The 71,706-nt window shown below is 47.6% G+C and overlaps 2 protein-coding genes and 3 long non-coding RNA genes across 7 annotated transcripts; 4 read left to right on the plus strand and 1 right to left on the minus strand.

Moving 5' to 3' along the window:
• Positions 1-2,830: 2,830 nt before the first annotated feature.
• Positions 2,831-6,020, plus strand: LOC117194669. The gene is made up of 2 exons (XR_004474867.1): positions 2,831-3,092; positions 5,896-6,020. It is a non-coding gene; the product is annotated as an uncharacterized LOC117194669 (long non-coding RNA).
• A 1,930-nt stretch (positions 6,021-7,950) lies between these two features.
• On the plus strand, positions 7,951-11,537 carry LOC117194572 (tyrosine-protein kinase Src42A-like). Its single transcript, XM_033399114.1, has 9 exons — positions 7,951-7,979; positions 8,056-8,222; positions 8,305-8,389; positions 8,446-8,524; positions 10,052-10,220; positions 10,292-10,450; positions 10,660-10,837; positions 10,899-11,065; positions 11,138-11,537. The coding sequence occupies exons 1-8, from the start codon at positions 7,951-7,953 to the stop codon at positions 11,047-11,049; spliced, it is 1,017 nt and encodes a 338-aa protein (XP_033255005.1). The 3' UTR covers positions 11,050-11,065; positions 11,138-11,537.
• A 2,416-nt stretch (positions 11,538-13,953) lies between these two features.
• On the minus strand, positions 13,954-15,664 carry LOC117194496 (actin-5C-like). The gene is made up of 2 exons (XM_033399052.1): positions 15,562-15,664; positions 13,954-15,422 (listed from the first exon to the last, which is right to left on the minus strand). The coding sequence occupies exon 2, from the start codon at positions 15,398-15,400 to the stop codon at positions 14,270-14,272; it is 1,131 nt and encodes a 376-aa protein (XP_033254943.1). The 5' UTR covers positions 15,401-15,422; positions 15,562-15,664; the 3' UTR covers positions 13,954-14,269.
• A 34,617-nt stretch (positions 15,665-50,281) lies between these two features.
• Positions 50,282-51,595, plus strand: LOC117194499. Of its 2 annotated transcripts, XR_004474848.1 has the most exons (3): positions 50,282-50,456; positions 50,546-51,257; positions 51,352-51,595. It is a non-coding gene; the product is annotated as an uncharacterized LOC117194499 (long non-coding RNA). The 2 variants fall into 2 exon arrangements; XR_004474847.1 differs by lacking the exon at positions 51,352-51,595 and having other exon boundaries at positions 50,546-51,341.
• A 6,208-nt stretch (positions 51,596-57,803) lies between these two features.
• LOC117194500 lies at positions 57,804-59,203 on the plus strand. Of its 2 annotated transcripts, XR_004474850.1 has the most exons (3): positions 57,806-58,063; positions 58,153-58,865; positions 58,960-59,203. It is a non-coding gene; the product is annotated as an uncharacterized LOC117194500 (long non-coding RNA). The 2 variants fall into 2 exon arrangements; XR_004474849.1 differs by lacking the exon at positions 58,960-59,203 and having other exon boundaries at positions 57,804-58,063; positions 58,153-58,937.
• Positions 59,204-71,706: the final 12,503 nt, after the last annotated feature.

Below are 71,706 nucleotides of genomic sequence, written 5' to 3' on the forward strand. Positions count from 1 at the left end.
GCATGGAGGCCCAATGTAGTGGAAAGGGTGAAGAAGGCTACCATTGCGCTCTAACCATCCAAGAAGATGCTCAGCAGCACATGGGGCCTGTCACCTGCTCTAATGCACTGGATCTACATCTCGGTGGTGCGACCAACTCTGCTGTATGGAGCCTTAGTGTGGTGGCAGGCTATTGAAAAGAAGACATACCATAAGCTTATGGAAAAGACTCAGCGACAGGCTCTGCTCTGTATTACAGGGGCGCTGAGGTCAACCCGAACAAAAGCACTCGAAACTATAATCGGAATCGACCCCCTGGACATTCACGCTCGCCTGATTGCGGGAAAGGCAGCACAACGCCTTATAGCATCAGGAAACCTATCCATACAAGGATACGGGCACAGTTCAATTGGCAGGGACATGACCAGATCAACTGATTACATGACCCCCCAAACTTGCCTTGACGTCAAAACAACCACATCTTTGGGACCTGAAGACTGGAAAATTGGAAGGGACCAAACTGAGCACCTCAACATATACACAGACGGCTCCAAGATGGAAGGAGGAGTAGGAGCGGGCCTATACTGTACAGACCCTGAGATAAGGCTGTCGTATAAGCTACCGGACCAATGCAGCATATTCCAGGCAGAAGTTTTTGCCATCGGGAAGGCAGCGGAGGTCGCTCTCCTAACAGAACGAGCACACGATGCGGTCAACGTATTCGTCGACAGCCAAGCGGCGATAAGATCCATGCAGTCGTCCGCGGTCAGTTCCAGAAGTGTCTTGGCGAGCAGGGAGGCATTAGACATCCTAAGCACGACAAAGACAGTGCGGATCTATTGGGTTCCCAGCCACCAGGGCATCGAAGGAAACGAAGCGGCGGACGTACTAGCTAAGGAAGGCGTCGGGCTGGAGAATTGGAGAACCGAGAACGTGCCTGTCTCCCTCAGAACGCTGCAAGGCGATCTAGAGAAGCAGGCTAGAGACCAGACTGATAGCAGGTGGAGGAGTACCACCACCTGCAGAACCTCGAAGATAATGGAACATCTCGTCTGCAACTGTCCGGCTCTCTCAAGGGCAAGGAGGAGCTACCTGGGCGCCCCAGTGTTGGCATCACTGGAAGATGCCTCCAAAAGGACGCCACATATATATCTAATATATTCATACTTGGTGGTGCCCAAACCGAAATGGTGGTGTCTCGTAGTACGGAGAATTTAGCCCTCTCAGAAGATACGGGGAAACATTGCCAAATTTGCTCCGAAGTAATCGCTTACCAGGTACAACTATTGTCGGCCAGTTGTGGGCACACCTTCCACAGAGTGTGCTTCACCGCTAAAAGTGGTAACAAACGGAAGTGTCCCACTTGTCAGCAAGACCTGAACATCACATCGGCCTCAGCTGAGAATCTTAGTCCCATTGGTCCGTCTACGTCTAGAGCACGAATGCCATCTGTTACTCAGTCCCTTCAGACTAGAAGTCAAAGCAAAAGAGTTAAAGCGTTAAGCCCTCTTGAGATGGCTAACTCAGAGAATGCCAACAGGTCTCCAATCTCCGTCGACGCTCAACAGAATCAGGCCACTATGGCGAAAACTATACAGCAGTCCATAGTGGACGCGATTAGAGTAGCTATGGTAGAGCAAACCCGAATTTTGGCGACCAGCATGGCTGATCAAACTAACCGGCTAGTTCGAGCCATTTCCGATGGACTTCAAAGTACGGCATCTGTGCCCTCCCCGAACATAAAAGAAGGTCGGATGCGAACGGTAGCAGAACTAGAACAGCAAACGATCGAGCAACTTTTTCGGCTGTCCAATAGTGAACAGGTACCAGTGCAGGGGATTAATCAATCGGGAAATAGTTCGTCACCCTCGAATTTGGGGCAAACCCGTAATGTTGGCTCAGGAGTTTCCACAGGTTCCTCCGCTTCATCCCTTCGGGCAGATCGTGTTAGCCAGATAATGTCTAATTGGAAACTGCGGTTTAAGGGAAAGGCTGGAATGTCGATTGAGGACTTCATTTCGTCCTTCATTTTCGTCCTTTGTGGGGGCGGAAGGGGGTGAGGCGAAATTCTGAGATATACGTTTTATAGTGAGATCTAACAGGAGTGCGGATACTAAATTTGGTTACTCTAGCGTTAATATTCTCTGAGATTTTTGAACATCCCCAGATTTTCGTCCTTTGCGGGGGCGGAAGGGGGTGTGGCGAAATTTTGAAACAAACTCGTCTCGGTCCGATATATTAGGAGTGTGGATACCAAATTTGGTTGCTCTAGATTTTATAGTCTATGAGATCTAGGCGCTAATGTTTTACTCTAAGCAAAGCCGGCTATGCTACGTGTGTGTTAGAGAGAGACAGGGCGAGAAAAAATTAAATTGTTTTCTTGATTCTGGCTATAATAATTATACGATCTGGTTCAGATTTCGCACTCTAGAAGATATAGTCATCTTCTACGATTCTGCGTTTTTAGTTTTCTCGTATCGTCGAAATTGTGGATGCCACAGATTTTCGCCCTTTGTGGGGGCGGAAGTGGGCGGGCAAAGTTTTGAAATATTCTTGTAGCAGTGACATATCACAGAAGTCTGGATACAAAACATCGTTGCTCTAGCTCTTATAGTCTTTGAGCACTGGGCGCTGAAGGGGACGGACAGACGGACGGACGGACAGACGGACAGACGGACGGACGGACAGACGGACAGACAGACATGGCTCAATCGACTCGGCTATTGATGCTGATCAAGAATATATATACTTTATGGGGGGGGAAACGATTCCTTCTGGACGTTACACACATCCACTTTTACCACAAATCTAATATACCCCAATACTCATTTTGAGTATCGGGTATAAAAATCAAAAATCTTTTTTGTTTTAATGCATCCTTGGCCTTTTTGCAACGTTTTAAAGTCAGCTGTTTGATAAGCTGCAATCGATAGTAAAAAACGCGGGAAACTGTTTGTTTACTTTGAGAGCTTACCAAATTGAAACTAAGTTCAAAAACTGAAATCAAAGTAATGGAAAAGAAAGGCCAGGGTATGTAGAGTTATTATATTAAACAAATTTGTGCTCATGTTTTTGAATATGTTTTTGTGTGTATTAATTTGTGTCGTCCAAAGGTAGAGAAAAAGACTGTTACTTCGAAGCTCGCGAATCCGGGCTCAGTGAAATCCGCGGAGGATATAGAGAAGTCCCTAAAGACCCTATCCAACGAGTTACTGAACGCCTACCATGCATCGTGCAAACCCTCGAGAACGAAGAGGAGGTCCAAGCCACTCTGGTGGAACCGAGATCTCTCTCTCCAAAGGAACAACCTCAAGGAATTCTTCAAGATCGCCAAACAAGCGAACGAAGAGATTGTCAATGAGGAATATAAAATCCTACTTAGGAGCTACAAGAAGGAAATACGTAAGGCACAAAGGAACCCGTGGAGATTTCTGCTCCAACATTGAGAAAGTGGCCGAAACCGCTAGGCTCCGGAAGCTGCTCTCAAAGCAGCCCACAGTACAGAGCCAACTAAAACTAGACAATGGACAGTGGACAGAGGGCAGTAAAGAAGCCCTAACAGCACTAATGGAGGCGCACTTCCCTGGATGCACCGAGGTCACTGACGCCAAGGAGCATCAGGAACTAGCTACTGAGGAACAGCACCCCCAATAGGTCTGTTAACCACTAAGAGAATCCACTGGGCCATAGACTCCTTCGCGGCCATAAAAGCACCAGGACTGGACGGGATATTCCCAGCCATGATGCAGTTGACCAAAGAGGTTATTACCCCATGGCTCTTCTCAATATACTCAGCATGCCTAAGTATAGGCTATATCCCCATCCAATGGAGAACCTCGAGGCTTGTCTTCCTCCCTAAGGCAGGAAAGTGCAGCCACGTGAGTCCCAAGGATTACAGACCGATAAGCCTTACCTCCTTTCTACTAAAAACACTAGAAAAGCTGTTGGATTTACACATCAGGAATGAGGTAGGGGGACTGATGTCAATAAACCAACACGCCTACACTAAAGGGAAATCAGTGGAGACGGCACTACACTCGCTAGTAGCCACCATCGAGAGCGCCCTTCACAACAAAAAGTATGCTTTGGGAGCATTTGTGGACATCTCAGGAGCATTCAACAACGTGGCAACAACCGCAATAACAAGTCGCCTAGAAGCGAATAACATACACCCTGCAATCAACGTCTGGATCAAAAACCTCCTAAGTTGTAGACGGGTGCAATCGGAGTGGGGCACCGCTTCCATGGTAAAGGGGGCACACAGAGGCACACCTCAGGGTGGAGTCCTGTCGCCACTACTGTGGAATTTGGTGGTCGACGACCTCATTAAGAGATTTGAAAGGAAGGCCCCAAAAATAACAGCCTATGCAGATGACATAAGCATACTTATTACGGGTGTATGTCCATCGACCCTCAGCTCCATAATGGAACGTACACTCAGGGAGATACGTGAGTGGGCGGAAGAGGTAGGACTCAGTATCAACGCGGACAAGACGGACCTCATCCTCTTTACCAAGAGGTACAAGGTACCGATATGGACCCCCCCCCCCGAAAATTTACCAAACTAGGCTGACTCCAAAATCACAGGTGAAATACCTAGGCACAGTACTGGACAGCAAGCTGGCATGGAGGCCCAATGTAGTGGAAAGGGTGAAGAAGGCTACCATTGCGCTCTAACCATCCAAGAAGATGCTCAGCAGCACATGGGGCCTGTCACCTGCTCTAATGCACTGGATCTACATCTCGGTGGTGCGACCAACTCTGCTGTATGGAGCCTTAGTGTGGTGGCAGGCTATTGAAAAGAAGACATACCATAAGCTTATGGAAAAGACTCAGCGACAGGCTCTGCTCTGTATTACAGGGGCGCTGAGGTCAACCCGAACAAAAGCACTCGAAACTATAATCGGAATCGACCCCCTGGACATTCACGCTCGCCTGATTGCGGGAAAGGCAGCACAACGCCTTATAGCATCAGGAAACCTATCCATACAAGGATACGGGCACAGTTCAATTGGCAGGGACATGACCAGATCAACTGATTACATGACCCCCCAAACTTGCCTTGACGTCAAAACAACCACATCTTTGGGACCTGAAGACTGGAAAATTGGAAGGGACCAAACTGAGCACCTCAACATATACACAGACGGCTCCAAGATGGAAGGAGGAGTAGGAGCGGGCCTATACTGTACAGACCCTGAGATAAGGCTGTCGTATAAGCTACCGGACCAATGCAGCATATTCCAGGCAGAAGTTTTTGCCATCGGGAAGGCAGCGGAGGTCGCTCTCCTAACAGAACGAGCACACGATGCGGTCAACGTATTCGTCGACAGCCAAGCGGCGATAAGATCCATGCAGTCGTCCGCGGTCAGTTCCAGAAGTGTCTTGGCGAGCAGGGAGGCATTAGACATCCTAAGCACGACAAAGACAGTGCGGATCTATTGGGTTCCCAGCCACCAGGGCATCGAAGGAAACGAAGCGGCGGACGTACTAGCTAAGGAAGGCGTCGGGCTGGAGAATTGGAGAACCGAGAACGTGCCTGTCTCCCTCAGAACGCTGCAAGGCGATCTAGAGAAGCAGGCTAGAGACCAGACTGATAGCAGGTGGAGGAGTACCACCACCTGCAGAACCTCGAAGATAATGGAACATCTCGTCTGCAACTGTCCGGCTCTCTCAAGGGCAAGGAGGAGATACCTGGGCGCCCCAGTGTTGGCATCACTGGAAGATGCCTCCAAAAGGACGCCACAGGAACTGCTGGCGTATGCTAAAAACACCTCGATTCTCGGGGACTTTTTAAAAGCACATTAACACTCCCGCGACGGTTCATACACACCCCCATCCGGATAACTAAGGGCCATATTGGCCTATGCGTGGCCCCGCTGAGGGCCGTCCGGGTTAACCTAACCTAACCTAAAGGTAGAGAATACTTAACCAATGTGCCCGTCTCTTATGGTCAATAACTAATTTTGTGCGCAATTGTGCGAGAAAGTAATTATGTAATATTGTAGTGCAAGCTGTGTATAAAATAATCCTAAAACTTGTTTTTGCGCCATTTTGCGCCGGTGTGCGCATTTTAATTTATTTGTAGGTGAGGTGGAGTTCACTTATGAAAAGCTGCTCAGTATTTACATTGAGAATAATCGAAACGCCGCAGCACTTTCGAGTTGGATTTTCGAAGAACTGAAGGCATACAAAAAAAGCACGGAGAAAAACTTTTTTGTCAGCGATCTAATGGTTTTTGACCAATCCCTTTTCGCGACAACAATGGTTCCTCTCAAATTAATGGATGATATTGGAAATATATTGTGGCTAAATCGTACTCCTCAGTCTATTAGATTTTGTAGGCCAATCAAACTTGAATTTGTTAAAGAGACTAAAGACCATATTATCGTAGAAAAAAAAAATTTGGACGATCAAATTAAAGATTTATCTTCATATGTCTGCACATTTATAAATGGAAGAAATATAACAGTAAAATATAATCTGCATATGACACTTTTAGACGGGAATGTTTTGAACATTTTGGCTGAAACTAAATCTTGCCAATTATGTCCCATCTGTAGAGCAAGTCCAAAAGATTTCATGGAAAGTGGAAATATGGATTCACCGAAATTTAAGCCTAGACGTGGAACATTACAATGTGGCATGAGTCCACTTCACGCATGGATTCGATTTTTTGAGTTTGTTCTTAAAATTGCTTATAGAACTGGACTCGAAAAATGGCAAGTTAGAGATGAAAATGGAAAAAAAGAAATGGCGAAAAAGTAAAAGCTCATACAGGAGAAGATGTGGAGGAATATGGCTCTACATGTCGACAAGCCTAAACAAAATGGAAGTGGAAACACCAAGGACGGCAACACAGCAAGAAAAGCCTTTTCAAAAGCTAAGCTATTCGCTCAAATCTTAGGTATTGCGATTTCCTGCCAGCTGTCAATTGATGCAAAACTATTTAAAAAATATTGTCAAGAAATAGTTACACTATATATGTCCTTGTACTCATGGTTTCCGATGTCGGCAACAGTTCATAAAGTTTTAATTCACGGTTTCGAAATAATAGAAGCATCAGTACTGCCAGTAGGTGTTCTTGGAGAAAACGCTTCGGAAGCACGCAATAAATACTATAAGAGTGACAGACGATTACATGCTCGAAAGGATTCACGACGCAACAATATGACAGATGTTTTCCAAAGAGCAATGGATTCCTCTGATCCTCTTGTATCGAGCATCTATCTGACAAAAAGATTGGGTGGAAATAAAAAGGATCCATTGCCGAAAGCTGTTATTAAACTTTTAGAAACACCATGTTTTGAAAATATTTTTTATAACAATAATGCTTCCCTAGAAACTGATACTTATTCTGGTATGTGTGAAAGTGACGAATCGGATTCCGATAATGAAAATTCATTTTCAATAGAAATAGATGTAGAAGAAGATTAATAATAAATTCGTTGTACTTTGAAAAACTTCAACATTCATCACCCTCTAAGTATTAAGTTTAAGTGTAAAAATATAAATTTTTAAGAATTTTAATAACATATTCTATCATAATGGACTACGTGTTAAAAATCAATATTAGCGAATCTTTTCTTTTATGGGCGTTTGGTGTGGGCGTGGTCGGATCGGTCTAAAATTAAGATATATATATATACACGTCGATAATATTTTGTGTACAAAATTTGAAGTCTCTAGCTTTATTATTTTAATTTACGTCAAAAAATGGGATCGCTGGCCCACTGTGGAATGTATACATATGTATGTCTCTACGCCCCTCTATAGCCTAATTGCATAATGATTATATTATAACTCTAGATGGCGACAGAAAATAAAATAAAAAATTTGCAATTTGCCATTGAAAAAAGTCGGCACGTTCCAGATGATACATGACTCACAGTGCGTGGAGGTGGGGGGAAGGGGGAGCAGGTCCAGACCACCCACGTCTATCGCCTCGCCCCGCCCCGCCTCTACCTCTTGATGATCAGGCGGGACTGGGACTGGGACTGGTGTAACCTCGATAGAGCGGCTGTTTCCTTAATAAACTCTAAATGTTTGCTTTACATATACATATGTATATATCAGCTATATAGCAGTAATAATAATTTCTTTCTCGCGCTTTCATTGCAGCTGGTACTTCCGCAAAATCAAACGCATTGAGGCTGAGAAAAAACTTCTACTGCCAGAGAACGAGCACGGTGCATTTTTAATTCGTGATTCCGAGAGCCGACACAACGACTATTCGCTATCAGGTGCGTGCCGAACCAGGCATTTATAATTGTTGTACTCTAATGTTCGTAAACTATACTATACACTGTGAATGCTCTTTTGCAGTGCGCGATGGCGACACGGTCAAGCACTATCGCATCAGGCAACTGGACGAGGGCGGCTTCTTCATTGCCAGACGCACAACATTCAGGTGAGTGCGGAGTACACACTGTACTTGGACATTTATCCTATCCTTTCGGCCCGTAGAACCCTGCAGGAGCTGGTCGAGCACTATTCCAAGGACTCCGACGGCCTGTGCGTCAACCTCTGCAAGCCCTGTGTACAGGTAAGCATCCATTGGGCGGACATATACATCCCCATACAGCCCCCATTGTTTGCTTTGGTTTTATCGCGCATCCAACATCCAACAACGACCGGCAGCGGCCAAGTGTGATGTGCATTGTGACATTTGTAACATTCAACATTGTTATCCCTATGTTTGGTTCATTTCGCAATGCCAACACGTGTGTACTAAAACTGTCTTATATTTTCCATATATTTCTTGCTTTTTCTTTAATTAACACCAAAACTAATTATAATGTCTGTAAAACGATAATGACCAACAATAACCAACAATAACAACAACAACTACAACCGAACGATAACCGAAAATAACTGAAAATACAAACAAATATATATAATATATTAATCAAATAAGACAAATACCTTTTCGGGTGTCTGTGAGGTAGGATTTCTATGTAAAAACAAAACGTTACGATGTGCGTTCATGGTTGTGTTTTTATTGCCCATTAACACAACAATAACCAGAAACCAGAATCCAACTCCCCCCCCACCCGCAACACCAACCCCCCTTCACGGCGATTCGACTGCAATGCCTTTAATCTCCAAATAACCGCCAATCAATCGCTCAATATCTCACCCACGGCAGCGCTCAAAGTGCAATCGAGACAATCTATCTATCGTATATGATCCTATACTACTGCTTAATAATCGTTGATCAAAGCTAAGTTTCATCTAATTGGTGCCGAAACCCAGTGAAGGGAAACGGCGCCGCGTTTGAGTGTGTTCTGTCCAAGTATGCCCTCGATTCGACTCGACTCGATTCGACTTCCATTGATCTTTTGCACTTTGACTGGCTGGCACTTGAACTTTGAACCCACTTAGTCCATCAAAACAGATCCAACTAAAATCATATAGCGCCAGCTAATGGAACAGATTCTATGTAAATAAGGCCCTAACCTAACCTTCATCTCTCCCCTTTTTGGAAATCTTTTAAGCAGTAGTTTATCAAAATATTGTACATCCGACGTTGGTGCGTTGCTTGCCCCGTGGCTGGTCTGCACAGACATATATTTTCTATGTACATGGGATAGAAAATTGCATATCCTTTACGGCATCCTTGATGCTACTTTTTCAGAGTCGCATTTCTGCCCGACTCGCACTTTACTTTCACTGTGGCGACACCTGTCGGCGCATTCGATTCAAGTGAATTCTGGCCACAGCCCCGAAAGTATGGCAATAAATATTGCCTCTTCATGGCAACTGGCTCTCTGATTGGAAGATAAAGGGCCCTCCCCAAGCACAGAATAAAACCCCCCCTTTAGTTTTTAGACCCTTTCCTCTTTCCGAAGAGAATGTAGACAGACACAAGGGTACGCAACGCAACGTGCAGTACGTTCTTAGGGAGGTGGTGATGATGGTTAATGAATGTATGCTACAAACTCATTGCTCAATTGGCGCGATCATTACCTCAAGCCGAACACCAATGCGCCTACCATATTGACAATAGAAAATTCATTTGCTAACTCATCTCTCTATCCATCCACCATGTCCGAACAACCTGACGCTCCAGATCGAGAAACCTGTCACCGAGGGCCTATCGCATCGAACACGCGACCAGTGGGAGATCGACAGAACGTCCCTCAAATTTGTACGCAAACTGGGCTCCGGCCAGTTCGGCGACGTTTGGGAGGGACAGTGGAACAACACAACACCCGTGGCCATTAAAACTCTGAAATCGGGTAAGTAGAGAGCTGCGCTCTGTTTGCTCTTTGCGGGAGTTTGTTTAACAATGAGTCTTGGCCCCTTTCAGGCACAATGGACCCCAAGGACTTCTTAGCCGAAGCCCAGATCATGAAGAAGCTGCGCCACACGAAGCTCATACAGCTGTACGCTGTCTGCACGGTGGAGGAGCCCATCTACATTATCACGGAGTTGATGAAGCACGGTTCACTGTTGGAATATCTGCAAGGTAAGCTGGGCCCCAGATGACGATCACACGACTCGCCGTGTGTCCGCACATTTCGAGACATTCTTGCAGCTTGCATTAGTCAAATTACAAACATTTTCACGCCCCGCTGCGGCAATTAGTCAAAAAGAAAAGAAAGAACCAAACGTCCGCCCGCCCGCTCGCTTATCATGTCATGGCAATTGCTTATTTGTGTTTTTAATATCTTTTAGCCATTGCAGGAAAAGGTCGTAGCCTCAAAATGCAGACGCTCATCGATATGGCCGCACAAATAGCCGCTGGCATGGCCTATCTGGAGTCCCAGAACTACATCCACAGAGACTTGGCGGCGCGCAACGTTCTCGTTGGCGATGGCAACATTGTGAAGATAGCCGACTTTGGTTTGGCCAGGTGAGTCTTGGGCGGTATGCCGGGAAAGGAATGAAAATTAATATCCATCTTCCAACGGCAGGCTCATCAAGGAGGACGAGTACGTGGCGCGAGTTGGCGCCCGCTTCCCCATCAAATGGACAGCGCCCGAGGCGGCCAACTTCAGTAAATTCTCAATCAAATCTGATGTCTGGAGCTTCGGTATTCTCCTCACTGAGCTGGTCACTTACTGACGCATACCATATCCGGGTAAATCCACTGACTACCGTTCATTCTAGGAATCGAGCATAATTTAATCAAATGATTCACTTCGGCAATCAGGTATGACCAATGCGGAGGTGTTGACCCAAGTGGAGCACGGCTATCGCATGCCCCTGCCACCCAACTGCGAGCCGCGCCTGTACGAGATCATGCTCGAGTGCTGGCACAAGGATCCCATGCGCAGACCCACATTCGAGACGCTCCAATGGAAGCTCGAGGACTTTTACACCTCCGATCAGAGCGACTACAAGGAGGCGCAGGCTTACTGATAAATGCTACCTGCGACCACGGACGCGGACAGTAGCCGTGGCGAGGCGCAAGGAGGAGCTGGAGGAGCTGCCAATGATCGTCGGGCATCCCACAACGGACAATTCATATTAAGTTAATTACTTCAGTTTTGCACACATTTTCTATTGCTGCTTCCTGCGACCATGAAACATGCGGGGCTCATGGACAGGGCAGGGCATGTCTTGGTAACAACTCCATACCATACGATTAATGTTATTAGCGTTTAAGCTAACAAATAGTCTGTAAGCCGGAAAAGTGAATGCGAATGTTTTGTTCATTATTTGTTGTTTCAATATGACAAGCATATGGATAGATTTGTCGCATTTGCCGATAAATATATCGAATGTATTATTATTCATTTAACACTATATACATACATACATATATATATATATATATATATACAACCGTATAGTCAGAGTTAAACCTAGGAACCTTTTATATTCTATTTTGCCAACGCATACTTACCCTTACCCACCCTCTCACCCTCACTCTCACACTGTTCTTCTTTAGCTGATAGGCCAATCTGAAATATGAAAACGATATTTGCAGCAAACAAATACATATATTAAAAACTGTTTACTTTTAGTTAATCCACTTCGTACGTGTCTTACCTGCCACTCCTCCCACAAACCACAAAACACTCAATCACTAATCAACGACATTATACATATGTATGCTTTATCACAAACAAATAAAAATGAAATTAAAATTAAATAAATAAATACAAATAATAAACGAAGGAAAGCACCACAAGCGCCAATCATCATTCAAGTGCTAGCGGACGCTAGTTTTTGCTGCATGCGACAGTTGAAATCCGCATGAGTAACGATCTAGAGTTTAATTGTAATTGTAATCATTTAATTATATTCTATTTATAATTAAACACACAAACAAACACATACACATATACGAGTACATGTACATTTAGAGCAAAAAACCATTTAAAATAAAGCTTCTTCATAATTTATAAAATAAAAATAAAGGCATAATCATTTATATTGAAAACGAATCACCGCACTGTAGTCCACGTCATTCTTTATCCTTTCTCTGTTTGCTTTTTGATTTGGTGAACATTCATTCCAGTTTCTGCAGCGCATGCAGCGTGTGTGGGGATGGAAGAAGAGTGAAGAGTTCTGCGTAAAGTCAAATTAACGTAACTAAAATAATTTCTATGCCTAATCTATGTACGTACTCCAAGCAAAACCAAACCCGAAGAACGCATGAATCGAAGGCTGATTTAACAAATGTATTCTAACCCTAGTATGAGTTCTTATGTAGTCTGTATTATACTCTCTAATCTGTCTTTGAATCTGTACTGTGCTGCACAAAAATAGGAACGTATGGTGCATAAATAAACCAGTATATGTTCTACAGAAGCCACACAAGCAACTTTAATCAAAACATACCGAGTTCAGCGAACTCCTCGATTTATTTAACCAATAACGTAAAAGTGGATTGCTTACACTTTCCAACATAACGTATGTCATATTGAATATGTAAAGAACTACCATATATGTAGAGCATTCATTGTAAGAGCCATGTATAACGAACGATTCGATCTTATATTTCCAATCCAAAACTAGAATGTAAGTATATGCGCAAAGCTTTTATTTCACGATAAATGAAAATAAATATTTTTAAAAAGCTTCGCTTTGATCTGCGGTAGGCCCCAAATACGAGCATCATCGGCCAGTCGGTGCGTCCCCTAATCGATTTCTTGCCATATTGAAGTTGATTGCCAGTTGATTGAATTTGGTCATTGTAAGTCTCTGGGCTAGATCGCAGCTAAATTACGAATAAAACAATTGGACTTGTCCGAGAGCCCCGCCTAAAATGTCGCGCGATTGTACTGCACTCCCGATGGCGATGGGGACGGGGGAGATGGGGAGTGCCGTGCCGCGCCGTGCTTGAATGATTACAAATAAACAATGCCACTTGATGACGACTCCAAACATTTCAGTGTGAGTCAACAGCCATAGTGTTTTCGCTTCGATTTTCAGTTGTTCAATACGAATGTGACTGCAACTGCGATTGCGATGGCGATGGCGAGTGTGATTCTCCCTTATTCTATTTCTTATAAGGTAATACTAGCCGCAACTGTTTTGGCTTTCACATGCTCTATTTGTAATCAATCAACGTAGAAATACCGCTAAGTCTTCTGGGGCGGGGTCGACGCCAGGCCTGATAAGCGGACCGAAGCCAAGTGTGGTGGAGTGGAGGCTGTGCTGAATCACACCCGCATGCGAGTGAGCAGCAGCAGCAATCGCAAACAAGAGGAATGAGGCACAAGTTAGCCAAGTGAGGGGTTATCAGACGATTTCCTGCAAACTGATGTTTTCCCTGCCGTTTGCCTTTGGTTAATATTAGAAGAGGTTGGCTTGCCTTATTAGTAGGCGCTTTATCGCCGTCGACGCCCTCGCCACGGCATACCAGCCGAATGACCGCATACCCACAGCAGAACTTCATTTCCAGCGATCGCTGGCTGGTCCTAGTCATGCCATATACGATTATGTAAGCACTTTGAGACATTGAGAATCGCTTGGATGCTTCAGTTCTTTCCTCGCTTTATTAATGATTTTAAGCGGTTACAAGTATTTAATGGTATGGTATGTGTAATTGTAATACAAATGCATGGAAGCAAAGTAAATGCCAAAAATGAATGAATGTTCACATTCATTGGAATTTCGAATAGAACACAATGGGGGGATTGCTTATGTGAAGAATGTAAAAGTTTGCGTCTAAAAAGTAGTTGGAATGCATTCATCTGGCAGGAGCTGGTGTTGTGTGCGCCTGCTATTGTTGTTAATGTACTCTGCCAAATATTCAACCATGTGATGGCTGAGCACAGACAAAGACACCACCATGACCACGCCCAGCATCAGCTGCAGCCGCAGCTTCGATTTAGAAGCACTTGCGGTGAACAATGGATGGGCCGGACTCGTCGTACTCCTGCTTGGAGATCCACATTTGCTGGAATGTGGAGAGCGAAGCCAGGATGGATCCACCGATCCAGACGGAGTACTTGCGCTCTGGTGGAGCGACAATCTTGATCTTCATGGTGGAGGGAGCCAGGGCAGTGATCTCCTTCTGCATGCGGTCGGCGATGCCCGGGTACATGGTGGTGCCGCCAGACAACACGGTGTTGGCGTACAGATCCTTACGAATGTCCACATCGCACTTCATGATGGAGTTGTATGTGGTCTCGTGGATGCCACAGGCCTCCATTCCCAGGAATGAGGGCTGGAACAGCGCCTCGGGGCAGCGGAAACGCTCGTTGCCAATGGTGATGACCTGTCCGTCGGGCAGCTCATACGACTTCTCCAGCGAGGAGCTGGACGCAGCGGTGGCCATCTCCTGCTCAAAGTCCAAGGCGACGTAGCAGAGCTTCTCCTTGATGTCGCGCACGATTTCGCGCTCGGCAGTGGTGGTGAACGAGTAGCCGCGCTCAGTCAGGATCTTCATCAGGTAGTCGGTCAAGTCGCGACCAGCCAAATCCAGACGCAAAATGGCATGGGGCAGGGCATAACCCTCATAGATTGGAACAGTGTGAGAGACACCATCGCCAGAGTCGAGCACAATACCTGTGGTACGGCCAGAGGCGTACAGAGACAGCACAGCCTGGATGGCCACATACATGGCAGGAGTGTTGAAGGTCTCGAACATGATCTGAGTCATCTTCTCACGGTTAGCCTTGGGGTTCAGGGGTGCTTCGGTGAGCAGGACAGGGTGCTCCTCGGGGGCAACACGCAGCTCATTGTAGAAGGTGTGGTGCCAGATTTTCTCCATGTCGTCCCAGTTGGTCACAATGCCGTGCTCAATCGGGTACTTCAGAGTGAGGATACCACGCTTGCTCTGTGCCTCATCACCCACATAGGAGTCTTTCTGTCCCATGCCCACCATAACGCCCTGGTGACGTGGACGGCCGACAATCGATGGGAAAACGGCACGGGGTGCGTCATCACCGGCAAAGCCGGCTTTGCACATGCCGGAACCGTTATCGACGACCAAAGCAGCAACCTCTTCGTCACACATTATGATGTAGATTGATTAAGTTCTGCAATGGAAAAATAAATGCCAAATATGTACAATTTAATCGACGCTCAACAAGAACACCACAGCTCGGGTCTATACCCACTCTCAGACGGCCACAACGCGCACGCACAGTTTAACAAAGAGACAGACACAATTATTACCTTTTAAGGAAATGGAAGAGACGATTGCTTTTTCGGTATTCCGCTGCGGGCAAACTGAGCTCGCTGAGAAAAGTTTTGTAAGTGGTAAACCGACGCCGAGTTTTTTCGCTTTTCGGCTTTCCCGCTGCGCAAGCTTGAGCCCACTTAGGCCCCCTCTATTTAAAAAAGTGCAGCACTTGAGGTAAATGGCGATATACATTACTGATTGTAAGTTCTACTTGTAGATCCATGCCAATCTTTGCTCTGAATTTAAAACAAAACACGATATCTTTCACCTGAACTGCGCTAAAACTATTCAATTTTCATTATTTTCGGGGGAATTTTTAAAATACCCCCTTGGCCTACAATGGGCTAATCGTGCTCCATCGAAGATTGGAAACCATATTCCTCGATTTTGATATTCGATTTGATATTACTTTCTAGATAACACCCTTAGCCCAGCCCGCGTAGTTTTATCCGATTACTGAATCAATTTTCTTCTTGACTGGTTTATTTTAAATACTTGTTTTTATTGGATCTTGTCTAAAAAGAATTAGCAAAGAAGGTCAAAAAATAAAAAGTAATAAAACGTAGGGGATGCTCAATTTTGATATTGACTAACTAAAATCTTTAGCTCTGCTCACATAATTTTAAACCATTGCTGAATTAATTTTCTACAAGATTAGTTACTTTTAAGTACTCCATTTTGGCCGTCAGCCATCGGGTGCTACAGGGGGACAAACGGATGACGGGTCGGCTCGCACAACTGTGAACTCGGAACTGAGGCGCAGCCGCTCCGGTTAGTAATACCCGGTGCGGTCTGCGTCTCACACCCCCCCCCCTAGGACACAGAGGGTTGCGAGCGAACCGTCACCCGCCGTAACTGTGCACACCGGTGGAAGTGCGACTATACTCTCCCCGTGAGGGCGGCTGGAAACAGGTCCTAGCACGGTCATGTCTCTGCTATGATGCTGGCGAATGGTAGTCGGGCGGAGAGAAGAAAACTCTCAGTGAAATTACCCCAATCCAAGGTGACACTGTTATATGCCGAGGGATGCATGGCCGGGGGGGTGCCCGGTCTCTAATATGCGGACTCGGGATACCTGCCGACCTCCAGTTTAAATCAGGCTTCCCGGGGCAAGCTGGCTATGCCTCGGGTGACCATCCCCTTCCCGCCTACTCGTGGGAACTACTATGCCAAATAAAAAACAAATAAAAACCAACAAAGCCGCAAAGGAGCTCGGTACTCCTCTAAAAGTACCGGAGGGACAAGCCAATCCCTCTGCACCAGCGCCTGGGAAACCGGGTCCAAAGAAGACGGGGAAGGAGACTGAGTCGGTCCACCGTCTTCAGGCAGCAGCCGCAGTGAGGGGGGGCCCGAAAAGCCAATCGGGTCCTTCCAAGTCGGGTGGCTCCAAGGGCGAAGCGGATACCGGGGTGGCTGCCAAGCAGAGCGTAATCGCGGCTGGTGAGCGCACCGGGACCGAAGAACCCATGGGAGCCCCGGCGGGCAGCGTCTCTGCACCACGGGGTGGAAAGCCGTCGTACCAGGACAGGAGACGAGCGGCTTTGATCCTGTCCAACGAATACCCGAACTTCAAGGCGTCAGCCGAAGGAAAGGAGCAGAGGCTTTGGGCCTGCTCAATCCTTCCACTGTTCCAGCCAGCCAAAGCCGGAAAGGGCGCAGCCAAGGCCGCCAACAAGCGGCAACGCTCAGCGGAGGACCCCGCAAATCAGCCAGGCCAAGCCCAGCAAGCCAAGCGGGTGAAGACCCACCTCACGAACCGGTCGTTCGCTGAGGTGGCGAGGGGCAGGACCCTGATCGGTGTCCTGGACAGGGGCGCCGAGGACGGCCATGTCCCTCGCGATAAGTGGCACCTGGTGGAGAACGAGCTCCAGGACCGGTTCCTACTGGAACTGGAGGAGAACGGCGGACCACCGCCAAAGTGTGAGGACGCAGGGTGGCATCAAGGCAAGGTGAAAGCCATCGCCTGCCAAGACGCTCGCTCTGCGGCCCTCTACATGAAGGCGGTGGCGGCCCTAAAAGAGGTCTATCCAGGGGCGAAACTGGAGGCCGTGAAGTGGGAAGATGTCCCTAGTCGCCCGAGAGCCAGAGCGTGGGTCTCGGCTAAGCCTGCAGAGCCTGAGAAGATCCTCAGGTTACTGCAGGTCTGCAACCCCCACCTTCCTACAGCCGATTGGAAGGTGGCAAAGGTGGAGGATATCCAAGGGCAGAGGCGCCAGGTTATCCTCGTCCTAAATGAGGAATCCATTGATCTCCTCGCAAAGTCGGACGGTGTAGTGGATTATGGCTACAAGAAGGTCACCATATCCACTTACAAGTCCGATCGCAAGGGCAGGCAAGTGGAGGTCGAGCCAGACCCGGAGCTGCCGGAGATCCCGAAAGAGGGGGCCTCGTGCGAGGAAGACAACCCGGCGTCGGATGCGGCGTCCATGATGTCGGACGATATCTTGGACGACTACGCGTTCGACGAGAGCGACCTAGCCAGAGGTCTCAGCCACATCGTTGTCGGGGAGGAGCCGGAGTCCCCTGACAGCGATCTAGAAGTAACAATGGTGGAGGCGAGCCTCAGGAATGTCGTTGACGCTCCTGCAGATAAACCTCCACCATTGTAAGGCAGCATGCGCTGCTCTACTGCTCCACCTGGCCAAGGATGGAGCCGACATAGTCCTCATTCAGGAGCCCTGGATCCTCGGAAACAGGGTCTCCGGTCTGAGGACTTCTGACTACAAGCTATATGTAGCTGAAACCGCAGGTAAAATTCGTACCTGCATTCTTGCAAAAAGAGAGTTGCACCTATTTTTGCTCCCAAATTTCAGCAATGAAGACCACACCGCAGTGAGCCTCGAAGGCCAGGAGCGCTCACTGAGGATCTGCTCCGCATACATGGGGCATGAACAAACAGACCCCCCTCCACACGCGCCTCTCCGGGCTCTAATCGCAGACTGCTCGGCCAAGGACATCGGCCTAATTGTGGGGTGCGATGCCAATGCACATCACTGTCAGTGGGGAAGCACTGACACAAACGAAAGGGGTGAGTACCTTTTCAGTTACTTACTGACCACTCAGATGGTCTTACTAAACCGGGGTAGTGATCCCACCTTTATCATTAAAAACCGCAAGGAGGTCCTGGACCTCACGCTTGCCTCTCATGAGATACAGCGTAACATTGTATCCTGGAGGGTCCTGGAAGAGCACTCCTTCTCGGACCACAGGTACGTGGAAACTGTCTTCTCCTTCTCAGTACCGAAGCCAGTCCGATTCCGAAACATCAGGCGGACAAACTGGACTCGGTACTCTGATTACCTCTGTCGTGTTCTCCCTGAGCCCCCATCTGAGGAGGAGTTCTCCACGGAGGCCACGACTCGTCTTCTTAAGATCTTTACCGACGCCTGCAATAAGGCGCTCGACAAAGCATGCCCCTCTGGCAAGAACAGAGGCCGGAAGAAACCTGAATGGTGGAATCCGAAACTGGGTGAACTCCGGAAAGCCTCCCGGAGACTCTTCAATAAAGCTAAGGCTGAAAACGTTGAGCAAAACTGGGCCGAATACAAGGCCAGTCTGTCAACCTACAACAAAGAACTTAGAAAAGCCAAACGCGCCTCCTGGCGTAAGTTCTGCAGCGAAATCGAGAGTAACTCAGAAGCCTCACGCTTGCGCAGAGTTCTCTCGAAGACAACACCCACCCTGGGCTACTTGAAGAACACCGACCAGTCGTGGACTACGTCCAGCGAGGAGTCGCTAAATCTTCTCCTAAATACCCACTTCCCTGGCTGCGATGAAAACAGACCCAACTACCTCGCGCCTCCTTCTGTCGCCTCAAATGCCATCTTGGGACTGCTAAGCCAGGAAAACATTTCCTGGGCGATCAGAAGCTTTAAACCCTACAAGTCCGCGGGGCCAGACGGCATTTTCCCTGCCCAACTGATTCACGCGGGACATAAAGCCATTAACTGGCTCAAAATAATTTACGAGGGAATCTTCTCCCACGGGTGCATTCCTGACACCTGGCTTCAGACCAAAGTCGTATTCATACCCAAGGCAGGCAAGCCCTCGCACACTGCCCCAAAAGATTTCAGACCCATAAGTCTATCGTCTTTTCTTCTAAAGGCGATGGAGCGGCTCCTGGGGCTGCATCTAACGGCGTGCATTCCGTCCAGTCTGATCTCAGACTCCCAGCATGCCTATCGGAAGGGAAGATCCACCGAAACGGCCCTACACTCGATCACATCGATCATGGAAGCGTCCCTTAACTTTAAGGAGTACACCCTAGTAGCCTTCCTCGACATAGAAGGCGCCTTTAACAACATCCTTCCGACCGCCATCACGGGCGCACTGACGGATCTGGGCGTTGACTCCAGGACGGTGAGCCTGATCGATCAGATGCTACAATGCAGGACGGTTGAGGCATCACTGGGGACGTCAACGTGTACCAGATTTGTCAGCAGAGGCACACCGCAGGGCGGAGTCCTCTCGCCCCTCCTATGGAACGTGGCAGTGAACACACTGCTGCGGGAGATAGAGGGGGGTGGCTGCCGTGTGGTGGCGTACGCGGACGATGTTGCCATAGCATTCTCCGGAAAATTTCCGCAGACATTGTGTGAGTGCATGACAAGTACTCTCACGAAAATGTCGAAATGGGCAGACAAATGCGGGTTAGGCGTCAACCCGTCTAAAACGGAACTGGTGCTTTTCACTAGGAAGTACAAAGTTCCGGTACTGATTCCCCCAAGACTATGTGGGGAAACGCTAGTCTTCAGCAACAACGCCAAGTATCTTGGCCTAATCCTCGATAGAAAGCTCGATTGGAAATTGAGCATAGAGGATAGAGTAAAGAAGGCCACAGTGGCCCTCTATACCTGCAGGAAAGCCATCGGACTAAAATGGGGAATGACCCCCTATATAGTTCGGTGGCTCTACACCGCCATCATACGACCAATCATGCTCTATGGAGTGGTGGTATGGTGGCCAGCCTTGGACAGAAGGACATGCCTCAATAAACTCAGCAGAGTTCAACGCATGGCAGAGCTATGCATAACTGGCGGGCTACGCACTACTCCAGGGGAAGCCCTGGATACTGTGCTGGACCTCCTCCCTGTGGATCTCATGGGAAAGAAGGTGGCAACACTTTCCGCCCTCAGAATGAGAGAAGCCAGACTGTGGAAAGCATCCGCGGTTGGGCACTCGGGAATCCTGATGAGACTCCCGCAATTACCAGAGAGGACAGATTACTGTATCCCCAGTGATCACCTCTCGACGCCCTTCCAGGTATCAATCCCATCTAGGGAGGACTGGGAGATGGGCGAACCAGGACCTGCAAATGCGGTCCACTTCTACACTGATGGCTCAAAGCTAGACGGCCGCGTGGGAGGCGGAGTCTACTGCAGCGAGCTGAACATCAGTCATTGCTTCAGGCTCCCGGATCACTGTAGTGTGTTCCAAGCGGAGGTTGAAGCCATCAAGGAGGCCATTTCGATTGTCTCCAAATTACTTCTAGATACGCACTTAGTGTGCGTCTTCTCGGACAGCCAAGCAGCTATCAAAGCTCTAGGCTCAATATCGTCGAACTCAGCGACTGTAAATGACTGCCGCAGGTCTCTGCACGAGATCGCAGAGCAGTTAGATCTCTTCCTTATATGGGTCCCCGGCCACAGGGACATCGAGGGAATGACGCCGCCGACGAGCTAGCCAGGCAGGGTACTACGATTCCTCTCCTACCGGAGAGGGAGCAAGTAGCGATGCCCTTGGCTACCTGCAGGCTCCTAACGCACGAATTGTTCGAGCAAAATGCCAATAGGAGATGGCAGCAAACCGTTTCCTGTAAAGTCTCAAGATTGATATGGCCATATCGATCGAAGAAGCGCTCAGCAGAGCTGTATAAACTCAGCAGAGCACAGTGCTCTGCAGTTACTAGAGCCATTACGGGACACTGGCAGATCGGCACTCACGCCTCTAGACTGTCAATCCCTCATAACTACTTCTTCAGGTGTTGTCGCGACGAGGAGGATGAGGAATCGGTCCCCCACTTCTTCTGCCACTGCCCAGCCCTTGGAAATCGTCGTCTTCGTATTCTCGGGGCCGCTTTCCTCACGGACATTTCGGACCTGTCCGTAATCAAACCAGGGACCTTGTCCAAATACATCCAAGCCACCGGATGGGACTGCCCTTAACCTGCAGAAGTATGCTCTCACGGTTCGGGCAACGCGAAGGGGCACATGCCCATGCGGCAACACAACGGACCTTTTATAGGTCCAAGTGAGCTTGGGGGCGGGAGGCTCTTATCCCCCCCCCTCCCGGCTACCGCCTTAACCTAACCTAACCTAAGTACTCCATTTTATTGTGTTTAAAACAAGGTGTAAACGTAAGGCGTAAGTGAGTATGGAATGTCAACCGGAGTATGGTCATTTGAATACGCTATTTCATTAAAATTATATATGAATATATTTAATATGAAGATACTGTTTTCCAAACTGTTTTTAAAACGTAATTAATAAATCCCTTTTTTAAGATTGATATGCTTTAGACATATTTAAACATATGATTAGTGTCTTGTTTATATATCACGATTCCGATACCTATACTTAGTCTCTGTAAGAAGGCAATAAGCTGCACAATATCGTTGAAATCGCTTTAAAACATAGAGTGACTAGTTTCTGCATATATTGGAACTTGAGATGACAAACATTTTCTCAGCTCTATAATATCCATTTTTCCAGGGTATGAAGAATGTTGCTAAAACCGCTCCATGTTGAGGGACAATGCTGCTTGATTTCTCGGCCCATATAAAGTGAATGCTGCCAGCAACATAGGACGTAAGAAAACGTAAGTGAGTATGGACATTGTTGAGCTGAAAAGGGACACTGTGGCAAGGAAAAATCCCTCCACGAAGGGAGGATATCCCATTAAAAAATAGAGGGATAATCCCAATAAAAGAGAGCAAATCCCATAGATACATTCGAGTTGATACGAGAATTGCGCGCCAAAAAGAAATTGTTTAAAAGTGAATAAGTGAAAAGGATATGAATGCTATATATTTCCGTCAAGAATTGGAAACAATGTTCCTCGTTTTTTATATTCCGTCGAATTTTTCTAGCTAGATAGAGCCCTCAGCCCTGCCCACATATTTTTATCCGATTAATAAATCAATTTTCTACTTGTCTGGCTAGTCTAAAGTACTTTATACGATTGTGTCTAAAATAATGCGGGAAAGAAAAAAACATAAGTGTGCACGGAATGAAACGTAAGTGTTTACGGAATGTTACGTCATTTTTGCTGGTCAACCGGATTCAGCTATAGGTATGAACATTTGACATGATATCTACATTGCAGAGTGGCACCTGTAGTATATTGGGTATTAGAAACCTTCAAGGAAGGCTGAGCAGTTGATGGTTCGTCTCCCGTCCGGGCACGTGCTTGTTCCGGCTTCCGTCTCATCGGCATGAAATGGGGGGTTTTTATTTCCCAGGACGGACGGGACACAGCTCTACTCCAACAATCATAACACAGGTACAGTAACGTTCATTAAAATTTCACGTGCAGCGAAGTATCGGACACAAATACGAACATGAGCAAATACACCTAACCACGCACACGGACACATACACACATACGCATCGTGACACGGTGTTCTTGTGACCACTTATGCCCACACTACCATGATCACCGCTCCCCTTTTATCAGAAAGGATATTCAGGGAATGTAAAACTGTGCGCAGCGATCGGTAGGTCAGTTATTTAATTGCATTAATTGCAAGCAAACGCAAGCAAAAAGCAGAAAAGAGAGTCAGAGCGACCAGCCTCGCCTCTTCCCTTTTGCGCCTGGTTCGTAAGAGAACTGTTTCTTATGCGCGGCGTATGGTTGCGCTTGTGGTTGCCAGGGAGAGCGCACATCCTCTCTTAGGCGAAGAAGCTCTTGACTACGTGAGCTTTTATACCCGATACTCAAAATGAGTATTGGGGTATATTAGATTTGTGGTGAAAGTGGATGTGTGTAACGTCCAAAAGGAATCGTTTCGGACCCCATAAAGTATATATATTCTTGATCAGCATCAGTCGATTGAGCCCTGTCTGTCTGTACGTCTGTCCGTCTGTCCGTCCGTCCGTCTGTCCGTCTGTCCGTCCCCTTCAGCGCCTAGTGCTCAAAGACTATAAGAGCTAGAGCAACGATGTTTTGGATCCAGACTTCTGTGATATGTCACTGCTAAAAAATATTTCAAAACTTCGCCCCGCCCACTTCCGCCACCACAAAGGACGAAAATCTGTGGCATCCACATTTTTGAAGATACGATAAAACCAAAAACGCAGAATCGTAGAGGATGACTATATGTTCAAGAGTGTAAGATCTCAACCAGATCGTATAATTATTATAGCCAGAATCAAGAAAACAATTTTATTATTTCTCGCTCTGTCTCTCTCTAACACACAGGCTTCATGGTCGGTTTTGCCAATTGCAAAATATGAGTTCAAGGATCTCAGAACCTATTAGAGCCAGAGCAACCAAATTTGGTATCCATACTCCTGTGATATTGGACCTTGACCGTTTCGTGTGAAAATTTCGCCACACCCCCTTCCGCCCCCGCAAAGGGCGAAAATCTGGGGCATCCACAAATCTCAGAGACTATTAAGGCAAGAGTAACCAAATTTGGTATCCGCACTTCTGTTAGATCTCACTATAAAACGTCTATCTCAGAATTTCGCCCCCACAAAGGACGAAAATCTGTTGCATCCACAATATTGCAGATTCTAGAAAACTAAAAACGCAGAATCATAGATAATGACCATGTCTATCAGACTGCTGAATCTGGATCAGATCGGATCATTTTTATACCCAAAAGGAACAAATCAATTTGCACTGGCTACGCAGCGCCCGACGTCACGCTCAGACTGATTTTCTGTCTCTCTCGCACGCACTCTTTGTCGTGTCGTTTAATATTAGCGGCGTCTGCCGGAGGAGAGCCATACTGACTTAGTATCGGGTATAACTGTAGAGTTGCGGTGTCCGCAGCAACTCACAACGTTCCCCCTCGTTATACCCGATACTCAAAATGAGTATTGGGGTATATTAGATTTGTGGTAAAAGTGGATGTGTATAACGTCCAAAAGGAATTCTTTCCGACCCCATAAAGTATATATATTCTTGATCAGCATCAATAGCCGAGTCGATTGAGCCATGTCTGTCTGTCCGTCTGTCCGTCCGTCCGTCTGTCCGTCTGTCCGTCCCCTTCAGCGCCTAGTGCTCAAAGACTATAAAAGCGAGAGCAACGATGTTTTGGATCCAGACTTCTGTGATATGTCACTGCTACAAGAATATTTCAAAACTTTGCCCCGCCCACTTCCGCCCCCACAAAGTGCGAAAATCTGTGGCATCCACAATTTCGACGATACGAGAAAACTAAAAACGCAGAATCGTAGAAGATGACTATATCTTCTAGAGTGCGAAATCTGAACCAGATCGTATAATTATTATAGCCAGAATCAAGAAAACCATTTAATTTTATCTCGCCCTGTCTCTCTCTAACACACACGTAGCATAGCCGGCTTTGCTTAGAGTAAAACATTAGCGCCTAGATCTCATAGACTATAAAAGCAAGAGCAACCAAATTTGGTATCCACACTCCTAATATATCGGACCGAGACGAGTTTGTTTCAAAATTTCGCCACACCCCCTTCCGCCCCCGCAAAGGACGAAAATCTGGGAATGTTCAAAAATCTCAGAGAATATTAACGCTAGAGTAACCAAATTTAGTATCCGCACTCCTGTTAGATCTCACTATAAAACGTATATCTCAGAATTTCGCCTCACCCCCTTCCGCCCCCACAAAGGACGAAAGCTGTTGCATCCACAATATTGCACATTCGAGAAAACTAAAAACGCAGAATCATAGATAATGACCATATCTATCAGATTGCTGAATCTGGATCAGATCGGATAATTTTTGTAGCCAAAAGCAAGAAATCAATTTGCAGTGGCTACGCAGCGCCCGACGTCACGCTCAGACTGATTTTCTGTCTCTCTCGCACGCACTCCTTGTCGGGTCGTTTAATATTAGCGGCGTCTGCCGGAGGAGGGCCATACTGACTTAGTATCGGGTATAACTGTAGAGTTGCGGTGTCCGCAGCAACTCACAACGTTCCCCTTCGTTTTTATACCCGATACTCAAAATGAGTATTGGGGTATATTAGATTTGTGGTAAAAGTGGATGTGTGTAACGTCCAAAAGGAATTCTTTCCGACCCCCTAAAATATATATATTCTTGATCAGCATCAATAGCCGAGTCGATTGAGCCATGTCTGTCTGTCCGTCTGTCCGTCCGTCCGTCTGTCCGTCTGTCCGTCCCCTTCAGCGCCTAGTGCTCAAAGACTATAAGAGCTAGAGCACCCATATTTTGGATCCAGACTTCTGTGATATGTCACTGCTACAAGAATATTTCAAAACTTTGCCCCGCCCACTTCCGCCCCACAAAGGGCGAAAATCTGTGGCATCCACAATTTCGACGATACGAGAAAACTAAAAACGCAGAATCGTAGAAGATGACTATATCTTCTAGAGTGCGAAATCTGAACCAGATCGTATAATTATTATAGCCAGAATCAAGAAAACCATTTAATTTTTTCTCGCCCTGTCTCCCTCTAACACACACGTAGCATAGCCGGCTTTGCTTAGAGTAAAACATTAGCGCCTAGATCTCATAGACTATAAAAGCAAGAGCAACCAAATTTGGTATCCACACTCCTAATATATCGGACCGAGACGAGTTTGTTTCAAAATTTCGCCACACCCCCTTCCGCCCCCGCAAAGGGCGAAAATCTGGGGCATCCACAAATCTCAGAGACTATTAAGGCAAGAGTAACCAAATTTGGTATCCGCACTTCTGTTAGATCTCACTATAAAACGTCTATCTCAGAATTTCGCCCCCACAAAGGACGAAAATCTGTTGCATCCACAATATTGCAGATTCTAGAAAACTAAAAACGCAGAATCATAGATAATGACCATGTCTATCAGACTGCTGAATCTGGATCAGATCGGATCATTTTTATACCCAAAAGGAACAAATCAATTTGCACTGGCTACGCAGCGCCCGACGTCACGCTCAGACTGATTTTCTGTCTCTCTCGCACGCACTCTTTGTCGTGTCGTTTAATATTAGCGGCGTCTGCCGGAGGAGAGCCATACTGACTAAGTATCGGGTATAACTGTAGAGTTGCGGTGTCCGCAGCAACTCACAACGTTCCCCCTCGTTATACCCGATACTCAAAATGAGTATTGGGGTATATTAGATTTGTGGTAAAAGTGGATGTGTGTAACGTCCAAAAGGAATTGTTTCCGACCCCATAAAGTATATATATTCTTGATCAGCATCAATAGCCGAGTCGATTGAGCCATGTCTGTCTGTCCGTCTGTCCGTCCGTCCGTCTGTCCGTCTGTCCGTCCCCTTCAGCGCCTAGTGCTCAAAGACTATAAGAGCGAGAGCAACGATGTTTTGGATCCAGACTTCTGTGATATGTCACTGCTACAAGAATATTTCAAAACTTTGACCCGCCCACTTCCGCCCCCACAAAGGGCGAAAATCTGTGGCATCCACAATTTCGACGATACGATAAAACTAAAACGCAGAATCGTAGAAGATGACTATCTCTTCGAGAGTGCAAAATCTGAACCAGATCGTATAATTATTATAGCCAGCATCAAGAAAACAATTTCATTTTTTCTCGCCCTGTCTCTCTCTAACACACACGTAGCATAGCCGGCTTTGCTTAGAGTAAAACATTAGCGCCTAGATCTCATAGACTATAAAAGCTAGAGCAACCAAATTTGGTATCCACACTCCTAATATATCGGACCGAGACGAGTTTGTTTCAAAATTTCGCCACACCCCCTTCCGCCCCCGCAAAGGACGAAAATCTGGGGATGTTCAAAAATCTCAGAGAATATTAACGCTAGAGTAACCAAATTTAGTATCCGCACTCCTGTTAGATCTCACTATAAAACGTATATCTCAGAATTTCGCCGCACCCCCTTCCGCCACCACAAAGGACGAAAGCTGTTGCATCCACAATATTGCACATTCGAGAAAACTAAAAACGCAGAATCATAGATAATGACCATATCTATCAGATTGCTGAATCTGGATCAGATCGGATAATTTTTGTAGCCAAAAGCAAGAAATCAATTTGCAGTGGCTACGCAGCGCCCGACGTCACGCTCAGACTGATTTTCTGTCTCTCTCGCACGCACTCCTTGTCGTGTCGTTTAATATTAGCGGCGTCTGCCGGCGGAGAGCCATACTGACTTAGTATCGGGTATAACTGTAGAGTTGCGGTGTCCGCAGCAACTCACAACGTTCCCCCTCGTTTTTTTTTTTAAACCTTTGGGATTGTCTGGAAAGCGCTCAGCCATCGGAGAAGCGAGCGTGGAAGCAGAGGGAGAAGACATTTGGGGAGCGCTCGGTCCCCCCAAGCGGCTAGCTTCCCGAGGCGTTGGCGTCGGCACTTTAGTAGTCGAGCGCGACGCGGCAGATAAGGAGGGCCCGTCCCTTGGTCGCGAGCAGATCGGCGGAGAGAAAGTGTCGATCTAGCACCGTCGGAGATTGGCCGTTTGGCCTTTTCTTTGCTTTCGCGTACCTTTCACCTGCAGAATTTGTGCTGTGTCCTTTCGCCCAGGAGGTGGAAAGGAAACATAGATAACAGTCGGGAGAAAGAGAATATAATACGAGGGGGAACGTTGTGAGTTGCTGCGGACACCGCAACTCTACAGTTATACCCGATACTAAGTCAGTATGGCTCTCCTCCGGCAGACGCCGCTAATATTAAACGACACGACAAGGAGTGCGTGCGAGAGAGACAGAAAATCAGTCTGAGCGTGACGTCGGGTGCTGCGTAGCCAGTGCAAATTGATTTGTTCCTTTTGGCTATAAAAATGATCTGATCTGATCCAGATTCAGCAATCTGATATATATGATCATTATCTATGATTCTGCGTTTTTAGTTTTCTCGAATGTGCAATATTGTGGATGCAACAGATTTTCGTTCTTTGTGTGGGCGGAAGGGGGTGGGGCGAAATTTTGAGATACACGTTTTATAGTTAGATCTAACAGGAGTGCGGATACCAAATTTGGTTACTCTAGCCTTAATAGTCTCTGAGATTTTTGAATATCCCCAGATTTTCGTCCTTTGCGGGGGCGGAAGGGGGTGTGGCGAAATTTTGAAACAAACTCGTCTCGGTCCGATATATTAGGAGTGTGGATACCAAATTTGGTTGCTCTAGCTTTTGTAGTCTCTGAGATCTAGGCGCTAATGTTTTACTCTAAGCAAAGCCGCCTATGCTACGTGTGTGTTAGAGAGAGACAGGGCGAGAAAAAATGAAATTGTTTTCTTGATGCTGGCTATAATAATTATACGATCTGGTTCAGATTTTGCACTGTAGAAGATATGGTCATCGTCACCGATTCTGCGTTTTTGGTTTTATCGTATCTTTAAAAATGTGGATGCCACAGATTTTCGTCCTTTGTGGCTCAAATCATTCAGTCCAGCATAGCAGCACATTTCCAAGAGACTGGCAATAGCATTCCTCAAGGGAATAGACGTGGGGAAGCGGATAATCCGGTCCAACAAAATAGGGACAGAGAAGTGGAGGAAACATTCCGACAGGGACTGAATAGTCAGTATTCAGCACAGTTTCAAGCAGTGCAGTCTCAGATCTGAGTCAGCGACCGGACAAAGTCGCCCATATCCTCAATAGTTGGAAATTACGTTTTAATGGGACCCAAAAAGGATTGAGCATTGATAATTTTCTCTATAGGGTAGAGGCTTTGACGCATCAGACTCTCGAGGGAAATTTTCCAGTTCTGTGCAGTAACGCCAGTCTGCTTTTTGACGGAAAGGCCAGAGATTTTTATTGGCGTTACCAAAAGACTTCCAGATCGATGAGATGGGACCGGTTATGCCAAGCCCTAAGAAAGCAGTTTAGGGATTCTCGAACCGATGTGGATATCAGAGAAGCGATAAGGGACAGGAAGCAAAAAGAAAAAGAAAATTTCGATTCCTTCCACGACGCCCTGATACAGCTGATGGATGATTTGGAAACTCCCATGTCAGAGAAAGCGATTGTGGAAACTTTACGGCGCAATTTGCGACCTGAAATTAGACATGAGCTCCTGAATGTCCAAATCGACTCCGTAGAACGTTTGAGAGAAGTCTGTCGTAGAAGGGAGGGTTTTCTCGACGAAGTTAGGCGGAGTCATGGGTACCAGAAATTGATTCCTTTCCGGAAACAGGTTGCGGAATTGGTAGAGGAAGCCCAATTAGAGGAGGCCTCCGAATTCTCGGATGTAGAAGAAGAGGACGAGGTGGCAGCCATGGCACTGATTTGCTGGAACTGCCTAAAGGAGGGGCATCGCTACCACGATTGCGATAGAAAAGGAAAATTTTTTGCTTTGGGTGCGGAGCACCTAATAAATATAAGCCGTCGTGTAGCAAATGCCAAAAAAACGGCAAAGTGAACACCCAGCCTCGCCAGCCGGTCAGTGTTCAGCGCAAGCAGTCGAGTGCAGAGGCGAAATCCCAGTAGGGATACTTAAAACTACCGCCCAGCTTCCGTCTGAGAAATCAGAATCCGACATACACCAAGCGTTAGTCTGGCCACAACTAGTCCATGCCAGATCCCATTCGCTTTTCACCAACGACCAACCCAGTAATAAGTCCCTCACAAGGAGTGCAAGAAGAATGAGAGCGTTCCGGCAGGCGGCGAAAGCGATAAATTGCATTCGTTACAAGCAGAAGGACAAGCGTCCATATGCGGAAGTTCGCCTGTTGGATCAAACGGTCCTTGGTCTATTGGACACCGGAGCAGCTATGAGTGTTATAGGCGGAAAGTTAGCAGAACGCGTAATCCAAAGCCGAATTCCTTTTAAGAGAGGAGTTGTAAATGCTTCCACTGCGGATGGACGGAGGCAAGAGGTAGTGGGACGACTGCGGACACCGGTGCAGTATAAGGGTGCAGTGTGGGACCTTGAGCTGCACATTATTCCATCGCTCAGCCAGGACTTGTATTTAGGGATCGATTTTTGGTCAAGTTTCGATTTATTACCACCCAGCATATCGCTGGCAGAGATAGTTCATGACCCGCAGAACCTCAGCCGAGGGGAAATGGACCAGTTGCAAGCGACCATCAATTTATTTCCTTCGTTTTCCGTTTCCGGTCTAGGAAAGACGGCTCTGCTTTCGCATTCAATTGATGTAGGTGATGCAAAAGCCGTGAAGCAGAGACACTTCCCTGTATCTCCTGCGGTAGAGAAATTGTTATATGCGGAGATAGATCGGATGCTCAGCTTAGGGGTGATAGAGGAATCCGATAGTGCGTGGTCATCACCGGTAGTATTGGTGCAGAAGCCAGGAAAGGTGAGGCTATGTTTAGATAGTAGGAAAGTTAACGCGGTGACCAAAAAAGACGCGTATCCGTTACCACAAATTGATGGGATTCTAGGACGTCTTCCTAAGGCGTTGTTTATTTCGAGCCTGGATCTTAAGGATGCCTATTGGCAAGTTGCCTTAGAGCCGAGCTCACGCGATAAAACAGCGTTCACGGTTCCGGGGAAACCTCTCTACCAGTATAAGGTAATGCCTTTTGGTCTCACTAATGCTTCGCAGACCATGACAAGGCTGATGGAAAAGGTAATTCCGGCCAGTTTAAGAAATGAAGTTTTTGTGTACCTGGACGACCTTTTGATTGTGTCGGACAGTTTTGAGTCACATCGGAGGGTGTTGAGTGAAGTGGCAAGTTACATAAAAGCGGCAGGGTTAACGCTGAATGTGGAGAAAAGCAAGTTTTGCATGAAGTCAGTGCGGTATTTGGGGCAAATAGTAGGCGAAGGGGTGATTCGTACAGATCCGGATTAGATTTCGGCCATGTCCGATTTTCCTTTGCCAAAATCCCTAAAGTCTCTGCGTCGCTTCCTAGGTATGGTAGGCTGGTACAGGAAGTTTATAAGCAACTTCGCATCGGTAGCCGCGCCTCTCACGGACTTGCTCAAACCCAGACAGAAATTTGCAATGACTCCAGAGGGTCAGGAGGCTTTTAAAAAGTTGAAGGAGATGCTTTGCTCAGCGCCAGTTTTGCGTAGTCCTGATTTTAGCAAACCATTCTATGTTCACTGCGACTCTAGCAAGACAGACGTTGGGGGAGTGCTGGTGCAGAAGACGCCGGAGGGGGACGAATATCCGATTGCGTTTGTATCGAAAAAACTCAACAAAGCCCAAAAGAATTTTTCGGTCACCGAACAAGAATGTCTGGCCGCAATAGTTTGCATAAATAGGTTCAGAGCTTACATCGAGGGGCATGAATTTACTGTAATCACTGATCACGCCTCTTTAAAGTGGCTCATGTCACAAACTGACTTACACTCACGTCTAGCCCGATGGGCATTAAAGCTGCAGAGTTTCTCGTTTAAAATCGAGCATCGTAGCGGCAGGCTTAATGTGGTTCCGGATGCTCTTTCTCGCGTAAATGAGGAGGAAGTGGCGACGCCAGAATTCAAGGCAGAAGATTACGTGGAGATCGTAGAAAGGGTTAGGGCCAATATTGATAAGTTGCCAGATCTCAAAATTGTAGATAACTTGTTTTATCGTAGGTCAGATCACGCAACAGGAGAGATGCTACATGATGTGTTCATTTGGAAACTCTGGATTCCTCAAGGGTTAGTGGTTACGTTTTGCGTAACGCGCACGACAATCCACTGGCTTCCCATGGAGGCATTCACAAAACCCTAGAAAGGATACGGCGGTATTATTACTCGCTTGGTTTGGTTGCCGATGTTAAGAAGTATATCCAGGCTTGTGATGTCTGCAAGACTACCAAGGCCCCCAATACAATCCAGAGACCGAAGATTGGAATTGCGCCCGAGTCACAACGTTTCTTCCAGAAATTATATGTAGATTTCCTGGGGCCATATCCCCGTTCAAGAAGTGGACATATAGGCATCTTTATCGTCCTCGATCACTATTCTAAATATGTGTTTCTTAAGGCAGTGAAGAAGTTGACCGCGGACGTGGTAGTCAAATACATGCAGCAAGATCTTTTTCATGCTTTCGGGGTTCCGGAGACAATAGTATCCGACAATGGCACACAATTTAAGTCTGAGGCATTCCAAAAGCTGCTCCGGGAATATAAAGTTTCGCACACTCTCACGGCCCTGTACGCACCCCAAGCTAATGCTTCCGAACGTGTAAATCGCTCGGTGATTGCAGCAATCCGATCTTATGTGCGCGAGGATCAGAAGGACTGGGACGAGCACCTCAGCAGCATTTGCTGCGCATTGCGTTCGGCGGTGCATGCAAGTCTGAATGCAACTCCTTATTATATGGTGTTCGGACAGCATTTCATCACGTCCGGGGCAACATACAAGCTTCTGAGAGCATTGCGGGTGATGGACGACAGGTCAGCAGTTTTCTCGCGGGAGGATTCATTAGACTTGGTTCGAAGCAAGGCTCTAGAAGTCATGAAAAAACAGAACGATAAGAATGAACGGCAGTATAACTTACGGTCGAGAGACATATCCTACAATGTCGGCCAGGAGGTGTTCCGAAGAAATTTCAGGCAGAGCAATTTTCAGTCAGGGTACTGCGCGAAGTTGGGTGCGGCCTTTCTGAAGGCCAGGGTCAAAAAGAAGATAGGGCAGGCCTACTATGAGTTAGAGGATTTGCAGGGTCGTTACGTTGGACGGTTTCACGCGAAAGATCTTCGTCAGTAAGCCAACTGCTTCAAGCTGTCCTGTTATCATTCTTGGGAGTGTGACCCCCAATCCTGATCTTTCGGGGGGCTTTTGTAGCGCTTGCAGCAGGAAATGTTAATTTTTTTTTGTGGCGCCATCTAGTGCTCAGAGTGGCAGGCGAACGACAGGTCAAGGGAAAACCAAAAAGACGGTAACAGGTCAAAACGTCAGGCTATCTCTGTTGAAAATGCATCCAGGGACCTGTTAGAGGATTTGCCGCCAGAACGTTGGCGTCCCTATCGGCTATTCCCTCGTGAAAGTCAATTGAGTCGGTTGCGTATCGGTCCGACGAAAAGGAAAAACCAAGAATTTAGTGAAGAGAAAAACTCTAGGGAATCTAAATATCTAAATCCAAGATTCGACTGCGAGATTCTTGGTTGAAGGCGAGTGGGCTATTCAGTCGTCAGAAGCCGTATAGCGCTGAGTCCGATTGGGGTAAGTGCTGCGGGAAGAGAAGAGAAGGGCTAAAGGAGAATAAAGAGTTGTCCCATTTGTAGTCTTGGCGCTTAGTAAATCGAGTTAATCAGTGCGGATTCGATCGTCCAAGGAAGCCAGCCAGCAAACAACAGCAGCCGCAAGCCTAACAAAGTGGCGTTTAAACCTTTGGGATTGTCTGGAAAGCGCTCAGCCATCGGAGAAGCGAGCGTGGAAGCAGAGGGAGAAGACATTTGGGGAGCGCTCGGTCCCCCCAAGCGGCTAGCTTCCCGAGGCGTTGGCGTCGGCACTTTAGTAGTCAAGCGCGACGCGGCAGATAAGGAGGGCCCGTCCCTTGGTCGCGAGCAGATCGGCGGAGGGAAAGTGTCGATCTAGCACCGTCGGAGATTGGCCGTTTGGCCTTTTCTTTGCTTTCGCGTACCTTTCACCTGCAGAATTTGTGCTGTGTCCTTTCGCCCAGGAGGTGGAAAGGAAACATAGATAACAGTCGGGAGAAAGAGAATATAAAACGAGGGGGAACGTTGTGAGTTGCTGCGGACACCGCAACTCTACAGTTATACCCGATACTAAGTCAGTATGGCTCTCCTCCGGCAGACGCCGCTAATATTAAACGACACGACAAGGAGTGCGTGCGAGAGAGACAGAAAATCAGTCTGAGCGTGACGTCGGGTGCTGCGTAGCCGTTCGAAGCAAGGCTCTAGAAGTCATGAAAAAACAGAACGATAAGAATGAACGGCAGTATAACTTACGGTCGAGAGACATATCCTACAATGTCGGCCAGGAGGTGTTCCGAAGAAATTTCAGGCAGAGCAATTTTCAGTCAGGGTACTGCGCGAAGTTGGGTGCGGCCTTTCTGAAGGCCAGGGTCAAAAAGAAGATAGGGCAGGCCTACTATGAGTTAGAGGATTTGCAGGGTCGTTACGTTGGACGGCTTCACGCGAAAGATCTTCGTCAGTAAGCCAACTGCTTCAAGCTGTCCTGTTATCATTCTTGGGAGTGTGACCCCCAATCCTGATCTTTCGGGGGGGCTTTTGTAGCGCTTGCAGCAGGAAATGTTAATTTTTTTGTGGCGCCATCTAGTGCTCAGAGTGGCAGGCGAACGACAGGTCAAGGGAAAACCAAAAAGACGGTAACAGGTCAAAACGTCAGGCTATCTCTGTTGAAAATGCATCCAGGGACCTGTTAGAGGATTTGCCGCCAGAACGTTGGCGTCCCTATCGGCTATTCCCTCGTGAAAGTCAATTGAGTCGGTTGCGTATCGGTCCGACGAAAAGGAAAAACCAAGAATTTAGTGAAGAGAAAAACTCTAGGGAATCTAAATATCTAAATCCAAGATTCGACTGCGAGATTCTTGGTTGAAGGCGAGTGGGCTATTCAGTCGTCAGAAGCCGTATAGCGCTGAGTCCGATTGGGGTAAGTGCTGCGGGAAGAGAAGAGAAGGGCTAAAGGAGAATAAAGAGTTGTCCCATTTGTAGTCTTGGCGCTTAGTAAATCGAGTTAATCAGTGCGGATTCGATCGTCCAAGGAAGCCAGCCAGCAAACAACAGCAGCCGCAAGCCTAACAAAGTGGCGTTTAAACCTTTGGGATTGTCTGGAAAGCGCTCAGCCATCGGAGAAGCGAGCGTGGAAGCAGAGGGAGAAGACATTTGGGGAGCGCTCGGTCCCCCAAGCGGCTAGCTTCCCGAGGCGTTGGCGTCGGCACTTTAGTAGTCAAGCGCGACGCGGCAGATAAGGAGGGCCCGTCCCTTGGTCGCGAGCAGATCGGCGGAGAGAAAGTGTCGATCTAGCACCGTCGGAGATTGGCCGTTTGGCCTTTTCTTTGCTTTCGCGTACCTTTTACCTGCAGAATTTGTGCTGTGTCCTTTCGCCCAGGAGGTGGAAAGGAAACATAGATAACAGTCGGGAGAAAGAGAATATAAAACGAGGGGGAACGTTGTGAGTTGCTGCGGACACCGCAACTCTACAGTTATACCCGATACTAAGTCAGTATGGCTCTCCTCCGGCAGACGCCGCTAATATTAAACGACACGACAAGGAGGGCGTGCGAGAGAGACAGAAAATCAGTCTGAGCGTGACGTCGGGTGCTGCGTAGCCAGTGCAAATTGATTTGTTCCTTTTGGCTATAAAAATGATCTGATCTGATCCAGATTCAGCAATCTGATATATATGATCATTATCTATGATTCTGCGTTTTTAGTTTTCTCGAATGTGCAATATTGTGGATGCAACAGATTTTCGTTCTTTGTGTGGGCGGAAGGGGGTGGGGCGAAATTTTGAGATACCCGTTTTATAGTTAGATCTAACAGGAGTGCGGATACCAAATTTGGTTACTCTAGCCTTAATAGTCTCTGAGATTTTTGAATATCCCCAGATTTTCGTCCTTTGCGGGGGCGGAAGGGGGTGTGGCGAAATTTTGAAACAAACTCGTCTCGGTCCGATATATTAGGAGTGTGGATACCAAATTTGGTTGCTCTAGCTTTTGTAGTCTCTGAGATCTAGGCGCTAATGTTTTACTCTAAGCAAAGCCGCCTATGCTACGTGTGTGTTAGAGAGAGACAGGGCGAGAAAAAATGAAATTGTTTTCTTGATGCTGGCTATAATAATTATACGATCTGGTTCAGATCTTGCACTCTCGAAGATATAGTCATCTTCTACGATTCTGCTTTTTTAGTTTTCTCGTATCGTCGAAATTGTGGATGCCACAGATTTTCGCTCTTTGTGGGAGCGAAAGGGGGCGGGGCAAAGTTTTGAAATTTTCTTGTAGCAGTGACATATCACAGAAATCTGGATCCAAAACATCGTTGCTATAGCTCTAATAGTCTTTGAGCACTAGGCGCTGAAGGGGACGGACAGACGGACGGACAGACAGACGGACGGACGGACAGACGGACAGACAGACATGGCTCAATCGACTCGGCTATTGATGCTGATCAAGAATATATATACTTTATGGGGTCGGAAACGATTCCTTTTGGACGTTACACACATCCACTTTTACCACAAATCTAATATACCCCAATACTCATTTTGAGTATCGGGTATAATAATGCCATAAATTGGATAAACAATCCAAGCACAGTTTGTCAAAAAACAGACTTTATGGACAAGCAATTTAGTTTAGTGTTTACTCTGCTCTCCTCCTCCCACGCAGCTAGAGGGTCTCTCGATCTGATCACATCACGTATTCGGGAAGGGTATGGTAAAATATCATGTGAGAATGTTATAGCAGTGTAAGACAGTACGTATATAGTATAAATTATTGACAGACGATCGGAGAAACGCGGCTGATCCTGCGCAGCTGGACATATACATATTTAGTTTATCGCGTTAAAAACTTTACATTAATCACGTCTGTCCCCCTTCTACTTACTCTTTCCGAAGTGTTGTCATTTGCTGATTTCACTTTTGCAGCTGCACCAACACAAAGAACATTAGTAGAGGATTCGGTGTGCAGCTCAGATCCAATTTTGTTGGGCAATTTCCTAGGCTCCAGCTCTCTCAGTCTCCAAATTCCAGATGTTCCCACAGACAGAAAGAAGAACAAGGCTGAAAGGTTTATAAATATAAATTCACTCAAAGAAAAAATGAGAAGTCGAAACAGTTTTCGAATCGCGAATGTAGATAATCTCATTATTATTTTTCTTTTAAAACTAGTAATAATGTCGTTGGACTCCCTTTCCTTTGTGACACACTTTATTCTCAAATTCCAGAATGATACGAGTATTTTTTTTTTACCAGTGTTATAGTATATACATATGTGAGCTCCAAGAGAAGGGGGAATAAAATTCCACTCCAGACTCCGTATACTCTGTGATTTCGACTGGTTTCCGTAGATGAAGCAAATGTTTAAGAGTTTAAGGGCAATTTGTGTTTTCCGAAGCTTTTCGCAATAAGTGTAGATTACCTTGACTACATCAATATTTATGAAAGTAGTGCTCTTAATTGCTAGGGTCAGATGCGACTGAGAGGGGAGTTGCTCACTTTTGAAATCGTTTGCTGTTAAGTTTTCTGTTAATTATTGTGATATTACGCCATTCTGTCAACCGATGTCTTAGTAAGACTTTGGGTCGAGCTTCAGCTTGGACAAACAATGAAGTTGTTTGTCAATTGCTTGGGCAAATACTCGTACTCAGGTGGAAAAACAAATACCAGAATGGGGAAGAGGTTAAGATGGGAGACAAGAAAATATCAAATAAAGGGCCAATTAAGGAAGGTGATTGTGCGATTCTGTTTATCTTATCAACGACAAATTTTGACCCCAGGGGCGTCATTTACAATCCTCAATTTGTTTGCATACTAAAGCAACATTAGCCGAAGAGCTACCTACAAAAGAGCTACCTTTCTGATTCCCAATTCGTAGGCTATTGATAAACAACCAGTGGGGGAATATTCAAATTAGCCAGGTCTCATGTGTGATTAGCCGATTTCTCACACATTTCAAGCATCAAAGCAGACAGCAGACAGAACGGAAAAGAACAAAACAGAACACAACAGAGCGGAGAAGACGTTGAGCTGACGGCTGGAGGGATCAGATCCGACAGAAGAAGCCGCCTTGAAATTTACGAAAAGAGCCGCCTATAAATCGCAAGATTTCAGCACTGCCCAGGGCTTTATCTAAAGCTCCATTCGGAACAGTATTCAAAGCATAAAGCGTAACCAATTGATTGCTAATTGATATTGATGTGTCGATTATTTTATGATTATTCTTTATGATCGTTAAATTTTGATATACCAAAAGGCGAGCGAGATCGAACACCAATCTTGATTCAAATTTGTAGATCACTTTGAACAATCAAGCCACTCGATTTAGTATTGAGGGAGGTTGAGAGTGGGGGCTTGTCAAGTCGAACCAATATGTTTTAACAACATGAACAGCAATACCTTCGAGGAGCGTGGCAAGCATTTATCAACAATTTTTATAAACATAATGAAAGTATCGTTTAAAGAAGATTTCAACAGAAACCCAGTATATTATGCTACAACTGTAGTGTTCATGGCTCTCCAAATAATGGACCAAAAAATTAAATTATTAAATAAGACGTTAGAAAATATTTTGTAGTATGTAGTATAATTATATTAATTTTAATAATAATAACAATAATAATAATAATAATTTGTTTTTTATTTTATTTATTTAATGTAGTATGTATTATACATGTACTATACATAATTAATGTATTTTCAGCTGTAGAATGTAGAATATTTTCAGCCTGTACAAGATTTTCAGCTGTAGAATGAAGAATATTTCAGCCTGTACAAGATTTTTAGCTGTAGAAGCCTGTACAAGATTTTCAGCTGTAGAATGTAGAATATTTTCAGACTGTACAAGATTTTCAGCTGTAGAATGTAGAATATTTCAGCCTGTACAAGATTTTCAGCTGTAGAAGCCTGTACAAGATTTTTAGCTGTAGTGTTCAATTTTGTTTGTTGTTTGATTGATTTTTGAATTGATTGTTGTTGTTTGATTGATTTTGTTGTTCTGAAGGCTTGATCCACCGGTGACCAGGGACGCAGGATGGCTCTAAGCTATAGTATTTATTGTACGAGTAATAATCAACTAGCACAGCACTAGCATTTAACCCGTTTTCAGAGCAGACTGTAAGTTTAAGTTAGTCTGAAATTGTTTTTATTAACATACGAATAATGAAATTGAACAAAACCCTTAATAATTTGTTGTCAGTAAGTAAGTAGTATATAATGGTTATATAGACAGTAAATATTGTATAAACGAATATCTTTACTGTATGTACCATTTTGTACCAGAGTAAATATTTTGTAATTGCAAATGTTAGATTTATGCATTCTTGAATTTTCATTTCTTTTTCTTTTCGTTATAATAGTTTTATTATCTTTAATTGGTTTTCTGTTTTCGTTTTGTTTTTTTTTTCATTTGATATGATTCGGTTCAAAATGTGTGTGTTGTTTACGCACATATTATGGTTAATGGTTCTTAATCTTGTTCGTTACTCTTTTATTACCATTTTTGTATATCTTTTGTTTTATAAATGAATCTTTAGCTAAGCTGAGCAGCGTAGCGTATCGGATCAAATCAATCAAAAGTTGATGGGTCTAAGGGGCTAGCTAACGAGGCAGTCAATGGCAATGGCAATGGAAATCCAAATGGAAATTTATGCAAACCATGCGGCAAAAATAAAAAAAAAAAAACTAAACTAAAAACGCAGAATCATAGACGAGGGGGAACGTTGTGAGTTGCTGCGGACACCGCAACTCTACAGTTATACCCGATACTAAGTCAGTATGGCTCTCCTCCGGCAGACGCCTCTACAGAAAATCAGTCTGAGCGTGACGTCGGGCGCTGCGTAGCCACTGCAAATTGATTTGTTCCTTTTGGCTATAAAAATTATCTGATCTAAACCAGATTCAGCAATCTGATAGATATGGTCGTTATCTATGATTCTGCGTTTTTAGTTTTCTCGAATGTGCAATATTGTGGATGCAACAGATTTTCGTCCTTTTTGTAGGCGGAAGGGGGTGGGGCGAAATTTTGAGATACACGTTTTATAGTAAGATCTAACAGGAGTGCGGATACCAAATTTGGTTACTCTTGATTTAATAGTCTCTGAGATTTGTGGATGCCACAGATTTTCGCCCTTTGTGGGGGCGGAAGTGGGCGGGGCAAAGTTTTGAAATATTTTTGTAGCAGTGACATATCACAGAAGTCTGGATCCAAACCATTGTTGCTCTAGCTCCTATAGTCTTTGAGCATTAGGCGCTGAAGGGGACGGACAGACGGACGGACGGACAGACAGACAGGGCTCAATCGACTCGGCTATTGATGCTGATCAAGAATAAATATACTTTATATATATACACTCAAACTTTGACATCATCGCCAGAACGAACGAGAGTTTTTGAAAAACGATTTTCGAATGTGGGCCGGCAATGGTCACGATCACTTTTTTGATGCCCTAAAAGGAAACGCCGAAGGTGGCTCGTTTTCTCAAGTGTCTATTGCTTCTTTCAAGAAAAAAAAAATAAATAAGAAATAAACGAAATAATCGTGCCTGACCGTCAGTCGATCCCCTCAGATAGTGTGCAACAGCAGTAAACGGAGTCCAGTTCCATGTTTCCCCAATCGGGTTCGGGAGTAATCCAAGCCTCGTTTCATTTGCATGGACTTTTGGCGTCGAGTGCTTCCGTCCTCACATACCACATTACACATGTACCGAGAGCTGAATTTGAATTTCTTATTACCAATTACAATTAAATAATCCATCGATTAAGCGATATGTGGAGAGTCGAGCGACCAGCTCTCAGTTTCCCTCCCTCCCCATATACGACTACTACCTAAATCGTTGGCTGGATTCATTCGTTTGCCGATCTGGCTCCGCCCACAAAGCTTTTGTTTATTCATTTTCTACTTTTAGCGGGACACAAGGGCGTAGTCCCAAAAGGGGTGCTAAGTCAAAGTGATCTTTAATTAATTTTTTTTGAAAATCTTGCCATTTTCAGGGCTTTTGGAAGTTCCGGGGAGAATCGTGAAATTCCCAGTACTGCCGCCTCGTCTGGGCTTAATTAAATTATTCGAAATTATCGAAACGTGCGGGGCACTGACTGACATCCCCCCAATTCTCCCACTCCACACACACCCCCCTCAAATCTTTTGTTGTGTGTTGTACGAGTACATGATGTAGGCCAGCCAGTTGTTTATGAAGTGCACAGCGAGTACGAGTAGTACTTATGTATATACCCAATATAGAGCATGTATATGCGATGCATGTGTGTGTATCCACTTTAGTTAAGTTAAGCATGTGTCCATGTGTTTGTGAGCTGTCCGTATTTCGGTGCCAGGTAAACATTTCTTGTATACAACTATATTTTGTTGCTTTTTATCTGCGGATGCCACTCGGAGGCGGTTCAGCATGAAGTCATGCTTGGTCTCAGCTCCAGCCCCATCTCCTCACGCATTCATCTTAATTACGAAGTTTTTATGATGAAAATTTCGGGGCTGCGTTTCACTACAAGTCAAGTATATATTTCACTGTAAAAAAACTTCATTTGTAGATCAAGATTGTAGTTTTTTTCTGCCACACCCGAGTACTTTTTTCTTCATACTAGAATTTTTGGTTATTTCCCTTTGTTTTTTCAGTTTTAATGCCAAGTGTAAACAAAGCGTCTCGGGCCAGACCATCGCCTGTTGTTCATTAAGTGCAGCAAAACGCTGAGAATGCATAAAAAAAACGAGGGGGAACGTTGTGAGTTGCTGCGGAGACCGCAACTCTACATTTATACCCGATACTGCAAATTGATTTCTTGCTTTTGGCTACAAAAATGATCCGATCTGATCCAGATTCAGCAATCTGATAGATATGGTCATTATCTATGATTTTGCGTTTTTAGTTTTCTCGAATGTGCAATATTGTGGATGCAACAGATTTTCGTTTTTTGTGGGGGCGGAAGGGGGTGGGGCGAAATTCTGAGATATACGTTTTATAGTGAGATCTAACAGGAGTGCGGATACCAAATTTAGTTACTCTAGCCTTAATAGTCTCTGAGATTTTTGAATATCCTCAGATTTTCATCCTTTGCGGGGGCGGAAGGGGGTGTGGCGAAATTTTGAAACAAACTCGTCCCGGTCCGATATATTAGGAGTGTGGATACCAAATTTGGTTGCTCTAGCTTTTGTAGTCTCTGAGATCTAGGCGCTAATGTTTTACTCTAAGCAAAGCCGCCTATGCTACGTGTGTGTTAGAGAGAGACAGGGCGAGAAAAAATGAAATTGTTTTCTTGATGCTGGCTATAATAATTATACGATCTGGTTCAGATTTTGCACTCTCGAAGATATAGTCATCTTCTACGATTCTGCGTTTTTAGTTTTCTCGTATCGTCGAAATTGTGGATGCCACAGATTTTCGCCCTTTGTGGGGGCGGAAGTGGGCGGGGCAAAGTTTTGAAATATTCTTGTAGCAGTGACATATCACAGAAGTCTGGATACAAAACATCGTTGCTCTAGCTCTTATAGTCTTTGAGCACTAGGCGCTGAAGGGGACGGACAGACGGACGGACGGACAGACAGACAGGGCTCAATCGACTCGGCTATTGATGCTGATCAAGAATATATATACTTTATGGGGTCGGAAACGATTCCTTCTGGACGTTACACACATCCACTTTTACCACAAATCTAATATACCCCAATACTCATTTTGAGTATCGGGTATAAAAAAAACTAGGGAGAACGTTGTGAGTTGCTGCGGACACCGCAACTCTACAGTTATACCCGATACTAAGTCAGTATGGCTCTCCTCCGGCAGACGCCGCTAATATTAAACGACACGACAAGGAGTGCGTGCGAGAGAGACAGAAAATCAGTCTGAGCGTGACGTCGGGTGCTGCGTAGCCAGTGCAAATTGATTTGTTCCTTTTAGCTATAAAAATGATCTGATCTGATCCAGATTCAGCAATCTGATATATATGATCATTATCTATGATTCTGCGTTTTTAGTTTTCTCGAATGTGCAATATTGTGGATGCAACAGATTTTCGTCCTTTTTGTAGGCGGAAAGGGGTGGGGCGAAATTTTGAGATACACGTTTTATAGTAAGATCTAACAGGAGTGCGGATACCAAATTTGGTTACTCTAGCCTTAATAGTCTCTGAGATTTTTGAATATCCCAGATTTTCGTCCTTTGCGGGGCGGAAGGGGGTGTGGCGAAATTTTGAAACAAACTCGTCTCGGTCCGATATATTAGGAGTGTGGATACCAAATTTGGTTGCTCTAGCTTTTGTAGTCTCTGAGATCTAGGCGCTAATGTTTTACTCTAAGCAAAGCCGCCTATTCTACGTGTGTGTTAGAGAGAGACAGGGCGAGAAAAAATGAAATTGTTTTCTTGATGCTGGCTATAATAATTATACGATCTGGTTCAGATTTTCCACTCTCGAAGATATAGTCATCTTCTACGATTCTGCGTTTTTAGTTTTCTCGTATCGTCGAAATTGTGGATGCCACAGATTTTCGCTCTTTGTGGGGGCGGAAGTGGGCGGGGCAAAGTTTTGAAATATTCTTGTAGCAGTGACATATCACAGAAGTCTGGATACAAAACATCGTTGCTCTAGCTCTTATAGTCTTTGAGCACTAGGCGCTGAAGGGGACGGACAGACGGACGGACGGACAGACGGACAGACGGACAGACAGACATGGCTCAATCGACTCGGCTATTGATGCTGATCAAGAATATATATACTTTATGGGGTCGGAAACGATTCCTTTTGGACGTTACACACATCCACTTTTACCACAAATCTAATATACCCCAATACTCATTTTGAGTATCGGGTATAAATATAAAAAACTGTGTGAATAATTTGGCTTGACAAAAACTCCACTCGCGTCGTTCGAAAAATTTATTACCAAATCCAATCCAGCGCAGCTATGCCCCGCGGATCCACTGCCAGAAGATCCACTGCCGGCGTCACAGCCAGGGATCGCCCCAAATCAGCCATTTCCACTGCCAGCTCCGACAGCGCCGCCGACGGCGAAGCCAGCGCCGACAGCGCAGCCACCGGCACCGTGGCAAACGCAGCGATACTGAGACGCCAATCCACCGACTCCGCCACTTGGTTGGAGGCACTTCCTCCAATTCCTGGACCGGCTCCAGCCACCATTACCGGGTATGTGAGGACCACAAATGCCGACACCACCATCACGGCCACTCCGGCCACAAGCCGCATCCCCGACCTGCCCTGCCCCAACAGCTCGGCGGCCATTCCCAATCTCACCAGCCAGGAGCAGTTCCAGATCGGCGACTGGGTGGAGGCGGCCCATACCCAGGAACGCCAGCAGCAGCAGCAGCAGACCATCAGCAGCAGCAGCGGTAGTCGCCGGCTTGAGGCATTGGCGGCGTCGGCAGCGGCAGCGGCGTCAGCCAAAGCACCGCAATGTCAAGCCAAGCCAAGACAAGCGGTACCAAGCGCGGCAATAATTCCGCTTCCCACACTCCAACACACACAGACACGTATCGATGCACCGTATGCCGATGCATCGCGTGGAGAGAGCCGGAAACAGCAAGGCGCGAGAGAGGGCGCAAAGAGAGAGCGGGTAACGACCTCGTACCAGCGACAATACGAGAGGGCACTCGAGCAGCCTCTGCACGAACAGCAGCCAACAAAAGATTCGTGTTCGAGGGCCCGTTCGGGAGCGAGTTCGAACTCGAACCACAGCCATGGCACAAACCCCGCTCGATCGGCCACAGCAGCGGTTCCAAATGCAATGCACACAGCCAATACCACAACCACAACCACAAATACAATGATGACATACATCAGCACACAAACAGCGACATCAAACACAAAAACGACAACTACAATTACGTCGGCAGCCAGACGATGCCTGTTAACAGCAATGTTAACAGGCGGACCCCCCCCACCACCGCCGCCAGAGGAACATCAGCAGCAGCAGCAAACACATCAACAACAACAACATCAGCCAACGGCAACAAACACAGCCAATACCGATGATATCCCATCCACCTCTGCTGCAGCGGACCGTTCGCCACTGAAGCGCGTCCGCGCCGAGTTGGATGATGATGACGATGATGACAGTGATGTTATGGTTGTTGAGTTTGATGACGATGACGACGACAATTTGGATGCCAATCATGCATCGGCCAAACGACGACTCCGGGAAAGTAACCAACAGGCAAGCAAATTCCATATCCCCCAAATTCAAAACCATCCCCATCACCAACAATCAACCAGCAACAACATCAGCGGACAATTACACAAAATGCCCCTGCCCCCGCCCCTGCCCCTGCTCCTGCCACTGCCAATGCTCTACTAGCTCTACCTCACTCACCTGCAAATTCAACTAGTAGTTGCGGCACAGGAACCCACAGCAGCAGCGGCGGCGGCGTTGGGCTGCTCCAGCTGCCCTCCCTGAGTATGCCCAATGCCAGACAAATTCGGATGCTGCAGCGACAGCACCAACCAACGACAATTATCCCCCCCCCCCCCCCCCCCATCATTCTGCCAGCTGTCCCCACATTATGCCCATTCTGGACAAGCTGCAGAATGACCCGAGGGTGGGCAACAATAGCTATCACACCAAGCTCATCAGCCGCAATGGTGTCCGTATCCAGGCCCGCGACATGGCTACCAGGGATGCCATCATGGCAATCCTGGGCGATGGCGGCGGCAACGAGGCGATGACTGGCCACTACACACACCAGCACAAGAGTGACCGTGGGCTACGGATCGTCGTGCGAGATCTCCACCACTCCACAAGCACCCAACTAATAACAAATCAGATTGCCGAACTGGGCTATTCAGTTAAATTTATTAGAGCCATTAAAGCGAGATCCGATGGACAGCCACTCGACCAGTTCGAGTTGGAGATAGCCCCCAAGCCGGATGAAAGCCACCACGATGTCCTCCAATTAACCCAGCTGGGCAACCAGTTGGTGATCGTTGAGAGGCAGGCCAAGCCGGTGGACCCAGACCAGTGCCACAGATGTCAGGCTTTTAAGCACACCCGCACCTACTGCAGGCGTTCATTCGTCTGTATGAAGTGTGCGGGTGCCCACGCGTCCACGGCATGTGCCAAGCCAAGGGCAGACGCTCCTAAATGCGCCAATTGCCAGGACGCCCACATCAGCGCCTACAAGGGATGTCCGGCATTCAAGGCAGCAAGGGGCCGCCTTCTGTTGCACCGAGTGGCCATGCGGGAGTTGCGTCGCAAGCGCAGCTCGCTTCTGCAGCCATTGCCAGAGCAGCAGCCACCAGCAAAAACAACACCAGCACATCCAGGGCGCCGACAGCAGCAGCAACAGCTAGCTCAAACGCCAGCCAATCCCTGGCAGGCAGCATGGACGCCACTCAATGTCTCCTCTCCTGGGCGACGAAGAGGACAACAACATCAGCAGAAGCAGAAGCAGCAACAGCCAATACAGACAAAAAAACAGACGCCTGCTGCCTCTGGACCACGCACTGGGCGACGACGTCCAGAGCAGCCATTGAGCCGTTCCCAGGCACAACAGCAGCAGCTACAGCAGCTGTCAACAACAGCGACAGCAGCAGCAGCAGCTTGCCAACAACCGCTCCCGGCAGAAGATGCAGCCGAAACGCCAATCTTTCGAGGGATCCTGCAGCCAGGCACTGTTGGAGAATACGCAGAGGAGGACGCGATTGGAAAAGAGGCTGGAAGTGATGATGTCACTACTCACCTCGCTCATCCAATCCCAGGCAGTTGCCGTTCCAGCAGTTCCAGAAACATCGGAAAATCCACCAACAATGGCAGCAGCAACAGTGGTTGCCCCAGCTCCAGCAGCCAGGCAGTCAAAGAAACCACCACGATCACAGCCACCACAAAAAACGTTAGGTCCAACGCCAGCCGCCATTTCAGAGACGGATCCTGAAATTGATGAAGAAAATGATGACGATGAGATGTGGACAGATGACCTCTCCATGGATGACATTAAGGCCTACGCCCGCAACATGAGGTACCATCTTGACAACCAGATATCCTGGAACGCTGTGTACTAATTGGACACATCTCAATCTCTGCCACTGCATTGGATTAAATGACAAATGCATATCCCTCGCATGCCACAACAAAAATGAACAACGGACGCTGCCGACATCAAAGCCATTAAATAAAACATAAACGAATAAAAATGCTGCCATACACACTTGCAAAATCATACGGCCGGACAAATTCAAATCGAATGCAGTGCGTTGGTGATTGCTAGAATAGCCAAAAATAGACACACACACACAAACACCCATTACACTTGGGCGGCCGGACCTGTGCCGTTCGAGTTATGTGTGTCGTGTCCGCCATCGTCCTTAGTTGGTGGCCGGATCCAGTGCCATGGCATTCAGAGTGCCCTATGGTCCTGGAAAAGGAAAAATCCATCAGCCACACATACGATTAAAAAGGGCTCTCAAAATACTTACCGCCAGCCATTCAGACACACACACACAAACATCCATTACACTTGGGCGGCCGGACCTGTGCCGTTTGAGTTGGTGTGTCATGTCCGCCATCGTCCTTAGTTGGTGGCCGGATCCAGTGCCATGGCATACAGAGTGCCCTATGGTCCTGGAAAAAGAAAAAAATCCATCAGCCACACATATGATTAAAAAGGGCTCTCAAAATACTTACCGCCAGCCATTCAGACACACACACACAAACATCCATTACACTTGGGCGGCCGGACCTGTGCCGTTCGAGTTATGTGTGTCGTGTCCGCCATCGTCCTTAGTTGGTGGCCGGATCCAGTGCCATGGCATTCAGAGTGCCCTATGGTCCTGGAAAAGGAAAAATCCATCAGCCACACATACGATTAAAAAGGGCTCTCAAAATACTTAGCGCCAGCCATTCAGACACACACACACAAACATCCATTACACTTGGGCGGCCGGACCTGTGCCGTTCGAGTAGGTGTGTCGTTGTCCGCCATTGCCCACAGCTGGTGGCCGGACCAGTGCCACTCTCTCTACACTAGGGCCACAATTGCCGACGCACACACACACTCACATACCTGGAAAAAAATACCCGAAATTAGCTCAAGCTCTTGCTGACACCGCGTGCTCACCTGGGAGGATCGAGTCTCGCCCCGACTGGCTTCTGATCCGGGCTGCGCGTTGCATTTCCACGGTCACCCAAAGGGGGCAGGGGCGCTGGGGCCCACCGTGAGTGCTTTGGACGGCGCTTTTCACTCGTCACTTGGAGATTCCCACCTTTTTTCATCCTTTCTCTCCTTTGGGCCGGTTCTCCCGTTCTTCTTCTTCACTCCAGGCCTCGCAGCTGATCGACTGGGGTACCAGGGCTGGATAGTGCAGGCCACTAACCAGCTGATCGACTGCAGTGCGGTGAAGGGGCACTAGGTGCCAAAGCATCCAGCCCTCGACAGAGACCGCTGCGGAAGATAACTGCGCCCACAGCAGCTAGCTTCTGTCAGCGACCGCACCTGAGGGAAGGTACTGCCTAACTCCTAGGCGGGATCACTTGCAAACCGCACACACACCTACGCATAAGTTCCATCCCAAATTCACACGCGTGGAGGAATCCCGTGGCCGGGGCGCGGACCCTGGAGGCCCTGAGAGATGTTCCCCCGAATCCTGCTTCGCCGGTGGCACACTTGGCCGACGAAGCAAAATTCGCTACAAGCCAAGGAGCAATGGCTTTCCAAAAAGCCTCAAAGGTGGCCCGAACACCGCCACAAGCAGCTTTAGCACCGCCAATGAAGCAGAGCTCGTTGCACAGCTTTGCCAGTGGGGCCACGCAGGACGGCGGCAAGGGCACTGATACTCTGAAGAGGCCGAGGGACCCCCCTACACCATCGAGTAGCGGGAGAAAAACCCCCCCCAAGCGAAGCAGGAACTGCTTACAGGACATAGACGAGATTGGCGCAATCCTGGACGACCTACTCTATCAGATGAACGAGAAGGGCCAGAGGTCGATCAACATGGCCATCAAGAAGATGGTAGCACGCATGAAGGAGTTGCAAGTGGAAGTCAAATCCCATCTGCAGGCGCCAGAGGATAAAAGGGCAGCGCCAGGAGGATGCCAGTGCCATGATCACACTGCAGGCCCAACTGGCCCCCTACCCAGGATGACCAAGCCCAGTGCGACTAAGGCGCCGCAAACGGCATCAGGAGCCCACAAGAGCGAGGCAACACCCCGAACTGAGGAGAAGAGCGCGCGCGGAAGGCCCAGGCAAGGACACCAAGCTGACGCCACTCGACAAGAGGAAACCTAGATGCAGTGCGGCAAGGCGGAAGACACCAACCCTACACAGAAGTGGAGTGAGGTGAGAGGCAGGCGTGCGAAACGCAAGCAGACAGGCCGACCAGACGCAGTGCTGGTCAAATGCACCGAGGAGGCATCATACGCCGACATCCTCAAACTGGTGAAGGCAGCACCAACGCTCCAGAGCCTCAAAAACAAGGTTCAGGGCATCAGGAAGACAGCCTCGGGCGAGCTGCTTCTAAGGAGGCAACAATCCTCAGACCCCGCCACCCAGGAGCTGCAGATGGCCATCCAGGCAGCGCTTGGGGACAAGGCAGCCGTGAAGGCCATGCAGGAGACAGTCGCGGTTGAGGTACTCAACATAGACGAGCTCACGACAGGCGACGAGGTATGTGAGGCCATAGCTGCAGCGATCGACGGCGACTTAACACAAGGAGCAGTGCCGTACATGCGGAAAGCATATGGCGCAACGCAGGTAGCTACGCTGAACCTTCAGCCCGCACTCGCAAAGAAGCTCCTGGAGCTTGAAGTGGTTTGAAAGAGTAACGTATAAAAAAAAGGTATAAATACTGGGATCCACAAAAGGGAACATTTGGAAAAGTACCAAGAAGGGATATTGGTCTCCCTATGTTACTCAACTTTGCCGCCTCAATTCAAGTTAAAAGGTAAACGAAGGAGAGCGGTTTTTTTTTCTGTTTTTTTGAGTTGAAACTTGTAAAATAATTACGGCGTCAATTCAAAAATGGAGGATTCTCAAGTTTAACGCTGTACTGGGGGTCTCAGACTGTGCAGATCTAGCCTCGGTCTCTTGGAGGAAAAACTGTTGGCGAAGACAGACGTGCTATTTTTGTCCAGTCCAAGTATAAAGAAAAAAAAGAGGAGTAAAAACCGGGAAAAGATCTTAACAGCTGAATACAGCAAAAAGAAAGAAATATTGTGCGTTTATAAAGTAAAAGTGTGTTAAGTGCCAATCTCAATTGGTATGTATTTCAGCGTCGCTAATATACACCACATACACTCGTGGCGTAGGGTAGTGCTTTTTTTTTATTGTAGGAAATTAATTTTTCAGATTGGCGGTTAGTACCGGCTTAAACTTCGGGCAATCGTTTGGGTACCTGTCTGAACCCCAATACGAAAGCTCGCAACAACAATTTCCCCGATATTAGGGCCTCCGCCCGCGGCAAGGGACTTATGCTCCTCGCCCAACTACAGCTCCGTACCAAAAATTCCCAGCGCTAGGCCGAGCAGCACAAAGCGGGAGGCGTAAAAGATCGGCTCATCAGTCGCTTTGCGGGCGCGAGCCACTTATGTGTCACGGACCCGCGATATATTGGAGGCCGTCCAATTCTGCGGAAATTATTAAAGCTATGTAAACGGTCAGCCAATTTCTACCCGAAATATAGATCTGGGTCTCGACCTATTTTCGTTTCCCCATACGAAGTGCCGAGGAGTGCCCAGATGTGAAGCCGGCGGCAACGACTGTCGTTTTTTTTATATCCATCAGTGTAACCGCTGATTCCTATTTTTATGCTATAGTGTCATTAGTGTAATTAGCTTAGTAAATTTCTTTTGGTTGTGTTTTTAAATTCTGTTCGGAAGAAATAGCAAGTGGAATGTGTGACAGGGCGAAAGTGAACAACGGTTAAACGGCAGAGGAGAGCGTGAGTTTTTTTTTTGTAAAAGTATTTCTCCAGCTTTCGTTTTAGGAACGTTGCCGCAGTCCATGGAAGCGCTTTCATCGCTGTTTCAACGCATTTATTAAAACAAATCAAAGGAAGGCCGTAAGTGATCCCAAAACATAAAGATAAAATATTGGAGTTTGTTTGTTATGAGCAACTATTTATTGCATGACCGAAAAAAAAAAACCTCACGTAGTCAGGGGCTTCGTCGCTTAAGAGAGGCTGTGCGCTCTCCCTTATGCCCTGCTGGCAACCATAAGCGCTTACGCCGCGCATAAGAACCAGCCCTCTTAAGAACAAGGCACAAAAGGGAAGATGCGAGGCTGGTCGCTCTGACGTTCTTTTATGCTTTCTACTTGCGGTTGCTTTCGCTAATGCACTTGAATAACTGACCTGCCATAACGATCGCGGCGCACAGTTTTTACATTCCCTTTTGCATATTTATTTATTATTATTATCTATTTGCCTAACATAAAAGCTGGAGATATGTACCCTTCCCTTCTTTCAATTTGTAAGTTAAATTTCAATCTAAAGTGTATTATTAAGAGTTAATCATTTATTATTTTACTAGTGCGATGCATGTGCTATTGCTCAATATGAAATATAGGATTTAACATGAATCGGGGCTAGAGTTCTGTATGCGGGGACCATGCTGGGCAAAGGTGGGTAATGGGGTTGGATAGGAGGCTGTAAGAGCCTTCTTTATGGGATCACCGGATGAACCGGGAGCGGTGATCATGGTAGGGTGGGCATGAGTGGTCACAACAACACCGTGGCACGACTTGTATGTGTGTATGTGTCCGTGTGTGTGTAGTTAGGTGTGTTTGCTCTTGTACATATTTGTGTCGATACTTCGCTTGCACGTGAAATTTTAATGAACGCTACTGTGTCAGTATTATGATTGTTGGAGTAGAGCTGTGTCCCGTCCGTTCTGGGAAATAAAAAAACCCCCCCATTTCTTGCCGATTAGACGGAAGCCGGAACAAGCACGTGCCCGGACGGGAGACGAACCATCACCTGCTCAGCCTTCCGTGAAGGTTTGGTAATATCCAATATGCTACAGTTAGTTTATTATTTGGCGCCCAACGTGGGGCCCGAGTTGTCGCAACTGACAACAAACCGGCAAGGCCCAAATGATTGTGAAAATTGTGGAATGTAGACCTTACATTCCCAACCAGTATCGGGACAGATGTGTCTTTCTAGTTGTCATTCTGTTTTGTTTGTTTTGGCTTTATCACTTTATGCTGGATCAGCGCAGTGGGTTATTAAACTATTGCCACCGTTGTAAGTGACCAACCGGGCTCCTAGGATGCAGGCCAGAATGTTGAGTACATATAACACCGGTACCACCCCGATGCATAGAGCTTATTACTATTCGTTTCGTTCTTTCTTTCTTTATTCGTTTGTCTTCCTTTCCTTCCTGTTCCTTCTGGCCAATGCTGGAGGAATGCTCCTTTTTTTTCGGTTTGGATTATCCGATCAGGAACGGTGGGTGAAAGGCCTCAATTTGCCAGGAAGGAGTTGTGAATGGACTCATACTCATCGGGCTGGGTATCTTTATGCATGTAGTTGAGTAAATGTAGTACATGGGAAACATCATACACATACACACACATAGATATACCCTATTATTCCCTTTGACTTAAGCATGGTCCTAGCAGATTGTTTTTTTTGTTTGATACTGTATTTTTTTTATATTTTTTTTTATTAATTTCTTAAATTTTATTTATCTATTTAATTACTTTATTATTATATTTTATATTTTATATTATGCCCGTATTTGGCAGTTGCGAGAATTTAGCAGACGAAGAATTACAAGAAAGTGTTTGCTTGATCTGCCAGGCTCAGGTGGAATATTTGGCTCAGCTCCTTACCACGTCTTGTGGTCACACTTTCCATAGGGCCTGTTTTGGCGCACAAGTGGGTTCTAAGAAGGTTTGTCCTGTCTGCAAAACGTCTTTTCAGTCATCGACGTTGAATTTATTAGACGAAACTGCTGGGGATACCGTCGGAACCTTATTGGTACCAAAAATGCCTGATACAAGGAGTAAAGCCCATGTGGGGGCTCCACAGGGAGCTTCGATGTCTGCTTCGGCCAATCAGCCGCAAACTAGGGAAGCTGGTCCGCCAGTGGTGGTAGCTCTGCCGCCTAGTAACGAGCTTCAGCGAATGATAGCCGAAGCCATGGCTGAAGCCTCGTTGACACAAACCGAGATGCTAAGCAATGCGATCGCTAATGGTTTTCAAGGTATTCTCAGCTCTCTCATGGGCCAATTGGCAAATACAGCGGATGTTCCTTCGAGGGATAACCAAGCTGGAGAAGGATCGGCACGACGGCCGACACCTTTGCCCGGGTTTCAGGGTTTCGAAACAGCCAGCAGGAATTCCCCCATGAGTGTGGATATTCGACCAGAGCGTGTTAGTCAAATTTTAGTCAATTGGAAGCTTAGGTTCTCTGGGCGGACTGGAATTTCCGTCGACGATTTCATTTATCGGGTAGAAGCGCTCACGATCCAAACATTGGACGGGAATTTCGAGTTGCTTTCGAGATACGTGAGCAATCTCTTTGAGGGAAGTGCCAGTGACTGGTATTGGCGCTACCATAAGAGTGTTAGGACGGTCGTTTGGGCCGACCTTAAATCTTCATTGTTAGTACGATTCAAGGATGCGAGGACAGACATCAACATTCGAGCTGCAATAGACCGAAGGAAGCAGAAGGAGAACGAATCATTTGATGAGTTCTACGAAGCGATTGTCCGACTGGCAGATACCCTGACAACGCCCTTGTCAGAAGGTTCCCTGATGGAGTCACTCCGATCCAATTTATTGCCGGAGATACAGCATGAACTGCTATATGAAAAGATCTTTAGCATTGCACAGTTAAGACACTTGGTGAAGACTCGGGAACTGTTCATGCAAACTGTTGGTAAAGATCCGGTGGCTAGACCACGACCAGCACCAAGACGGTTGGTTTACGCGGTAGACAGCCCAGGGCAAGAGGAGTCAGACGAAAGTGATGGGGAGATAGCAGCGTTCAACTTAGTCTGTTGGAACTGCCGTGGTAATGGTCATCGCTACCAGGATTGCGTAGCAGAGCGAGTAGTTTTTTGCTATGGGTGTGGCCAGCCTGACACTTACAAGCCGTCGTGCCAAAAATGCCAAGCAACAAAAAACACCCAAGTGCGTGCACCCTTGAAAAGTGCACGCAGACCATCAGCGTCCAAAGCGACGAACATCGAGTAGCGATAGAAGCTGCTACGCAATTCCCAATCCCAATAGTAAACAATAATTTAACCATAGTTAATAAGAAAATAACACAGGAAGAAAAAGAGGAAAGGGAGTCTAAACGGAAGGCACGAGATAAAGTACGTCGGGAAGAATTTGTCAGAAATCTAAAGTTAGAGAAAAAAGCTCTGGTATCGTCAATAATATCAGAAGATCTCAGGCCATATGCAGAGGTCACATTATTAGACAGAAAGCTTGTTGGATTAATGGATACAGGGGCATCTATTAGTTGCATTGGGGGAGATTTGGCCAGCGAGCTGATTGAAAGCCAATTTCAATTTAAGCCCATGACATCCACAGTTCGGACAGCGGGTGGGCAGTCTCAGAGAGTGGTGGGGAAGCTTAAAGCGGAAGTGGGCTATAAAGGTGTTACCAGGTCTGTTACCCTATACATCGTTCCAACCCTAACGCAGCCTCTGTATCTGGGCATTAACTTTTGGACCGAATTTGGCTTATTGCCAGCCGATTTGTATCCACAAGGAAGTGCTAATGACACGGTGAACCATTGCGATGAGGTGTGGAAGCCAGAAAACCAACGTCCTTTATCGGAGGTGCAACGAGAACAACTGAATAGAACCATTCAGTGTCTTCCGTCTTTCGCGGATAATGGTTTAGGAAAAACCACGTTGTTGTCCCATGTAATAGATGTAGGGGAGGCAAAGCCCACAAAACAACTACACTATGCAGTGTCCCCAGCTATCGAGAAATTAATGTATGAGGAGTTGGATCGCATGTTAGCGCTAGGGGTCATCGAAGAATCCAACAGTGCGTGGTCTTGTCGGTAGTACTCGTCCGGAAGCCGGAGAAGGTTCGTCTTTGTATAGACAGCCGCAAGGTGAACGAGGTGACTCGGAAGGACGCTGGGATACGCGGGATGGGATCTTAAGCCGGTTACCAAAGGCAGAATACATAACTAGCCTCGACCTGAAAGATGCCTACTGACAAATACCGCTAGAAGAAGGTTCTAGGGATAAAACAGCATTCACAGTGCCTGGACGGCCGCTTTACCAGTTTAAAGTTATGCCGTTTGGGCTTACCAATGCGCCGTCTACTATGTCCAAACTTATGGACCGCATTATTCCAGCCAATCTTCGAAACGAAGTGTTTATATACTTGGATGACCTGCTTATAGTGTCAGACACCTTGGAAAGGCATCTGAGTGTGTTAAAAGTATTAGCAGAGAAGCTGTCTGCAGCGGGGCTTACAATTAATATACAGAAGAGCAAGTTCTGTGTGCCTGAGGTCCGCTATCTGGGGCATGTAGTGGGTCACGGTATTATAGGCATGGACTTGGACAAAATAGAGGCCATTAAGGAATATCCTGCTCCGAAGTCGGTGAAACAGTTGCGTCGGTTCTTGGGTATGACGGGATGGTACCACAAATTTATAAAGAATTTTGCGGCTATTGCGGCGCCTCTGACGGACGCCCTGAAGCAGAAACGCCAGTTCATTTGGTCCGAAGAAGCAGAAGCTGCATTCACAGCTCTGAAGAACTCAATGTGTGAAGCTCCCGTCTTACACACACCGAATTTTGAAAAGCCTTTCTTTATCCACTGCGACGCTAGTCACTCAGGAGTAGGAGGGGTACTGATGCAGATAAACGAAGAGGGCGATAAAGTACCAATTGCGTTTATGTCACGAAAATTGAATAAGTGCCAACGTGCTTACTCGGTGACGGAAAAGGAATGCTTAGCTGCCATTCTGAGCATCAAGAAATTTCGCGCTTATGTAGAGGGACATCAATTTACGGTGATAACCGACCATGCCTCCTTGAAGTGGCTGATGTCCCAATCAGATCTGAGTAGCAGACTGGCCAGATGGGCTTTGAAGCTTCAGGGGTATTCCTTTAATATTAGCCACCGAAAAGGGTCTCGAAACATCGTTCCAGACGCCTTGTCTCGGGTCTTTTCCCCAGATTTGTCAGAGATCGAACCAGAAGAAAGGATCGATTTGGAGTCGGAGCACTTTAGTTCGACGGATTACGTTTCCCTTAGGGCTAAAGTAGCGAGTAGTCAGGCTCAGATGCCAGATGTAAAGGTGGTAGGCAGGCATATATATCGTCGCACCGAGCACGCAACAGGCGAAAGGGTAGCGGATGAACTCTGTTGGAAAATTTGGATTCCCAAGGGGCTCATAGATTCGGTCCTAAAAAAGGGCCACGAGCACGCCCTATCTGCACACGGAGGCATAAATAAAACGCTCGAAAAGGTTCGGCGCTACTATTATTGGCCGACGTTGTTAAAAGATGTCAAAGAGTTCATAAACCGGTGTGAAATTTGTAAGTGTACTAAGCATCCAAATAGACCTTTATCGGGATATTTGTGGTGTTAGATCATTTTTCCAAATTTCCGTTTATTAAACCCGTAAGAAAATTTACCGCCGACGCCATCGTACAATACATTGAGGAACAATTATTTCACTGCTTTGGAGTGCCGGAAAAGCTAGTCTCGGACAACGGCGTCCAATTTAAGTCCCATGCATTCAACTCCTTGCTGCAGAAGTATGGCATAGAGCACGCTTACACCGCCGTTTACGCTCCGCAGGCTAACGCGTCCGAGCGAGTTAACAGATCTATCTTGGCAGCAATCAAAGCCTACATAAATACTGACCAAGGTAACTGGGATGAGCAGCTCAGCAGTGTAGCATGTGCGTTAAGATCGGCTGTGCACAGTGCCGTAAAGGCGAGTCCATACCAGTTGGCGTTTGGGCAACAGATGATCACGAATGGTACCACGTATCAGTTGTTGAGGCAGCTAGAGATGTTAGAAGATCGTTGGGGGCATTTTTCTAGGGACGACTCATTTGACCTGATGCGTGGCACGGCAAAGGAGGCAATGAGGGCTCAGCACGAACGAAATGAAAAGACGTATAACCTTCGAAGTAAGGAGGTATCATTCAGAGTGGGACAGGAGGTTTACCGTCGAAATTTCCAGCAAAGTAATTTCGTGAAAGGATTTAATGCCAAGTTGGCTCCCGTTTTTGTGAAGTCCCGGGTAAGGCGACAGTTGGGTCAAGCCTATTACGAGCTAGAGGATCTGCAAGGACGTCTGATCGGCAAATTCCATGCCAAAGATATCAAACAGTAGCACCATGGTTAAAAATCGCTCTAAGTGGGAATCACCCTTTTGGTCCTTCTTCCCAAAGTGTGATTTTGGTAGGGGGATTTGAAGTGGTTTGAAAGAGTAACGTATAAAAAAAAGGTATAAATACTGGGATCCACAAAAGGGAACATTTGGAAAAGTACCAAGAAGGGATATTGGTCTCCCTATGTTACTCAACTTTGCCGCCTCAATTCAAGTTAAAAGGTAAACGAAGGAGAGCGGTTTTTTTTTTCTGTTTTTTTGAGTTGAAACTTGTAAAATAATTACGGCGTCAATTCGAAAATGGAGGATTCTCAAGTTTAACGCTGTACTGGGGGGTCTCAGACTGTGCAGATCTAGCCTCGGTCTCTTGGAGGAAAAACTGTTGGCGAAGACAGACGTGCTATTTTTGTCCAGTCCAAGTATAAAGAAAAAAAAAGAGGAATAAAAACCGGGAAAAGATCTTAACAGCTGAATACAGCAAAAAGAAAGAAATATTGTGCGTTTATAAAGTAAAAGTGTGTTAAGTGCCAATCTCAATTGGTATGTATTTCAGCGTCGCTAATATACACCACATACACTCGTGGCGTAGGGTAGTGCTTTTTTTTTATTGTAGAAAATTAATTTTTCAGATTGGCGGTTAGTACCGGCTTAAACTTCGGGCAATCGTTTGGGTACCTGTCTGAACCCCAATAAGAAAGCTCGCAACAACAATTTCCCCGATATTAGGGCCTCCGCCCGCGGCAACGGACTTATGCTCCTCGCCCAACTACAGCTCCGTACCAAAAATTCCCAGCGCTAGGCCGAGCAGCACAAAGCGGGAGGCGTAAAAGATCGGCTCATCAGTCGCTTTGCGGGCGCGAGCCACTTATGTGTCACGGACCCGCGATATATTGGAGGCCGTCCAATTCTGCGGAAATTATTAAAGCTATGTAAACGGTCAGCCAATTTCTACCCGAAATATAGATCTGGGTCTCGACCTATTTTCGTTTCCCCATACGAAGTGCCGAGGAGTGCCCAGATGTGAAGCCGGCGGCAACGACTGTCGTTTTTTTTATATCCATCAGTGTAACCGCTGATTCCTATTTTTATGCTATAGTGTCATTAGTGTAATTAGCTTAGTAAATTTCTTTTGGTTGTGTTTTTAAATTCTGTTCGGAAGAAATAGCAAGTGGAATGTGTGACAGGGCGAAAGTGAACAACGGTTAAACGGCAGAGGAGAGCGTGAGTTTTTTTTTTTGTAAAAGTATTTCTCCAGCTTTCGTTTTAGGAACGTTGCCGCAGTCCATGGAAGCGCTTTCATCGCTGTTTCAACGCATTTATTAAAACAAATCAAAGGAAGGCCGTAAGTGATCCCAAAACATAAAGATAAAATATTGGAGTTTGTTTGTTATGAGCAACTATTTATTGCATGACCGAAAAAAAAAAACCTCGCGTAGTCAGGGGCTTCGTCGCTTAAGAGAGGCTGTGCGCTCTCCCTTATGCCCTGCTGGCAACCATAAGCGCTTACGCCGCGCATAAGAACCAGCCCTCTTAAGAACAAGGCACAAAAGGGAAGATGCGAGGCTGGTCGCTCTGACGTTCTTTTATGCTTTCTACTTGCGGTTGCTTTCGCTAATGCACTTGAATAACTGACCTGCCATAACGATCGCGGCGCACAGTTTTTACATTCCCTTTTGCATATTTATTTATTATTATTATCTATTTGCCTAACATAAAAGCTGGAGATATGTACCCTTCCCTTCTTTCAATTTGTAAGTTAAATTTCAATCTAAAGTGTATTATTAAGAGTTAATCATTTGTTAGTTTACTAGTGCGATGCATGTGCTATTGCTCAATATGAAATATAGGATTTAACATGAATCGGGGCTAGAGTTCTATATGCGGGGACCATGCTGGGCAAAGGAGGGTAATGGGGTTGGATAGGAGGCTGTAAGAGCCTTCTTTATGGGATCACCGGATGAACCGGGAGCGGTGATCATGGTAGGGTGGGCATGAGTGGTCACAACAACACCGTGGCACGACTTGTATGTGTGTATGTGTCCGTGTGTGTGTAGTTAGGTGTGTTTGCTCTTGTACATATTTGTGTCGATACTTCGCTTGCACGTGAAATTTTAATGAACGCTACTGTGTCAGTATTATGATTGTTGGAGTAGAGCTGTGTCCCGTCCGTTCTGGGAAATAAAAAAACCCCCCCATTTCTTGCCAATGAGACGGAAGCCGAAACAAGCACGTGCCCGGACGGGAGACGAACCATCACCTGCTCAGCCTTCCGTGAAGGTTTGGTAATATCCAATATGCTACAAGCTCGGAAAAGTTCGAATCGGCTGGGTTGTCTGCCGCGTGCGGCAACGGATTGCGCCAACCCGCTGCTTCAAGTGCATGGCCTATGGACACACTGCAGCCAGGTGCAGATCCAAGCGGCCTGTGTCAAGCAATGCATGCTACAAATGTGGTGGGGGGGGGCACAAGCACAACCAGTGCAACAACCCGCCAATGTGCATACTATGCGCTGGCAAGCCAGGAGACGTCCGCTCAGCAGCCCACTCGGCCCTCAGCCGCAGCTGCCCTGAGTATAAGAAGGCACTAGCAAAACTGGTTGATGGTTAAGCTCCTGCAGCTCAACCTAAACCACTGCCGAGCTGCTCAGGATCTGTTGGCGCAAACAGTCCTGGAGCAGAAGATCGACATAGCGCTACTCAGCGAGCCGTACGGCAAAAAACACGAAGGAGTCTGGCAGCAAAGCTCAGACGGAGGAGCAGCAATCTGGAGCTGTGGCCCACAACCAGGCCAGCTTACCCACAGAGCATCCAGAGTGGGATATGTGAGAGCTAAGCACAGCGGCACTTTTGTCTACAGCTGCTACATAGCACCAAGGTTCACGCAGCAGGAGTATGAGGCGATCATCAGCAACATCGCTAACGACGCACGAGGCAAATCGCCGGTCCTGATAGCGGGCGAGTTTAACGCCTGGGCCACGACTTGGGGCAGCGCCAAGAACACACCCCGTGGGACATCGCTCCTGGACGAGTTTGCAAGCCTGAACGTCTGTCTCCTCAACACAGGAACCACACCAACGTTCAGCAAAGCAGGGCGGGAGTCTATTATAGACCTCACCTTTGCAAGCCCAGAGCTCGCACGCCACGCGAAGTGGCAAGTGCTGAGTGCTTACACCCATAGCGACCACTTAGCCGTAATGACGGAAAGCGTTGCACCCAGGAACACAACAAGTATACAGCGGGCGCTCCAGGCAGGGTACAAGGAGGAAAGCCTGAGCAGAACCGCGCTCCTCTCGGCAGCAGAAAACCTAAGCGCCGCCGGGGATGCTGAAGCATCCGCGCTTGCCGTTTACAGGACCGTCAAAGCGGCCTGTGATGCAGCCATGAAAAAAAGAAAGATCGGAGGAAGCAGGCACCGGCCAATACCGTGGTGGAATGAGCACATTGCCAAGGCCAGGAGGGAGTGCTGCGCAGCTCGGCGTGCCTACCAGCGAGCAAGAGGCTCCGCCCAATTTGGCAGAAATGGCGCGGCATTCAAGGCCAAAAGAAAAGAGCTGAAGGAGGCCATCAGAAGCAGCAAACTCAAATGCTTCAAGGAGCTCTGTGATGCGGCCGATGCGGAACCTTTTGGTGGAGCATACAAACTAGTCATGGGGAGATTAAACAGACAGCCTATGCCCAAGGATCCGGTGCATATGAGAGAGATAGTCGGCACCCTATTCCCTAGACAACCACCCTTACAAGAGGAAGCTAGGGTAGAAGGAGCTAGCCTGAGGGACACCACCACCATCATCACTGCCAGAGAAGTACTGGAGGCCACGGGTAAGCTGAAGATCGGGAAAGCGGCAGGTCCAGATGGAGTCCCTAATGCAGCACTAAAATGCATAACTAGAGCCCATCCGGAAGCATTCGCCACAATGTACACCCAGTGCCTAGCGGAGCGGACAGTCCCACGAGCATGGAAACGGCAAAGGCTGGTTCTGATACCCAAGCCAGGCAAAGAGCTCAACGACCCATCGTCATACCGGCCGCTGTGCATGCTGGATACCATGGGCAAGATTTTCGAGAGGATGGTATGCAACCGACTGGAGGCGGAACTGGCTGAGCGTCGCGGACTTTCCGACCTCCAATTCGGGTTCCGCAAGCAGAGGAGCACCACTGACGCCATCGAGATGGTGACAAACCTTGCCAGGGAAGCCATGGCAGGAACGCGATGGGATGGAGGCGACAAAAAGTACTGCCTAGTATGTACACTAGACGTACGAAACGCCTTCAACTCTGCCAGCTGGAAGAGCATCCTAGAGGCCCTGACCAGGAGGGGGATATCTGAGCAAATCACACGGACTCTGCGAAGCTATTTCACGGACCGCGTCCTGATCTACGACACGGAAGAAGGAGCAGAACATCACCAAATCACCGACGCTGTGCCCTGAGGGTTACATGCTGCTTCCGGACGGTGTCTGAAGACGCCGCACTTATTGTGGCAGGCATGGGCCCACTGGATCTCCTGGCAGCTAAGCGGCAGAGCGGAGTGGAGGTAGCCAGCGAGCGGCGAGAGCGCACTATAGCCCAGTGGCAACGGCGCTGGGACGAAGCGGCAAAAGGGAGGTGGACCAGACGTCTCCTTCCCCAGCTTAGCCCATGGCTGCGAAGAAGGCACGGCCAAATGGACCATTATTTGGACCAACTGCTGACGGGGCATGGCTGCTTCAAGCAGTACCTGCATCGCTTTAGGCATGCTGACGACCCGTATTGCAGCTGCTGCGGGCCTGGAGTCGACGAGGATGCAGAGCACGTCTTCTTTGTATGCCCCCGCTTCTCGCAAGAACGAACGAGGCTAGGGGAGACGCTTGCAGAAGTGAGTGTGGACACCCTCACCGACCAGATGCTAGCCGATGAACAATCTTGGAACGCGGTCGCCTACATGGCAGCAAGCGTGATCAAGGAGCTGCGCAGGCTGGAGCGAAGCCGGACAAACTAAGCCAGAAGGATGACCCCATAGCCCGCACCGCGAAGTAATGCCTAGCGGCAGTCCCGCGGGAGCGGACCCCCCCAGCCATAATTGTTATTTTATAAATATAAATTGTTTTCCCAATAAAAAAAAAAAAAAAAAAAAAAACACACACATCCATTTCACTTTGGCGGCCGGACCCGTGTCGCCACAGTAATATGTGTGCCGTCTACTCCTGGATCCCAGCTGGTGGCCGGACCAGTGCCACTGGTTCTCCAAGAGGGCAGCCACAGCCACAACGACGACGAGGTGCTAATTGCACCTACTTCTGACGACTTCGGATGACGCCAATTTCGATGTCCAGGGGGAACGACGGGGTCGGCCGGTATGCAACGCAATGTCTTTACAAGCATTGTGTTTTGCTATGCCGGCCGATGCTCCGCTGTTTCTTGTCTTCCCTGTAATTATAGAAAAAGATATAGACATTATTTTAAATTGTTATGTTTATTGTAATATTGTAAACGTAAATCAATTGTACCTGTTTTGTCTCGTCTTTGTTCCAGTGTAGTATCTCTTTTATTACCTGTTTTTCCGTCGTCTTCACTCCAGTCTACTACTTATCTGTATTGTTATTTCTGCAAGTGCTTGTCTCTTTTTATTTAGTGTATTTCCTCTTATTTTCCACGCAAGCACCTGCATTGTTTACCTTTTCTCTTTATCTATTCCTCAATTGACTACGTGTTGCAACACTGCACTTTCTGAATTTTCGATCTCATTTCTTTAACCCCTTCTTCCCCCCCATTGTTATTTTCGTAATTAGTGCGGTTCTCCGACACCCCACTACAAAATTATTACAATCTGTGATAAAAATCTTCGGCAGCAACGGTGCTGACAATTGATTATCGGTTTCAAGTCGACTTTCAAATCAGCATCAGTTGCCGCCACACCACCACTACGGCCTAAATTGAGCCAAAAATGCTAGTCTTCGCATAAAACAACTACGCCCCCTATAAACTGCCCGCCCACATGTACATGCTAGATTCCTAGTCGTCTGCCCTCAGCAGGCGGCAAGGGTAGTAGAGGGGACTGAAGACCACATACCGCATTACAGACGACAAAACATCAAGTTGACGATATCACAGGGGATTGCAAATCAAATTTTAAGTTAGGGTGAATTACAAAGAAGAGACAGCATACTTTTGAGCGTGGCCCCACTTCACTTTCTTGACTCACACCACACCACACACACACACACACTTGACACACTATTATTCATTTCGCGCCGCTCTGGCGCTCTGCCTGTTTTCCTATTCTTCTTCGCTGTGATTCTTGGCGCCACTTGTTGGTTGCTGCCTTCTTTATGTTTTTGGGCAAAATTGGCCAAGCACACCGCAAGTAGTGTTGGATAACGACGGAAGAACAGCTGACTGGAGGCACGGAGCTAAGTGCTGGAAAACGACAGCGTCTGGCCAATAGAGGGCGCGGCCACAGCAACCGGAGTTGCCAGATCAACGGCCAGATCGGAGATGAGCGATCAGCGGGAACAAGCTGCGGCTTGCAGCCCTCCGCTGACAAGCTCATTCGCCTGGGATGAGGAGAATCCCTTTCGCCGGAAAAATGCTCTGGCGCGATCGCCAAACCAGCCGGCGGAAGCAGTAGAGGAGCGCGCAAGATCCTCTCCTCCAACGCTGCAGCGCCCCCAAGAGGAGCAAGCAGACCCGAAGGAGAGGGCCATGGCGCATTTGGCGAGCTTGGGCCAAAAGGCCAGAGAGTTGAGGAAGCTGATGGTGCTCCCAAAGAGGTCCATCAAGAACCCAATGAGGGATCTGGTGGATGAGATCGAATATCTGCAGCGAGAGTTGAAATCATGCTGGCAGGCGATCTCTGCGGAGCAGGCTGTAGCCAAGGTTACACAGCCGGCAGTGACGGAGAGGGCGGGAAAGAGGGCACGGCCAGAGCCCAGGAACACCACCCACCCGTCCCCGTCCCCAAGGCCGAAGAAGCCAAAACATGGACCCAAAAAGTCAAAAAAAACGGAGAAGAAGCCGCAGGAAGGCCAAATGAGGGACGCCGTAGCTCGCAAGGGACCGGAGGACGCCCCAAAGGATCGAGAGGTGGGGTGGGTGAAGGTCGTAGCTAGGCAAAGGCCAAAGCCAAAGCAGCAGCAACGACCAAGACCACCACGCAGCGATGCAATAGTCATCGCCGCCACCAGCACTGTCTCATATGCAGACATTCTAAGGAAGGTCAAGACAGAGCCAAGTCTTAAAAAGCTAGGGCAATCGGTGCAAGGGGTGCGACGCACAGCAAAAGGAGAGCTGTTTCTGATGCTGGAAAAATCGGCGGACCGGAGAACCCACGAGATGCAGGCAGCAGTCAAGGAAGCGCTAGGAAGCACGGTTGAAGTAAGGAGTCTTACCGAAACTGTCATCTTGGAGGTAAGGGACATAGACGAAGTGTCCACCCAAGAGGAAGTCCTAGCGGAACTCAAAGCGCAGGCAGGGGTGGAAATCTGCGAGGCCGCAGCCATCTCCATCAGACCAGCCTATAGGAGCACGCAGACCCTGACTCTGAAAGTTCCACCGGCTATAGCAAAGCCCCTCCTGGAGAAAGGAAGAATTCGCCTGGGGTGGGGGTATTGCAGAATACGACCCAAGTCAACTCCCCGAAGATGCTACAAGTGCATGGAGTTTGGCCACATCGCGCCTAATTGTAAGAGCAGCCAAGACTTCACGAAGTGCTGCTACAATTGCGCAGGAGCCGACCACCAGGCCAAAGATTGCAAAGACGAACCAAGTTGCATTCTTTGCAAGCGCCACCGGGTGAAGGACCCGAAGCACCAAACGACGAGTTCGAGGTGCCCGCAGTACCAAAAGGCGATGCAGCAAATGAAGGATAGATGCAAATCATCCAACTAAACCTCAACCACTGCGAGATGGCACAGCAGCTGCTGGACCAGACCATAAGGGAGCACCGTATTGATGTAGCAGTCATAAGCGAGCAATACCGGAATCGCAACTCGGGAGAGTGGATTGCTGACTCGAGCAAGAAGGCAGTGATATGGAGCTGTGCGAGTCCCACACAGCAACTACTGCAAACATACGTCGGAGACGGATTCGCCAGAGCCCGGATAAATGGAGTGCACATATATAGCTGCTACCTGCCCCCGAGCCTCAGCCTACAGCAGGCGACGCAGGCACTGGAAAGGATTGCTGAAGATGCGCGGGAGAAACACCCTACGCTCATAGCCGGCGATTTCAACACTTGGGCGACGGAGTGGGGATGCCCGAGAACGAACCCAAGGGGACAGGCGCTCTTAGAATGCTTTGCGACGTTGGATGCCGTACTGCTGAACACAGGCACACAGCAGACGTTCGGCAGAGCTGGAACGGGGTCTATAATAGACCTTACGTTCGTGAGCAGCAGCCTCAGCCGCAGGACAACGTGGGAAGTTAGTGGCTTATACACCGGGAGTGACCACCAAGCCCTCATATGTGAAATCCAGGAAGCGGGCGCACCTAACCCGTTCATTGGCAAGCAGATCGGTTATAAGACCGAAACGCTAGAGCCGGATATGGTCCGGGCCATGTTTGAGGACTACGAGACCAACGGTACGGCTGAAGAGAGAGCAAGCCAACTGGCTATACATACGCTGGAAGCATGTGATGCCTCCATGCTAAGGAAAAGAAGAAGCCTGAACAACCGCAGGCCAACGTATGGGTGGAACGCTGTAATAGGTAGCGCCAGGCAGGAGTGCCAGCGGAAAAGACGACTATACCAGCGTTCGAGAGGTTCCCCGGAATTCGAGAGGCTCCAAGGAGAATATAAGGAAAGCAGACGCTGCTTGAAGAGGCAGATCAAGGATGCCAAGCGCAAATGCTTCGAAAAGCTCTGCGATGACGCAGATGCGAACCCTTGGGGCTACGCATACAGGCTGGTAATGAAGAGACTGCGAGTGTTCAGTCCCCCGCCGCCAATGTGTGCAGATCTGCTGGTTAACATAGTAGAAACCCTATTTCCAGATAAAGTGGCAGCCCAGAGGGTGATGGATAGAATACCGCCACCTGAAATAGAAGCCACCACGGGAGCAGAAGTCCTCGAAGCTCTACAACGGATCAAGAACGGCAAAGCACCAGGACCTGATGGGGTCCCAAATGCCGTTCTCCGCACGGCTATTGAGACCAATGCGTGCGTATTCAATGCGTGCATGTCCGAAGGGACCTTCCCCAGACCATGGAAGCGACAGCGGCTAGTCCTCTTACCCAAGGGGAACAAGCCGACCGAGGAGCCATCATCCTATAGACCACTCTGCATGCTCGACACAGTGGGTAAGATCCTCGAGCGCATAATCCACACCAGGCTGGAGAAGGCAGTAACGCGTCAGCTCTCACCGAGACAGCACGGGTTTCGCAAAGGCAGGTCCAGGGTGGACGCAATCGGCGAGGTATTTGAGATAGCAAAGCGAGCTATAGATGGCACCCGATGGATGTACGGGACCAAAGAGTATTGCATAGTGGCAACACTCGATGTCCAAAATGCATTCAACTCTGCCAATTGGGATCACATACTAGAAGAATTGAGAAACTTTCAAGTACCGCCGTATCTGCAAAATATCATCGCGGACTACCTAAGAGACCGAGTGCTCATATATGAGACGGATAAGGGGACACGTGAGCACCAAATCACTGGAGGAGTTCCCCAAGGATCGGTCCTCGGCCCGCTGCTGTGGAACATCATGTATGATGGAATCCTCAAAATGGATATGCCAATGGGCGCCACGGTGATAGGCTTTGCTGACGACATAGCAATAGTCGTAGTGGCAAAACAGAAAGAAGCGGCGGAAGAAATCTGCAACGACGCGGTAGAGAGACCCAGAACATGGCTATCAGGGAGGGATCTCTCATTAGCCACCCACAAAACGGAGGCGGTGCTCATAAGCAGCAGGAAAGTAGTGGAGACGGCCACGATCCGAGTAGGAGACTGCACTATTAGCTCCAGTCCAAGCCTGAAGTACCTGGGGGTCATGATTGACCACAGACTCAGCTTCAAGCATCACATGGCGTATGCAAGCAGCAAAGCAGGAAAGACGGCAGTGGCCCTATCCCGCTTCATGGCCAACACCGGAGGCCCGAAACAGCCAAGGCGAAAGCTATTAGCGAGCGTAGTTGGCTCAACGCTAACGTACGCTGCACCAATATGGGTTGATGCAATGAAGCATAAAACATATGCCCGAGAATGCAACGCAGTCCAGAGGCTGTGTGCCCTGAGGGTGTGTTGCGCATTCAGAACGGTATCCCAAGACGCCGCGCTTGTGGTAGCAGGAATGATTCCCATCCATCTGCTGGCAAGAGAAGCCGCAGGAATCAGGGCACAGCGAACAATCCTTAAGGCAGCGCACAATCCTGCAATGGCAAGATTCGTGGGATAACAGCAGCAAAGGGCGATGGACCCATAGGCTACTCCCAGACCGGAAGAGTTGGCTGAACCGTAGCCATGGACAAGTGGAGTATCACCTGACACAACTGCTGACAGGACACGGTTGCTTTAAAGCCTACCTGCATAGGTTTAAGCACGAGGACGACCCATTCTGCGTGGTCTGCGCAGGGGTCATCGAAGACGCAGAGCACTGCTTCTTCGAATGTCCAAGATTTCGGCAAGAACGAGAGGATCTAAGCAACAAGCTTGGAAGAATGCCAGCGGTGACAAACCTGGCAGAATGCCTGCTGGAGTCGGAAGGAAACTGGGCCGCGATTAGATTCATGGCCGTAACTATGGCTACCAAACTGCGTCGCGAAGAAAGGGCACGCAATGCAAGGAGATAAAGGATAAAGGAGATTATTAAGAGAAGAGCCCTACGGGCATCTCCCCCGGCGAAGTAATATCTCGCGAGAGTACCGCCGGGATCCGGGATAGGTGTGGTTGGTTTAAGAGCGGTTAGAGTCCCTCACTTCGGCTTCGGCTGAGTCGGTATGAAGCTTTCCTGTAGTCACACAACAAAAAAAAAAAACGAGGGGGAACGTTGTGAGTTGCTGCGGAGACCGCAACTCTACAGTTATACCCGATACTAAGTCAGTATGGCTCTCCTCCGGCAGACGCCGCTAATATTAAACGACACGACAAGGAGTGCGTGCGAGAGAGACACAAAATCAGTCTGAGCGTGACGTCGGGGGCTGCGTAGCCAGTGCAAATTGATTTGTTCCTTTTGGCTATAAAAATGATCTGATCTGATCCAGATTCAGCAATCTGATAGATATGGTCATTATCTATGATTCTGCGTTTTTAGTTTTCTCGAATGTGCAATATTGTGGATGCAACAGATTTTCGTCCTTTGTGGGGGCGGAAAAGGGTAAGGCGAAATTCTGAGATATACGTTTTATAGTGAGATCTAACAGAAGTGCGGATACCAAATTTGGTTACTCTAGCCTTAATAGTCTCTGAGACTTGTGGATGCCCCAGATTTTCGTCCTTTGCGGGGGCGGAAGGGGGTGTGGCGAAATTTGGACACGAAACGGTCAAGGTCCGATATCACAGGAGTGTGGATACCAAATTTGGTTGCTCTGGCTCTTATAGGTTCTGAGATCCTTGAACTCATATTTTGCAATTGGCAAAGCCGACCATGAAACCTGTGTGTTAGAGAGAGACAGAGAGAGAAAGAATGAAATTGTTTTCTTGATTCTGGCTATAATAATTATACGATCTGGTTGAGATTTTACACTCTAGATTATATAGTCATCTTCTACGATTCTGCATTTTTGGTTTTATCGTATCTTTAAAAATGTGGATGCCACAGATTTTCGTCCTTTGTGGGGGCGGAAGTGGGCAAAGCAAAGTTTTGAAATATTTTTGTGGCAGTGACATTTCACAGATGTCTGGATCCAAAACATCGTTGCTCTAGCTCTTATAGTCTTTGAGCAATAGGCGCTGAAGGGGACGGACGGACGGACGGACGGACGGACGGACGGACAGACAGACAGGGCTCAATCGACTCGGCTATTGATGCTGATCAAGAATATATACACTTTATGGGGTCGGAAACGATTCCTTCTGGACGTTACACACATCCACTTTTACCACAAATCTAATATACCCCAATACTCATTTTGAGTATCGGGTATAAAAAAAAAAAATAACACACACTCACATCCAGTTCACTTTGACGGCCGGACCCGTGTCGCCACAGTAATATGTGTGCCGTCTACTCCTGGCTCCCAGCTGGTGGCCGGAGCAGTGCCACTGGTTCTCCAAGAGGGCAGCCACAGCCACAACGACGACGAGGTGCTAATTGCACCTACTTCTGACGACTTCGGATGACGCCAATTTCGTCGACCAGGGGGACGACGGGGTCGGCCGGTATGCAACGCAATGTCTTTACAAGCATTGTGTTTTGCTATGCCGGCCGATGCTCCGCTGTTTCTTGTCTTCCCTGTAATTATAGAAAAAGAGATAGACATTATTTTAAATTGTTATGTTTATTGTAATATTGTAAACGTAAATCAATTGTACCTGTTTTGTCTCGTCTTTGTTCCAGTGTAGTATCTCTTTTATTACCTGTTTTTCCGTCGTCTTCACTCCAGTCTACTACTTATCTGTAGTAGGGGTCTTATTTTCCACGCAAAGCACCTGCATTGTTTACCTTTTCTCTTTATCTATTCCTCAATTGACTACGTGTTGCAGCACTGCACTTTTTGAATTTTCGATCTCATTTCTTTAACCCCTTCTTCTTTCAAATCAGCATCAGTTGCCGCCACACCACCACTACGGCCCAAATTGAGCCAAAAATGCTAGTCTTCGCAATAAACAATTACGCCCCCTATAAACTGCCCGCCCACATTTACATGCTACATTCCTAGTCGTCTGCCCTCAGCAGGCGGCAAGGGTAGTAGAGGGGACTGAAGACCACATACCGCATTACAGCCAACAAAACATCAAGTTGACGAACTCACAGGGGATTGCAAATCAAATTTTAAGTTAGTGGAGAATTACAAAGAAGAGACAGCATACTTTTCAGCGTGGCCCCACATCACTTTCTTGACTCACACCACACACACACACACACTTGCCAAATGGAAAGTCGTGTCGTGAACGTTGTGGAGTCGAGACGTGTCTGAGGTTTAGTCCCTCCGTCCAAGTGCCGAATATTTTGTCTCTCTCTTTTTCGCCCCAAATCAGCCATTTCCACTGCCAGCTCCGACAGCGCCGCCGACGGCGAAGCCAGCGCCGACAGCGCAGCCACCGGCACCGTGGCAAACGCAGCGATACTGAGACGCCAATCCACCGACTCCGCCACCTGGTTGGAGGCACTTCCTCCAATTCCTGGACCGGCTCCAGCCACCATTACCGGGTATGTGAGGACCACAAATGCCGACACCACCATCACGGCCACTCCGGCGACAAGCCCCATCCCCGACCTGCCCTGCCCCAACAGCTGGGCGGCCATTCCCAATCTCACCAGCCAGAAGCAGTTCCAGATCGGCGACTGGGTGGAGGCGGCCCATACCCAGGAACGCCAGCAGCAGCAGCAGCAGCAGCAGCAGCAGCAGACCATCAGCAGCAGCAGCAGACCATCAGCAGCAGCAGCGGTAGTCGCCGGCTTGAGGCATTGGCGGCGTCGGCAGCGGCAGTGGCGCAAAGAGAGAGCGGATAACGACCTCGTACCAGCGACAGTACGAGAGGGCACTCGAGCAGCCTCTGCACGAACAGCAGCCAACAAAAGATTCGTGTTCGAGTGACCGTTCGGGAGCGAGTTCGAACTCGAAGCACAGCCATGGCACAAACCCCGCTCGATCGGCCACAGCAGCGGTTCCAAATGCAATGCACACAGCCAATACCACAACCACAACCACAAATACAATGATGACATACATCAGCACACAAACAGCGACATCAAACACAAAAACGACAACTGCGATTACGTCGGCAGCCAGACGATGCCTGTTAACAGCAATGTTAACAGGCGGACCCCCCCCACCACCGCCGCCAGAGGAACATCAGCAGCAGCAAACACAGCCAATACCGATGATATCCCATCCACCTCTGCTGCAGCGGCCCGTTCGCCACTGAAGAGCGTCCGCGCCAAGGTGGATGATGATGACAGTGATGTTATGGTTGTTGAGTTTGATGACGATGACGACGACAATTTGGATGCCAATCATGCATCGGCCAAACGACGACTCCGGGAAAGTAACCAACAGGCAAGCAAATCCCATATCCCCCAAATTCAAAACCATCCCCATCAC

This window comes from Drosophila miranda (assembly GCF_003369915.1).
Source record: "Drosophila miranda strain MSH22 chromosome Y unlocalized genomic scaffold, D.miranda_PacBio2.1 Contig_Y3_pilon, whole genome shotgun sequence".
Taxonomy (NCBI): domain Eukaryota; kingdom Metazoa; phylum Arthropoda; class Insecta; order Diptera; family Drosophilidae; genus Drosophila; species Drosophila miranda.

Bases quoted from the DNA above. Each gene is read 5' to 3' on its own strand.
- LOC117194572 (XM_033399114.1), top strand. From the start codon at position 7,951: ATGATCAGGCGGGACTGGGACTGGGACTG. The intron at 8,390-8,445 runs GTGAGTGCGGAG...TTCGGCCCGTAG, and splicing joins GCCAGACGCACAACATTCAG to AACCCTGCAGGAGCTGGTCG. The intron at 10,451-10,659 runs GTAAGCTGGGCC...AATATCTTTTAG, and splicing joins ACTGTTGGAATATCTGCAAG to CCATTGCAGGAAAAGGTCGT.
- LOC117194496 (XM_033399052.1), bottom strand. From the start codon at position 15,400: ATGTGTGACGAAGAGGTTGCTGCTTTGGTCGTCGATAACGGTTCCGGC.